The sequence below is a fragment of the Chelonia mydas genome, chromosome 19, assembly GCF_015237465.2.
Source record: "Chelonia mydas isolate rCheMyd1 chromosome 19, rCheMyd1.pri.v2, whole genome shotgun sequence".
Lineage (NCBI taxonomy): Eukaryota > Metazoa > Chordata > Testudines > Cheloniidae > Chelonia > Chelonia mydas.
Genome location: NC_051259.2, coordinates 8,021,314 through 8,074,493, shown reverse-complemented (window position 1 = coordinate 8,074,493; position 53,180 = coordinate 8,021,314). Strand labels below are relative to the sequence as shown.

At 44.7% G+C, this 53,180-nt stretch overlaps 3 protein-coding genes across 6 annotated transcripts; all 3 read left to right on the top strand.

The window, feature by feature from the left end:
• The first annotated feature begins 11,910 nt into the window (after positions 1-11,910).
• CNR2 (cannabinoid receptor 2) lies at positions 11,911-32,602 on the top strand. Of its 2 annotated transcripts, none has more exons than XM_027830180.3 (2): positions 11,911-12,768; positions 29,703-32,602. In XM_027830180.3, exon 2 carries the CDS (start codon positions 29,769-29,771, stop codon positions 30,861-30,863), a length of 1,095 nt encoding a protein of 364 aa, XP_027685981.2. In that variant the 5' UTR covers positions 11,911-12,768; positions 29,703-29,768; the 3' UTR covers positions 30,864-32,602. The 2 variants fall into 2 exon arrangements, with proteins under 2 accessions (XP_027685981.2, XP_007068107.3); XM_007068045.4 differs by having other exon boundaries at positions 12,581-12,768; positions 29,708-32,602.
• Positions 32,603-33,292: 690 nt separating this feature from the next.
• FUCA1 (alpha-L-fucosidase 1) lies at positions 33,293-40,727 on the top strand. The gene is made up of 8 exons (XM_037881898.1): positions 33,293-33,783; positions 35,560-35,694; positions 36,267-36,404; positions 36,934-37,039; positions 37,348-37,548; positions 37,740-37,930; positions 38,754-38,853; positions 39,518-40,727. The coding sequence occupies exons 1-8, from the start codon at positions 33,308-33,310 to the stop codon at positions 39,656-39,658; spliced, it is 1,488 nt and encodes a 495-aa protein (XP_037737826.1). The 5' UTR covers positions 33,293-33,307; the 3' UTR covers positions 39,659-40,727.
• Positions 40,728-41,550: 823 nt separating this feature from the next.
• Positions 41,551-52,742, top strand: HMGCL (3-hydroxy-3-methylglutaryl-CoA lyase). Of its 3 annotated transcripts, none has more exons than XM_007068029.4 (9): positions 41,551-41,928; positions 42,863-42,946; positions 45,356-45,463; positions 46,153-46,248; positions 47,333-47,481; positions 48,787-48,850; positions 49,293-49,481; positions 50,283-50,408; positions 51,080-52,742. In XM_007068029.4, the coding sequence occupies exons 1-9, from the start codon at positions 41,842-41,844 to the stop codon at positions 51,179-51,181; spliced, it is 1,005 nt and encodes a 334-aa protein (XP_007068091.3). In that variant the 5' UTR covers positions 41,551-41,841; the 3' UTR covers positions 51,182-52,742. The 3 variants fall into 3 exon arrangements, 2 of the variants coding, with proteins under 2 accessions (XP_007068091.3, XP_037737945.1); XR_005222838.2 differs by having other exon boundaries at positions 41,803-41,928; positions 50,230-50,408; positions 51,080-51,103; XM_037882017.2 differs by lacking the exon at positions 41,551-41,928 and adding an exon at positions 41,996-42,645.
• The last annotated feature ends 438 nt before the right edge of the window (positions 52,743-53,180 follow it).

Below are 53,180 nucleotides of genomic sequence, written 5' to 3'. Positions count from 1 at the left end.
TATTACAACATGCTAGCCAAAGAATTAACATTTACTAGCTCACTCCCTTCTTGACATAGCTTCTGGTGCCTATTTCCAAGCATTAGTACCAGTGCAATATATGTCTGTACTTGCCATTTACATTCCAGAACACTTAGGAATCTGTTTAGTGATTTCTGTTGAGATTATTTTGTACATGTCTTCACACAGCAATGCGGAACAAAAACAGAATAAATCATTTATAAGCAATATATTTATCAGTTTTTCTTTTAATTTTAAGGCCCTTGAAAGGTTCCAAATTCACCACACTGTATACTGACATCTTCCATTTATCAGCAAATTAAGAACAGCACAAAGAGAGCAGGTAGAAATAGCCAAGCTCCAACATGCATAATCCCTAAAGTAGAGGAACTACCTATGGGGCAAGAAAGTAGTTTAGGGCTTGCCTATACTTAAAAGACTGCAGGGCTTCTCCTGTCGGCCTGGATGCAAGTGGGTGCAGGTGCTCCTAATGAGGGGACACACCACCGACAGAAGGAGGGTAGTGTGGACATGAAAAACAGCAGTAATTACTGCACTGGCTCTAAGTCAACCTAACATAGGTCAACTTAATTTGTAGTGTAGACATGGCCTTGGTACCTTTTCCAGACCTGAAGGAGAGCTCTGTGTAGCTCAAAAGTTTATCTCTCTCACCAACAGAAGTTGCTCCAATAAAAGGTATTACCTCACCCGCCTTGTATCTCTAGTATCCTGGGACCGACATGGCTACAACAACACTGCATATAGCTCTCATAAAGACAACTGTGTCAGTTGAGATGGAAGGCTCTGGATCTCAATTCCTGTCCTCAAAATAAATGATCATGAGAACCATTTGCTGGAATCTTTGGATATTAAGAATACATATTGATCACAAATTATATCTGGTGTGTCATATTAGTAGGTGGTGAACTAGGGCCTTTAAAATTGTTTGATTTGATTCTCCCTGATTTTTTGTTAACTGGTGAGATAAGAAAAGGCTTCAGTACTTCATGACCCTTGTATATTTAGTACTGCCTGAAATTATGTACAGTACTCTTTTGGGTACTTGTCTATTGTGGCAACACTTGTATAGTTTATCATGCTAAAGTATTTTGAATTAAAATGAAACATTATGAGTAGTAATGTTATCAGTAAATCGCTTTTTTCTTTATTATTGTTAAACTGTTTCATTTTGAACAGAATACAATGTCTGTCTATATCCAGGGTGCCCATTACCACGGTATCCATGGTCAAATAGTTTGCACCAAGGAGCCATTTATGTGATTAGAATAACATGAGATCTCGTCTTCCCATGGTATTTCAGTTTGCATGGGAAAAAGAAAAAACCTGATTGCACATTATTGCAGCTCATATATAAATTACATAGGGATTTTAAAAATCTATGAAAATCAAACAAATCCTAGAACCTGTACAAACACCCTGCCTCATGCGTGCATATATATAACATGAGAGTTAGTAACACAGTAATTGCCGTATAGGTTTACACCTCAGTGATCATTCTAATTCAATATTCTGGTAGTGGTCAATACCAGCTCCTTCAGCGAAAGGTATAAATTCCCAATAATGGATAATTATGGCATAACCTAATCAGAGAGTTTATTTCTAACCCGAGGTGATGCACTAAAGCAAGGGGGTTCATATATCTTATAATATTTGTAATCCTATCTGATGTAACTGTGGCTGTAAAAACAAAGTTTTTTTAATAGTGTGTGAAGGATGAAGCAAAACTTTTTCATGAAACTATTGGGTCATCCTTTCTAAAAAAATGTTATTTAAAAATAAAGTTACAAATCCTGACCTATCACAGGAACTTTTGTGTGATTGATATTTGTACTTATATTTTTTCTCCTTAATACACGCACATTCTTCACCCTAACACTTATTCAGCAAGAACTGAATTCCATGATCAGTTCAAACCGTATAAATCACTGCCTTGCTGCTAGCCAACCCACTGCTTTCTAACCATTTCCAGGCCAACATGCATCAGGTCACGTGGGTCAAATCACCAAATGACTCCTTAACATGTGACCATCTTTAAAAATCCACTTTCTCTGAAACCCTTTTGAATGTGTTGTTTTGTCTGCAGCCATTTTCAAGCTCCCTCTTTAAATATGTGCTTTAAATTGATAATCATGAAGCTGAGTTCAAAGTGATAATTGTACATCCACATGTCTCCAGTGAATTGGACCCTTTTCAAATTCATGCTATTCATTATTAAGCACAGGAATGAATCCCATAGCTCTTTCAATTTCCAACTGTACATTTTTTGCAGTAGTTAATACTGCGTATAGAAGGACAAAAACAGTGTCAACAGCTAAGAGAATTTACTTGCTCAGCATATTTGAAACAATTTCGGCCCCAAAGTTTCCCCAGCTGGATCTGAACTAAGTGAGTTGTTCAACCACGCTGCATATTTTATTGTCTGGATGAATCAGAATTCGTAACGCTTAAGTCTACTAGAGCTTCTCATTTTAATCTAATAGAAAAATATGCTTTACATATTAAACCTATTCTTCACACACACACGCACCCTCACATTGTTTACAGAGAAAGGACCTCAAAATGAATGATATTCCAAAAGTTCAAATAAGAAACTCTAAACGGCTGTATAGTTCCGTTGATTTCAGTTTCAGTGGTAAGGAAAGTCCCCATTTAAGATATTTGACAACTTAATAAAATTGTTTTACTTCCTTTATCTATTTCCTCATGCAGCTATTCCATATACTTCTAAATGTTATTTGAAAGGAAATATATCAACTAGTTTTCACATCAAAAATTTTGATTTATTTTTAAATGCCAATATCTAATACAGTATGAATGTAAAGGTTTTGATTATTTACTTTATGAACAAACACTAGGACTGTGCTGTGGGACTGGATTCTAAGGAATCTGAATAAGTCAGAATATCTTGGTAAGTCCTAAAATCCTAAATACAATGTACCTGTGCACGCCCCTTAAAATAACTAGAAAATGAAACTGACTAGAAACAAAAGGGAAAGTGACTGGTCCAGTTTCATTTAACAAGAAGAATAAAATGTGAAAAGTAGAAATCAAGGCTGGTCTTGTGATTAAGTGCTTGCTCTGGAATTCAGTATTAGGTTTCATTGTATGCAAACAGAGAAACTGAATAAAAAACATAAAGTACTCTTGATGGAATGTCGAAACATAATGCTACTTTTTTCTTAGAATTCAGAATAACACACAAGAACCCAAATCAGAGAGAGGCAAAACAGGCTGCTCCCTAAAACAGAAAGGCTCCGCTCTCCCCACCTTCTTCTACAGAGGCTGGCTAAAAGCAGACTCTGCTAGGCCCAGATCGAAAGCTTCCCTACAGAGCCCCCTCTCCAACAGGCAGGACAAAGAAAAAAACATGAGGATTTAAAGCAATAGCTTACAATTTTAATACAAAAAGAAAAGGAGGACTTGTGGCACCTTAGAGACTAACAAATTTATTTGAGCATAAGCTTTCATGAGCTACAGCTCACTTCATTGGATGCAATTTTAATACAGTTTTCAATACACCACACTCAGGAGCTTTGGGTTCAGTTCCTAGTTCTGCCACAGATTCCCTGTGTGATCTTGGACAAATTAACTAATCCATCTGTGCCTGAGTTCCCCATCTGTAAAATGGGGATAGTAATACTTCCCTTCTCCCAGCCTTTGTCTGTTTAGCCTGGAAGCTCTTTGGGATAGAGACTGTCTGTGTCTTAGGCCTGGTCAACACCACAAAGTTTTACCAATAAACTAGCCTTACCTCGGCCCATGTTTGGGAGCATCAACAACAGTAAAACTCTGAATTTCTGTTTGTTGAGTTAAACCACCTCCCCGAATTACATAAACCCTATACTGGCATTGTTCCTCCACTACCATGTCTATATGGATGATGCATGTACTTGTATGTATATGTACAGCACCTGGGGCTCTCAGGTCTCAGTTGGGGCCTTTAAGCACTGTTGGAATGGAGACAATAAAAATCAGACAGTAGAGTAATTGGATCTTTAAAAATATGTTGTTTTATTAATCTAATGTGTTATGAGTAACAGAGATAAGGAATTATGTTTTAATATATAAGTTATAGTGACATAGTCCCTAAAACAGATAGACTGTTTCAGGCTTCTTTTTTCATGCTGTTTGCCTTCCATTTGCACAACCACAGTTTTCTGTGAAGAATTACAATGTATGTGTGTTTGTGGTTTTTTTCTCCTCTTTGCATTGGGACATCTTGCTTCCTTTCATGTCTGAGATTCTTCTAGTATCTCACATTGAAACATCAGGCTGTAGAAATAGGACTCGCTGTATTGTATACAACTACTTGGGCCTTGAAACTCCAGTAGTTATCTCAAATAAATAACTGTTCTCCAGTGCATATCAGCTCATTGCTCAGTGTGTTAAAATCCTTATTTTGTTTGCATTGGCTGAAATGTCACTTCATCCTGTGATTTATAGATGTTTTTCAATCTGAACTATGTCGAGAACAGGTTCCTGATAATTGTCTGAGTTTAATAATAACACGTTACATGCTACAAACGTGCCCTCTGAGCTATGGTAGAGAGTTGCAGTGTATTTTTAACTCAGACCAAGGATGACACAAGGACTGGTTGTTTTTTCCTTGCTATCTCCTTCTAGATATTTAAAAAGACATCTTGTCTCTTTCTGTATCAGTTTGGGGTCAGGCTGACATCCATTCAGCTGGACACACATGGGAATGGAAAAACACAGTGGTAAACAAGCCACATATCTGCACAGAAACTCTTCAGCTACAACATGCCAGGAAAATGTATGCATGCTCAAAAAAAGGTTGTGTCATTCATTGGGTTCAAAGAGGAGTTCAGTGTTTATTTCAAAGTAAAAGACAGAGGTTAGCCAGTCTAGAGCTTCCAAACAACACAGCGCTCAATATAGAGCCAAAAAAAGAGCCAGCATTTCACACTGTATAGTAGTAGCTCTGAAACCCCCTTCTAGTGGTGCTCTGGGACCAGGAGAGAACTCTCACAGCATAACCACTTGTTTTGGTCTGTTGTAGGCAGACCTATTCAGGTTCTTCCCCATCCCCAAGTCACAGTGCAGAGGATGTACTGGGGATGCGAGTGGACAGTACTGTGCCTCATGCCACTGTGGCCATTCTGACTTGCACCACGAGCCACAGGGTGCCCTGGGGAGACTGCCTACGTTATGCCATGAGTCATTTTGTCCCCCAGAGCAACCAGCGCATGTTAGGTGGCTTAAAGCCCCAGATACCAGACTACACTTCCTGAAGGCACAGCACAGAATGTCTGACTCAGTCTTTATTCTTGATCTCTCCCCTTGCATCACTAACATCTGGACTATTTGATCTTGGGGAAACACATCCTGGGGAGACATCTCAAACATAACTCTGATGCTACCGTGAGTCTTCTCTCCTCCTTTCCAATGGCTCTGCTGCTAAGGGGTTCTATTGCAATGTGCATCCCAGTGGTTCCTTTTTTATTGTCTCACTGTGATGGTTACAGAAGGTCAAAAGGAACATGTTTTTTTAGGCAGGGTCTGCCCGGGGGTTAATTATTTCCCTTCAATTATATCCCGCTTCAGGAGCTCCACTACCAGAAGTAACTAAGCAAGGCTTCTGCGGTCACTATAGTTTTTCATATTGTGACATCTAATCCTCCGCAAAGCATGTCCAAATGACACAATGTTAAGAACATCCAGGGCCAGCCCTAGACCAAATGGTGCCCACCCCCACCCCATTTATTAAACTTTTGAATACCTTATTTTTTATTGCATTTGTAGCCCATTTTATGACTTTGATGCACAATTTGCAAACATGATTTTTCCCTGTCATATAAGACAATAAATTTCCACACTAGGATCTGTAAATCTGTATTTATTCATGCCATATATAAGCAAATAGATTAGTTTCCTCTAAGCTTTACAGAAGCTTTCTAATTTTAAGAATAGCTGAAATGTAGCAACGTCAAGAAATTGAACTGGGCCCCAACATTGGGCGGACCAGTATTAAATAGTGTTACAGTAGGTATGTTAGAATGTTAACCCTAGTCCTTTCGTTCAAAGGGTCGCTATTCTTGACTTTGCCCTCGTGAACTGAAGCACAGTGTCAGAGAGATTCAAAGACTGGCCGATGGCATTTTCAAGCGATAAATTAACAAGCGATTCTAGGAGGTTAATGAAAAAATGAATCCACGTACAGAATACCTGAAACATTCTACTTCAAACATTCTATTTTCCCTTTTGTCACTAATAACAGAAACAGCACCCCGAGCCTGGCACCCCTTCAACCCCAGCCCTTCAGGTTGCCTGCCCCTAAATCAGGCCCTGAGAACATCAACAGCCATGAGAAGCTCATCTACATCAATGTTGCTGCCAAAAGTGGAGTTGCACCAGTGCTAGCAATTGTATGAAGCTTTTGCACCAAAATTCCAGTGTAGACAAAGCCTTGGAATCCAGGCCTCCATGATTCCAAATCCAAGTGTATCACCTCAAACTGTGATCTTGTCTGATCTTATAAACTAAGTATGTTTGTGTCGGGTCAGTGGCTGGGTGGGAGACTTCAAACTCCTATCAGTGGCTTTGCAGGAACTGGTGTTGATGATTCATTTGGTGAGTCAGTATTGAGCCACTGCATTGGTATTGTTTGAGGGATGATTTGCTGCCGGAGGCACCCAGTTTTGTGTGAATCAAACACTACAGGTACTTAATCTCTCATAGTTTTTCAGATGCTAATGTCGGTTTCCCAGCCAAACATAAACTTAGGTAAATATAATCAACCTCCCTAAACTCTAAGGTGTCAATTTCCACTTACATTTAAAAATTTCTGCATGAAAGTAGGTTATTGAGGAGGAGGAAATATATGACCATCCTTTCCTCAGAATTTTGCCAATAGCTAGATGGCAGCATTTCTTAAGGACCTGAGGTTTTCAATAGTCATCATAAAATACTCTTAAGTTCAGGAAATCCACAGAAAAAAGTGATGCATGCTACCTAGCTATTGTTCTGTCATGGGTCATTTATCCAGAATCCATGAAGCTTGACAAAGTCATCGTGGTTCATGTGTCCACAGGTCACCAAGTATGCTAATATCTCAATGGCTTCCAACAAAGACAGAATGATGTCCCTCTTCCCACTCGATTCCTGTGTTCTCCCGTTAAAGCTGAAAGCTCATTCCCTTCTTTGAAATGTATCACTTTTGTATGTAGAGCAATTAGCAAAGGGACCTGTTATGAATTTGCTGTAATTAAATGCTTGACACTCTCCCCTCTCCTCTCTGCAGCTCCCAGAAGACACAAAGTTTCCTGGGGATTATCTTGGTTGCCCACATCATTCGGCCCATAGAAAAGTCAATTGAATGGCTATTGAAAGTGCAAGGAGGAGGATACATTATTCTGCTTTATGTTTTAATTCTGAGTTATTCTGACTCTCCATTGGGAATTTGAAAAGTGCTGAAAAAGTCTCGCTTCTTTTGATTTGTCACAGCATATGGGTTTTTCCTTTACTTTTTACTGGTTTCAGAGTAACAGTCGTGTTAGTCTGTATTCGCAAAAAGAAAAGGAGTACTTGTGGCACCTTAGAGACGAACCAATTTATTTGAGCATAAGCTTTCGATGAATCCGATGAAGTGAGCTGTAGCTCATGAGAGCTTATGCTCAAATAAATTGGTTAGTCTCTAAGGTGCCACAAGTACTCCTTTTCTTTTTACTTTTTACTGAATCACCTTGAGAAATTTAGGTAATGTTATCAGTGTATTGGTTAAACAAATCCAAAACTAATTTGCCCTCTGTAAACCAGTCCACATGAATGCTTATATTTCCCATGTTGCAGGCAGCCTCTATTCCCATGTTGCCTTTTTGTTGGTATCCTATCAAGTCTACTTTGTGCTTTCTACATGAAAGAAAGCAAAAATTATTATTGGCAATGGCATTGGGCTGTATCAGGAAATCCCCAAACACTTTAGTATTCTTCTCATTAGGTTGTTGATTATAATCCAGTTGCTTTGGTCCTTCTGATGTTAATACATCCATACATTTGTTTCCCAAAGATGCCTCTGTAATTAATTTCTGGCACTGTGTTCCAAACATTACTTCTGATAGAGAATCATATGCATCCGATGAAGTGGGCTGTAGCTCACGAAAGCTTATGCTCTAATGAATTGGTTAGTCTCTAAGGTGCCACAAGTCCTCCTTTTCTTTTTGCGGATACAGACTAACACGGCTGCTACTCTGAAACCTGTCAATATGCATATGTTGTGCCTGATGCAGCTGCTCTTGAATATCTCAGTGTAAACATTCCAAAAAGATGAGACACAAACAGGTATGTTCCAAGAACTTGAAGCTGTTTATTGAAGTTTTTTTTTTTCCAAATAACTAATACGAGCCCTACATAAGTGATCTGAATTAAATCAATAAGCACTGGTACTTGAGTAGCATTATCTGTACAGTTAGATTCCTCCCTGACACTACTCAAAGCATGGTTATATGCTCAGAAGTAACGCTAAAAATGGCTTGCCAGTTCATTGTGTCTCAGCAGCATGCAAATACAATTTGGTCACTGTACAAGAGACGATAAAGATTTTTCTACGTGCCCGCTCTGTGAACTCAGCCTAAAATTACACTGGCTTCTTTCTGGCTCTTGTAATATTGCCAGTAACAATATTTCTGCCCTCAGCTATATCCGTGCAGCTCCTAAATCTTCACATTCAGTCCTCAGTCACATCTGTGCAACCTTATTGTCTGTCTAGTAATAATACAAATCAAGGGAAGAGAAAGATTATATTTAATATATATGCAGAATTATTTCTGTTTTTTCCCAAAGTTTTCCAAGAGGCACTAGTAGCTCTTTAGATCACTATATATAGCATATGCATTTATGGAGGTTATATTTCTGGCTCCCAGGCCCTCTGTATCGGTAGTGAAGGAATTTGTATCCTTTTGTTCCATTAATTTATGACTGAAAGGGAAGGTAGAAATCCATCAGTTTAAAGGAACAGAGTCAGGTTCAAATTTTTAGGCTTGGTTAAAAATAACTTAACAAGACCTAATATTTATAGAATACTCTTATTTCAGCTGAAATATATTTTTGTTTGGTAGGATGTAAGCTGTGACAGGGCAAGGCCAGACGGCTATAGAAAAGTAGTGGGAGATAGATATATTAGCTCCAGGCTAAACAAATCCCTGGTACCAGGATAAGTGAAATGGCAGCTGCTCCAGGTCAATAAGACACCTGGGGCCAATTAAGAACTTTCCAGAAGGCAGGGAGAATGCTAGGTTGATTGGGACACCTGAAGCCAATCAGGGGCTGGCTGAAACTAGTTAAAAGCCTCCCAGTCAGTCAGGTGGGTGTGCATGTCAGGAGCTGTGGGAGGAAGTTGCACTGTTGGAGAGGCTGAGTAGTACACACCATATCAGGCACAAGGAAGGAGGCCCTGAGGTAAGGGTGAAGTGGAGCTTGAGGAAGTGAGGGCTGCTGTGGGGGAAGTAGCCCAGGGAATTGTACATGTCATATGTAAAGGTCAGCTACCATAGCCGATACTATTAGGGTTCCTGGGCTGGAGCCCGGAGTAGAGGGTGGGCCTAGGCTCCCCACCCCACATCTTTGCCCCCTGATTAATCACTGAGACTGGGAGACAACAGAGACTGTGCAAGGAGGGATAACTTCTTCTCACCTCCCTCGCTGGCTTATGATGAAAATGGCTCAGTAGACTGTGACCCTTGCCTCTAGAGAGAGAAGGGTTACATGGAAGGTCACAGTGAGCCTCTGAGGCTAGCGAAATCCGCCAGGAAACGCGGGACCCACGGAGGCAAGGACAGAGCTTTGTCACAAAGCATTCACTTGTCCTGTTTGCAACCCAAACATTAAAACTAGAAACCTTTCACTGGAAAGGGGTACTGAGCAAAAACAAAAATGAAACTGACTAATCTATTTGAAATGTAAAAAAGGAAAACCAAGAGCATAAATGGTAAAAAGTGCACTGTTTTGCACCATATTTAACTTTTAATCACCTATAGTTTTATTAGTTACAAATCATATGTAATAACTAAAAACATGACTAATTTGACTGTGACCCTTTAAGATGTTTTTTGCTTAAAACCTGTAATACCTTTGATGTGAAAAGGAAATTTGGCGTACAGGCAGGACAAAATTTAGGGAAAGAGCTAGGGATTTGTTGCTGAAAACTTTTTACAAGAGCCAGGATAAGATATTTAACTGAAAAGGGACTGTTGTACACACCCAGCATATTTATTTTCTATATACACCTGGCACAAATAAGCAAAGGTGCCATTGCTATGAGTTTCAGGGTAAAGAATGGATTTTCAACAGGAGTTCACCTTCTCACAGAAGATGCACACTAGAGTAAGCAGGCTGTGTGGTTTGTGAAAGGGAACTGGCCCCGCCATTAGGAGACCTGAGTACTATTCCTGGCTCTCCTACAGTGTGACGTTGGGTGAGTCACTTCATCTCTCTGTCCCTGTTTCCTGTCCACCTTTTGCCTGGCTTGTCTATTTCAATTTTGAGCTCTTTGTTTCTTAATATGTGTTTGTACCTGGCCTAGCACAATGCGGCCCTGCTCTCGACTGGGGCCGCTAGGTTCTACTATAGTACAAACAAATAATAATAGACCTTCATTGGCCATTGAAAGCTTTTCACATCCATCATGTTAATTCCTCATATACTTCCTTGAGAACAAATATAGTTTGAAAAAAACCTTGCCCCAGCAGGGTCTAAGGATTAAAGGTTTTTATTTCATATATTTTTCTAACATGAGAAAGAAAGAGGAAACAGATCAAAGAGGAGTCACTATATTCCCACATTTTATCTTCTCCTCAGTCTCTCTGTTTTTTCTTACCCTGGTTTAAAGCTTGCCTGTTTTGTGCTCCTTCTTTTACAGTATTGCTGAACAGAATCCAAAATAGAGGCTGAAGTATTTACAGAATAAGCCCTTCCCACAGAGGCAGAGCAGAGCTAGATGCCCTATATATACACAGCTCTGGTATATCTACTTTACATTAGCATCTACTTCAGGAGGAGCGATAGCAACTGGGGGAAAGGTCCAGAGTGTTTGTACAGAGCTAGTTAACTTTATATACACCCTTCGTTTTGTTTTAATTCTTCACTTGTATTTGTACTGAGTAATCATGTTTTATAACAGAACTGCAAAATACTGTGCATTGCATAAAAAAATGTGGAATAGAAAATAGTAAATGAAATCTTGCACTTTGGTTAAACTGTACAGGGTGGGAGTATTTGATAAAGAAAAAAAGCCAAAGGTTGCTTTTATATTATGAATTTTAACTCCATAATTCTTTCAAAATGATGTCTATATGGCTTCACAAATTCTTCCTACAATGGTGTATTAAAGCCTGAATTAGTACCCTTATTTGGGACTGTTTCTAGAGTTAAGAGCTGTTCAACATAAGAGTGGTAAAATAGGGTCCTTAGCCATTTAAACATTTAGTTTTTGGTAATAAAAATGGTTGTGTGGATGATGTGTTTATAATATCTTACTTCTACACATACCTTTCATCCCAGAGTGCTTAGGAATCATTGTATCCACCACTGAAACGCAGCCACCTCTGGGGTGGAACTTAGCAGCTGTTTAGCCTCATACAGCAATTATTATATCATTTTATTTATGTTACAATAGAGGCCAAAATGCGTATGTCTCCTCAATACATAATCTCCATCAAGTATGCCTCCATGCCGTGCTGGGGCATTGAGGTCAGTGCTTACTCAGCAGGAATAGTGCCATCAGCTGAATTACACAAGACTCCCTGCAGTACAGTTTCCTTTAGCAACACTCTGGGGTCCTGAGGTTAGTGCTAATTTGGAGGGTGGAGTGCCCTCTGCCGGATCACACAGGCTTCTGGCTACATCACCAAAGGGTTCACAAGAAGTCCTTAATTCAATCACAGAGACAGCTCCATGCTGTTCACTTGAGACGGTCTGATATCAGAGGTTCATGCCTTACTCGCATTTTTTTTTACAAGCTTGGATGAGTTGCATAATTTAAACTCCTCCAGTCAGGTTCAGTGTATTCCGATCTTCTTTCAGTGCCATGGTTGCCCTTATGTATAAATGAACTATTTTGTTCATTTCACTTCTGCTGGGCTACAAGCGGACGGAAAAAGCAGAACCTGCTCTTTTATGGGAACATCAACATTAATAATTAATTTCAACTGTTTGACTCGGGGGTGAGGATTTTCTAACACAAGCCTGTTGACAGACATGCTGGCTGATGCTGATGCCAAGGGGAAGTTCATACAGCCTCAGGTTTTAAATCCAGAACAGAAGGGAGTAAAAAGAATAAGATGATACAATCATGGTCCTCCCCCCAACCCTAAAAATCAGGCAAATGAAGCCTGAATGTTTCTTTCCTATGAGACTCTTTACACTTGGAGAAGACTGAGAAGAAAACCCTTGGTAAGCAAATTGACTCCCTGCATCTGAGACAGGTTTTAAACATCCATCACTACAGTTCTTCTAATGACCAGAAAGGCAGAGCACAAAACCCAGAGAGGAAGTGGGGAGGGAAGGAAAAACTTATTACATATTTTCCACCAAGAGAACATAAAGAAGAGTGAGAGATTGGGGAAGGGACTAACACAAACTTCTACCCAGGGGAAGAATAAGCAGAACCAGAGCGGAAGTCAGAATAGAGGAGAAAGCAGCAGTCACCAGTGCACAGCTGTACAAGATACACTGACAGTTGGAAGGATGGGAAGTCCCAAAAGCATCTCCTGCCTGACACCCAAGCAAAACCATGTGAGTAGATTTCATTCACTATCCCCAAGGTATATCTTTCATGCAAAGTTCTTTTTTTCCCCTTCTTCCCACAATAAAGCATGCCACGCCTTAAAATTCAGCGGTGTTGATACACACACAAGGTCTGGAAGAATTTTGCTGAGCGTTCGAAGAGGTGCATTATCATTTTGGGAGGGGGCAGAATTCACCTTTGATTGTTTGATGGGCTCCTTGTCCTGTATTATTTCAGACACACTGCAATGCAAAGTAACGCTTGGCGTGGGAGAACTGATGTTTATAGGGAATGCTTTCTTCATGAGAGCATTAAAGGTAGATCTTCAAAGTGCAGAATCTACACTGGCTTGTTTTCCTCTTGTTTTATGAATAATTACTTTAGAAACCTCAGAGTTGTTGCCAAATATTATCTATCCAGTTAGAAGCACTGAGTATGGTATCTGTTTGTATAGCTCTCTCTGAAGTTAAAAAGTCCTACACAAAGGCTAAGGCTTATTATACTTCAGTACTTGTAGATTGTTGTGTAATAACAGAAGCATTACTTTGCGACGCTTTATCACTGTATTTCATCTGCAAATGCTGTTCTTATACTGGCACATATTTTGCATGAGAGAATTGTTTTTTAAAATACCATTCAATGCTGAATTTCTGCCATTTCGGCCTGTCTTTGAGAGGATCATTTAGACAAGCCCGGATGATTAGCTAATATCCAGAAAAATGCCAAAACATTTCCTAGATGGAAACTATAAATCATATTAAAATTAAAATATATACAAAGCCAAAGGTGTTTTAATATTTAAAACAGCCAGAGGGAGACGAGTTAGTGCGTTGGTGGTGGTGATGATTATGTATCACACAAACTCTTTTAATTGTTTTTATTAACTGTTGAGCATTAAAAAGTGTGTTACTTTATTAAACATCTCAAAGCTCTGAAAAGGGCTTATGATAACCTATCTGAATGAAGAATATTACGTCTTCATGGTGCTTTCTGAACATTGATCACAGCAGCATTAATGTAATGTTACTCTAATTAACTGTGATATTGATTAATTTGTATGAATTGCATAGTGTCTCAATAAGCAGAGAAACTATTACAAGTGAGAAGAGAAACCTATGCTACTCTGAGCAATGCAGCATAAGTTTGATAGCTGAAATGAATCACAGGGGCCATATTCTCCTTTAGATTAAACCTCCACTGAAGTCAATGGAATTACCCACTGGTGTAAGTGGGATCAGAATCAAACTTAAAAATATGACGGTCTTGTTGCCATATGCTAGCAGTCTTCACAGTCTGTAATACTGAGCCATAAACCCATGAAACTGTCAGATACTTTTCCCGTTACTGGTAACCAAGCTGTATGTACAATTGGGTGGAAATTCTTTTCCTCACTCTGGCTTCGGAACTGCCATAGAATAGTGTCTGTTGCTTTCTCCTGTCTAGTTTTCAATGTCTCAAGAGATGGGGGCTTCCAGCATTTCCATTTGGCAAGATAATCCACAGTGGTTTGAGCATTGGCCTACTAAACCCAGGGTTGTGAGTTCAATCCTTGAGGGGGCCATTTAGGGATCTGGGGCAAAAATTGGGGACTGGTCCTGCTTTGAGTAGGGGGTTGGAGTAGATGACCTCCTGAGGTCCCTTCCAACCCCAATATTCTATGATTATGCCTGCAGTGCCTTGTTTTACACATGCCCGGGGGGGGGGAGGGGGGTGTTTGTTTTTCGCTGGCTCAGCAGAGGCACGGCAGCACCTTTCTGCTCTCCTTTGAAAATGGGGTGAGATTCCAAGGGGACTACCTGAGAAGTAAGATATTATTCAATGTGAGTAAAGGCAGCAAAATTGGGCCCTACATTTTTACTGTGATAGGGTGGGACCTTATGAAAATCCCAGCTATAAATACTAGCGCTGAGTAACAGAGATGTCTTATGCGCAAATAAATTTGTTAGTCTCTAAGGTGCCACAAGTCCTCCTTTTCTTTTTGTGAGTAACAGAGAGAGACTTGTCACGTAGGGCATGTCTACGCTGCAATTGGAGATGTGATTGCAGCACCTGTGCCTGAGTACCTCTGGCAGTGAAGTAGCAGCAGCATGGGCTATAAAACCCGGGACGCTGGGTACTTATTCAGGTAGCTAGCCCTTGCTGAAGTCCATGTTGCTGCAACTTCACTGCTGTTGGTACTTGCACTATCTAGATTAAAACTGGTTTGGGTATGTCTACATGTGCTGCAATCACATCTCCCACTGCAGTGCAGACAACCCTCAGTCAGCGTGTGCCTATGAACTGGTTGTTTTTCATACTTATTCATAGATATTTAGGTCAGAAGGGACCATTATGATCATCTAGTCTGACCTCCATCACAACGCAGGCCACAGAATTTCACCCACCACTCCTGCAAAAAACCTCTCACCTGTGTCTGAGCTATTGAAGTCCTCAAATCGTGGTTTAAAGACTTCAAGGAGCAGAGAATCCTCCAGCAAGTGACCCGTGCCCCATGCTACAGAGGAAGGCGAAAAACCTCCAGGGCCTCTTCCAATCTGCCCTGGAGGAAGATTCCTTCCCGACCCCAAATATGGCGATCAGCTGAACCCTGAGCATGTGGGCAAGATTCACTAGCCAGATACTACAGAAAATTCTTTCCTGGTAACTCAGATCCCACCCCATCTAATATCCCATCACAGGCCATTGGGCCTATTTACCATGAATATTTAATTACCAAAACCATGTTATCCCATCATACCATCTCCTCCATAAACTTATCGAGTTTAATCTTAAAGCCAGATAGATCTTTTTTTACTGTAGGATAGGGGACCATTTGGGGCATTCTACTTGTGTTATTGCCCCTGATGTTTCTACTCCTGTGCCCTGGAAGCTGATGCTTCCTCATTCTCTGCTCTTGGTGCCACTAGCCACTGTCAGGCGGCAAGAAGAAGGACACGCTCTAGGTATGTGTATGTCCAAACAACGTCAAACAGCCCAGTTGCCAAGAAAGATGGACCGGGGCGCAGGAGGGGAATCTGGTCCTAGGATATTCTCTCTGATTTTGGAGTCCTGTAGTAAATACACAAAATTAAACTGACCTAGGCTTGGAGCAAGATGCAGTCCTTTCTATCACGGACTTGAGAGAGGGGATGAGGATCGGGGGGAATTCAGTGAAAACAGAGAAGTGAGATCTTCCTTATGCTATGCAACAGAGGTGGGATAAGAGCTGCATGTCTGATGTTGAGGGGTGGGGGCTAGAGGGAGATTTTGTCTCACACCTCGGGGAAATTATTCAAAGAACTGTTCATTCTTAAGCTCGCTCCCAATCATGCTAAGGGCAGTGAGGTGGTGGTGGTGATAATAAGTTTTTTAGTGCTATCACAATGCTTAGAGGCCCATCCCATAGTGGTAGGCACTGTCCAAACATGGGTGTATTTTCTGATTGCACAAGTTAAAGCTATATTCCTATGTAAAAAAAACTTTGTTAATTTAGGGACAGATTTTCAAGCACTCAGAACCCAATGTGCTGAACTCTTCTGTATATCTAGGCACTTCTTTAGGTGCCTAAATGGGACCTGAGCTTTTCTGTAAATCCGGCACTCAGGGTCTGACGTCAATGGGAAAACTCCAAATGACTTCAGCGGAGGGGAACGGTGGCTTTAGGCAGCTTAATCCACAAGCTTCAACTGTAAAAAGCAAGGGGATAGCCAACGAGGTAATTCAACACCCTGCTGTACGCTGCCTCCATCAGCTCCTCTTCCGTATATCAACTACCTCCTTCCCAGCACCCATAGCACAGAGATCATGTCTCAACAATACTGATGGGAAGATCAGTGTGTGCTGGACTGCATTAGACAGATTCCCCACCTCCCCAACCCCTGCTAAAAACATGCTGCAGTTTGACACTTTACCAAAATAAATATTTTATAATAGCACTTTGCCCTTCTAGTGCCGTAACACTGACTAACTCAGGGCATGTTAGTGCCACCGCCTTTCTGTGATTTCGGTGGCAATATCTCCGTTCTACTGAAAAGGAAAATGAGTCACAGGCAAGCGTACAGCAAATGACATGCCCAGACTCATAGAGCGAGTAATATAACCCATAGCTTTTGACGCATTGCACTGTTTCGTCAACCGCACAACCATCTTTCATCTTGTTCATAAAAATCTGATTTTCCAGAAAGCTCCCATTGTTCTGTAGGCTCCTCGCAAAATAAGTAGTGAAACGGTCATCCTATTAGAAGTCATTTTTTAGTTGATTTAGAAACATTTGGGGACTGGTGCCTGTATTGTGAGTCCATCACAAAGGTCCTGCGGCCTTAATTTTGCTTTTCTGATACGCAGTACGACTTCCATTCTCTGGCTGATGTGGGAGGAGCACTGAAAATGTTCCGATCACTGACGTTTCAGATACGGAAGGGAATTTTCAGTCGAATGCGTAGATGTCAAAGGTGGTAACCGTGATTTGGGTAATGTTGGGTTTTGGCCGCAGAGGTTTGGATAATCAAGGCTGTGTTGTATTTGTGGGAGGAAGCTGTTCCTTTTCTAGAAACCCAAATGGAACAAGAGGAGTTAGGAGGTTGCTGGTAATCTTCCTGCCTCCACCGAGCTCTCAGACATGCCCCAATTTATCTAGCGGCATGACTTCTCTCTCTCTAGAGAGGAGCAGGTTGTCAGGTTCAATATCAGCATGCAGTAGTTAATGTTGCTCTGCGGCACGTGGCATGTTTCCAAGAACAGCTGCAGTAAACAAGAAGGGGGCAATCAGAGCATAAAATCCTTGGCACAATGGGATGCTTGCTGCATAACTGAGATCCAGTTTTTCTACCAAAAGTCCAGGAGTTCTTGGGACCAGAGTGACTAGGCCTGGCAGTGAAATTCAGCCTAGGGTTTGGCTTGCGCCCAGGACATTTCTAAGGTGTTCAAATCAAGGCTTTTGATTTGAGCCCATCTCTAGACATAAGTGTGTTCTCACCTAGTGTATATACACCTAGTGTATATGTGTCACTTCGTTCAAGTGAGCGGCTTCTGGGAAACCTCAAGGTGGAATGTTAAAGATACCACCAATTCTGTATGCTGGAGGGTGTTTCCCAAATATAAATATTGGACCTAACCTTGTTGCCGCTGATGTCAAGTGGCAAAACTCTCGCTGACTTCAGTGGGGGCAGGAGTGAGCCTGTTAAACAGATTTTATTGGTCACCAGAGCATATATTGAGAGTTGGTCTGGTGACTAATCTCCGGAGATGTAGGCAGCCACCTCTCAAATTGCCTTATGCCCTATATCCCTGCCATAAGCAGCGTCATTAAGAGCAGCAGAATCACAGTTCTTACTCCAATACAAGGCTCTAGGATCCAACCATACTTTAGCTTGTGTGGATTCGAGGTGCCGGAGGAATCAGTGTTGCCAAACAATATTAAGGCATTGATCGTTATAGCTGCATTGGAGGCTGAGAGAGTCCCCCTAAGAGGATGTGAGTGAGACTCCTCCTACACAGATGATTAAGCAATTGCTTAAGGGAGCCAGCCACAGAGATATTAATGGGGGGGAAATTATTTATAAAACAGAAACTTCTAGGGGGGAAAAATCACCCACATTCGCTGACTGGCTCCTTCCTTGTGTATGGATTGCCTTTTCCTTTTATCATAGGCCTCCGACTGCTTTCCATGTCAGACTGAAATTTCTCACCCTTACCTGTAACACCCAGCACAGCTTTTCCTACCTAGGTTCTAGTCCCAGCTCTGCCATTTCCCCATCTAACATGTGGATTTTTCCACCTGTGTAAAGTGCTTTGAGATCCACGGGTGAAAAACTGTATTTTGGTAATAATAAATAATATTTAACATAATTACATCTCCTCTGTAATTGACCACTTCTCCCAGGATCTGCCAAGTTATTTCCCTTTGCCTGTTCCAGGGGTGGCCAAACTTACCGACCCTGCAAGCCATAGACAACAATCTTCAGAAGTTTGAGAGCCAGGGCGCACCTGCCGGGGCTTCAGCTGCGTGAGAGGTGCCTGCTGGGGCTCGGGGCTTCCGATCTGCTCCTGCTGACATCCTGAGACCCGGCAGGCGCACCCCCTGGGGCTGAAGCCCCAAGAATCCCTCCCTGCTGGGGAGAAGTCAGAGGTGACGTGTGGTGTCATCTGTCCTGCCAATTTTTGCCAGGGTTTGAAGGCCCCGTTTGGTCACATGGTGCCACTGGGCCCCCCTCCCCGCATGGCTGCTGCTGGAGCCGGCCAGCTGGGAGCTGCGGCCCTGGGGAGGTGCAGAAGCAAACAGCTGGGAGCTGCAGGGAGAGATGCTGCTTTTGCTGCTGCCTCTCCTTGTGGAGCAAAAGCAGCGCCCCTTCCCTGCAGCTCCCAGGTGTTTGCCACTGCTTCTCCAGGCGGGGCTAACACCGGGGAGCTGCATGGAGGTGCCGCTGAGGATAAGAGCGGGGGTGTGACTCAAGCTGTTGGGGGGAGCAAACCTTTAAATTGTGCCCCCCCAGCTCCCAGCAGGCACCTGTCGTCTCTGGCAGAAGCCCCTCGCCCCATCACCCCGCCACAGGGCGGAAGCCTTGAGCTCCCCCCTACTCCCAGTCTGATAGGCGGAGAATGGCGGGAGAGTGGGGGGCTCTGTGAGCCGCACTGTAACTGTAAAATAGCCACATGATGTGGCTCACGAGCCGCAGTTTGGCCACTCCTGGGCTATTCCCTATTCTCCTGCTTCCCACAGTGTCCATGTGCCTTTTCACACACCGCTGAACCCTTGCTGTGTCTGTGCACCTTCCAGGAGACCTGCCCACTACCTGTGGCACTGTTTCAGCAGCGACTGTGCTCACAGAAACCTGGGATGCAAAGAAGACGGCGGAGCGATTATCTTGCTCTTTTTGAAAGGGTCTCAGTCCCGCTTTTTCAACTGGCAAAAAGAAAAGGAGTAGTTGTGGCACCTTAGAGACTAACCAATTTATTTGAGCATAAGCTTTCGTGAGCTACAGCTCACTTCATCGGATGCATCCGATGAAGTGAGCTGTAGCTCACGAAAGCTTACGCTCAGATAAATTGGTTAGTCTCTAAGGTGCCACAAGTACTCCTTTTCTTTTTGCAAATACAGACTAACACGGCTGTTACTCTGAAACCAATTTTTCAACTGGCAAAGTCTGATTTCCTTCAAAGCCACCTGTCCCTGAAGATTCCTTTTGCAGCCAATAAGAGGGGACAGGTTCGGCCTGTGGAATGAAGGTTATGTACCCCTTTCCGGTGATTGTGCAAAATGTTCTGCATGGGCTGATTTGTGATAAGGGTTAGCTGCTGTATTCAGAACGTTGGAAGATAACACTTCGGCCCCTGTTCCTTCCGCAACTGACCCACTTACTTAACTTGATGCATGGGAACATTCCTGTTGACGTGCTTAAAGCAGAACATGTGCATAGTGCACAAGACTTTGCGGGGTCAGGGCCTACGCTTTCACGTGCATCGGTCTGTCTGTCGTCACAGTGCTCAGCGGCACTGATGCTTTCCCCAGGATTTTACTGGGCCCGTGTGATACAACAGTTTCCTTTACCTGTATTTCAGGAACAGGTTCCTTTCTAGTTCTGCGTGGGAGCTGGGGAAATCTCATGCAGCTCAAAGCTCCAAGGGTGATATATAAAGGCTAACTTGGCACCCAAGCCTGCTGCCTTGGACCTCATTGTGAGTTTTGCCGTTGATCTCAATAAGAGTAGGATCAAGCCCCAGTCTTTGTAGAGTAAATATCTCTGGACATGCGCTGAGGCAGGGAAGTAATGGCCCTCAGCTGTAGGAACCTCAGCTAGGCAGGATCAGCACTTAATCTGTTTTACCTCAGGCCAGTCACTCTTTATTAAAGCTACTGTTCTCCTTTCGCTCCAGCTCACCTCCTCTATTTCTTACCAGCTTCTTGGGGTTATTTTATAGCAGGGATAGTCCTGAAACATGGAGTTCAGATCTGGGCCCAACTTCCCGAGACTATGGAGGGTGTTCGGATTTGGGGGCTTTGTTCTGGGTCCATCTCCGTGTTGTAACGTTAGCTAATCCCAAAACATCACAGACTTTATTCTTCTTGTCCTGCTTCTGTGAATATTTGGAGCCAAGTCCTGAGTTCCTGACTCAGGTTCCATGTGCAGGATGAAATCCACCTCCCTGTAGAGATGGCCTTAGAAACCACCTGAGTCCCATATAAGCCCTACTGGACTGTTGCATAGGCCTTGTGCTGGTTTTCACCCTTAGTCCTTTCTCAGGCAAAACTCCCATTGTTCTCATGGAGACCCCAGAATGGCAAGGACCCTCTAACCCTCTAACCATGCCTGGGGCCCCACCCGGCCTGACCGGCCCTCTACCATGCAGGGATGTGCAAGGAGGTCCCACAAAGCTGGGCTCTGTCCCAGGCAGCAGGAACATGCTGGTTCTGCTGTGTCAGGAGCCCTCTATTGGGCCCATGGTATTTACGGGCTTCAGATACTCACAGACATTGATTATGCCTCTTCAACAAATCTCTCTGTCCACTGTATTATCTTCTTGTGCGTCTGACCGTCCGGTTGTCCCTCCCTCCACACTCTGTGTTTAGCCAACATATTCCTATTTGGCTGTTTTACTCTTTCTTTATACTTTGGTCTATCCAGCCCCCGAATCACCTGGTTACTCTTCTCAGCCACAGCCCTTCTGCACCTCTGCACTTGACAGCTCTATGCCGTGGGCCTTATTCAATATCCCTTGAAGTCAAAAGATTGTTCTTTTAATAGACATTGGATCAGGCCCAATATAAAACTGAGCTGGATGGACAATGACACCTACTAGCACGGGGTGTGTCCTGCATCCAAAGCAATTGCAGTGTTTAGTGTGACAGGGGAGGCAGGGGTGAAAGTAACAAGGGGAGTCATCTGGGGATGGAAACTACAAATCACCCGTCAGTGCTGAAGTCTTTGTGTGGAAAGGTCTTCGAGACCTTTTCCATCGCTTTCCCTCCTATCCCCCATTTGCTACCTATGGCTGCTGTAGTCATCTAACTGAAAAGGTCACTGAGGGAGACCGCATGGCCATCAGGCACAAATACCTGAAACCTCCAGCAGTTCATCAATCCACAGCAAATACTGCTCAGTTCCTCTCACTCTGTGCAGCATTCTCCCAACCCCCTCACTTTCCCCCACCAGCCCTGTTTGTTTCTGTGGTATTTTGCTAGTTGTTGCAATAACTGCTTGTGTCTTCTGTGGCTTACTCTCTTTGGACATTTCCTCTTTTCAAAGAATATTGCTGGTGTTTAGGGCCTGGGGATTTTTAACCTCGCGTGAGAAAGATGCAGCCAGTGCTTTCAACTTGAAAACATTTTCCACTAACAGCTGAAATTCCAGTGTTCAGGGCTGGGATTCAGGATGGCCAATGCGCTGGGATTCAGGGCTGCAGCCATCGATGGGGTGCTATAGTGATGGTGATTATTGCCATCTGGAGGCCTGTCCACCAGGATCTAGAGCGAAACCCACCAACTCGCTGTACTTAGACTGACAGACACACGGCTCTGATGTTCTGTGCCTATGCATAATAGATAACGGCTTTTGGTCACTACCAACCTGGATTGGATGTGGTGACCTTGAGGTGAAAGGCTCCATCTCCCTCTGACAAACCTCAGAAACCTCCATCTCCTAAACCCCTTCCAGCTGCTGTTGGATAATCCCTCAAGCAAGCTGGAGAATGCTCTTTCTATGGGCAATTAACAGTTTTTCTTCCTCTCAGAGGATTTGGTCACAGCCAGCCAGGACAGTGGCTTTGTAGACTAGATTATCACAGTGGTCAATTCTGACCTTAAAGTCTCTGAGTATTTCTCTTGATTGTCTTCCTGGAGATGTGATCACTCAGCAGAGATGGGGATAACAGATCACCAAGTGATAGAAGCGGCTGTTTGAAAGTGTGAAGGGATTTTACTCTCTCTCTTTCTCTCTTTCGGAAACAAGCCACCTGGGAGAAGAAAGGAAAGTCCCTAAGGCCTAGAGTCTCAAATGAAGAAGTGGATTTGCTCAGGATTTCCTGTTTTTGAGAGCGTGCATCTTGTGCTAGAAACATTAGCCACACCTTGGGCTGGTTAATAAAGTGCAGACATGATCCAGCATTTTGGTGTGGCCCATTATAAAAAATCATAGAAGTGCAGCACTGGAAAACATCTGATTCCAATCTCCCCCAAAGTTCAAGGCTGCCCAGATCTAGGTTTTGGAGGCCAGATCCTGTAAATGGGCATCATCCCATTAATCTCAATGGAGCTACCCTGATTAACCACAGCTGGGGATTGGGCCCATCTCTAGTTCCCGTGTCCCTTTTGCAGCTGCAGATATGAGAAGCCTCCTATGGGGTTTTGGTGCTTCGCTCCTCCCCTGCATTGTAGCCTCTTTGTCCCTAATAGATGCATGCACAGCAGATTTACCTGTCTCCAATATTTATCCAGAGACATTTTCAAATGGTCCTGTCTCTATTATGGCCCTTTAAAATGCCCCCTGCAGCTGTAGGCAGAAATTTAAATTTCTCTCTCAGCTACCCACATCCAGCTCCAGGGGTTCTGAGGTCTCCCCAGGAAACAGATTTTACAGCCTGTTCGATAGTGACATCAAACTGCTTTCTGCCCACAGGTTCCTAATGTGTCAGCTACATCATGCATGAGCGGCTCACTGCGAGGGTGGTGCCAGATGAGATGGCTTCCTGTCTCTTACAACATTAAATTCATGCATTACCATTGACCTACATTGCCTTTGTCCCCTTTGCATCTCGGCTCTCCTTTTCCCCTTCTCCCTGTAATAGTCTGATCCCGTATGTTGGCCTGGTTATTGGGATGTTTTCTGAAGGACTGTCATGGTTTAACTGGCTAGATGGATGTCTGTAAAGACAGGTGGGAGGACAGCCACCTCTCAACAAACACTTAGCAGCTGTTAAGGGACAATGCCTGAACTATTATCTTTGATTCTGCCTTTGTCTCCAGTCAGCCTCTTGGAAAAGGCCCAGGAATGCAGGAGAACAAAGAACCATAGAGAGGGTTTAGAGAGGGACACTCTCTGAGAGGGAGGAAGGGTCACTGGGAGAAACCAGAGGGAAGAGACTCATAAAAGAGCCTGCTGGGGGTGTCTGCAGAAGCTAGGCCTTCCTAGGTCATCATCAGGGGATAGCAGGACTCTAGACATGCATGTAGCCTGTCTGTTGTTTTAAAATGCTATTTATTTTCTATTCCTTTATCCAGCTGCTAAAGAAATCATACTGTGATTTTAAGAAGGTTATGTGGTCCCTGTACACCACGGGTCACAGGCTCCTGAAGGGAAGAACTGCAGGATCTGTACTCAGATCTGCAGAGTAAGCACAGTTGATCCACAGAGTGCTGCGTCCCAGGGCCGGGTTTTAGAGTGGGAGAATCATGGAGTTCCATCCCGAGCAGCGGTGGCATAAAGCACCTGCAATTCAGGCAGTAGCACTTCCCGAGACAGCAAGAACTCAGTTGCTTGTCCCTAGAAATAGAGAGAGAGAGAAAGCCAAAATGACACACGCGCCCCGCCTGGTGCAATGGCAATTGGGATGCATACCCACCCTGCCCGGCATGATGGTGTGACAGCGCTGGTATGGGCACAGGAATTGAGCTTTCTGCGGGGCCACCACAGGACAAACACCACCCCTGGCCCCGAGATAGGTATAGGCACCAGGTTGAACAGCTCAGGAGATGCACTCAGAGAGACCAAAGGGGGAGCAAGGTGCAGTGAGTCCTGTAACTGTGACACCCCCTAGCTCCCTGCCTTCCTCCCAACTCTCTTTCCCCCTCAGCTTCCCACCTTCATTCACACTGCCCCGAGAACTGGAACCATCTCCCTCGCTCTGTCTATCAAGCATCCTCAGCTGCTTCCTTCAAATCTATCCATAAACCCCTTTTCCCACCTTCTCCTCCTCATGCTGGAGGAAACAGGACAATTAAACCCCAATCATGAGGAGTTGGTGAGAAATCCAGCTGTTTGCTTCATAAGCGGGAAAGAACTCCTCAAAGAATCTCCATGGGTTCTGGGAGTGGGAGGGACTGGGGAGCTGCCGGCTCCAGATATGACTGAACTCATGTGCTTTGTTTCTAGGAAATACCTCCACCCAGCAAAGGAGGAGTGTTGGCAGTTTCCTTGTAACTTTGTCTGCCGCACACAAGAGACTTTCATCCTGGGAGTGCTGTCTCTCAACTCACACACATACACACACACACACACGTGTGTGCGCACACTTGGCGAACTCCCTTCCCCAGACTCCTGAACTGGTTTTCAAAGAGTAAATTCAGTGCTGGTGTACAAAGCTGGATTGACAACCCTGCAGACCGAAGTCCTGGATTCGCAAAGCAAGGTCCAGCATGGACTGTGGCATAGTGAGCTTTCCCCATACCTGTAAGATCTGGGACAGAATCAGAATATCTGCTGCTAGAGATGATGAGGGCGTTCCAGCCCCTTAGCTTCCTGCAGGTGTTTGCTGATCTCAGACACACCGGCTCTGTAACTGGAAAGCTCAGTGCATCAGTACTCCATTAAATCTCTCAATAAACACTGTCCTAAACCCTATCCTGCTCAGAAGTGGTGCTGTTGAGACTCATTGGGCCCCAGCCCTGTGCTGTAACCGATCCCCATAGGTTCAGGAATCTAGAGATTCACCATCTGCCTGTGCTGATCACATTTCGGGATCGGGGCCATTGTGGGTACTGCATCCGGCTGTTGAAAGTTATGGTTCTTTCTCTGTTTTGTGACCAATATACTTGGCTGGTTTAGATGTTAAAATGTGTTTAAGGGCTTTGATTTGTGTGGCATTCTAATGGCCAAGGATGAAATCAACTGAACAGAAAATCTAAAGTGTCTGTAATTCATCTTCAGCACGAGGGATTGAAGGGAAAGAAATACAATTTCAGTATGGCTGAGATTTACAAAACCATAATAGATAAAATAAACTGTCTCTCTTTCATAAGCACGCTGAGATCTACTGATGAAAAGTGCTAGATAAGGGCTAGGTATTAATAATCATCATAATGGAAATGTCCTTAATGAAGATTAAATATTTCAATCTGTGCCTTGTTTTCCCAAAATAGCTGGATTGAGTCCCAGGAACTGGAATGGCACTTTCTAATCTTCTGTCAGGAATGCTGAAAATGGGCTACTTTAGGAAGAAATGTAAATCCCAGGTCCTAATCACTTGCTGTTATTAAAGATCTCAGAGAACTTGTGAAAAGATGCTGTGTGCTCTTGGGGTATAACCACATTCCAATTCAGGTAATTGTTCATAGATTCCAAGGCCAGAAGGGATCACTGTGACCACTAGTCTGATCTCCTGGATAACCCAGGCCAGAGAATGTCCCCAAAATGATTACTAGAGCACCTCTTCTAAAACGAAATCCAATCTTAATTTAAAAATTGGCAGTGATGGAAAATCCACCACAACCCTTGGTAAACAGTTCCAATGGTTATTTACCCTCACTGTCAAAAATGTACACATTATTTTGGTCTGCATGTGTCTAGCTTCAACTTCCAGCCATTCGATCACGTTAGACCTTTCTCTGATAGACTGAAAATACCATTATTAAATATTTATTCCCTGCGTAAGTACTTATAGACTGTGATCAAGTAACCCCTTAATCTTCTTTTTGTTAAGCTAAATACATTGAGCTCCTTGAGTCTATCACTATAAGGCAGGTTTTCTAACCCTTTAATCATTCTCGTGGCTCTTCTCTGAACCCTCTCCAATTTATCAACATCCTTCTTGAATTGAGGGCACCAGATCTGGACACAGGATTCCAGCAGCAGTCGCACCAGTGCCAAATACAGAAGTAAAATAACTCTCCACTCCTACTTGAGATTCTTCTGTTTATGCATCCAAAGATTGCATTAGCTCTTTTGGTCAAAGCATCACACTGGGAGCTCATATTCAGTGGATTATCCTTCATGACCCACACATCTTTTCAGAGTCACTGCTTCTCAAAGTAGAGCCCCATTATATAAGCAGGGCCTGCATTCTTTGTTCCTAGACGTATACATTTACATTTAACTGTATTAAACCACACATTGCTTGCTTGCACCCAGAGTACCAAGTGATCCAGTTTGTTCTAATTCAGTAACCTGGCCTCTTCATTTATTTACCATTTCCCCACGTTTTGTGTTATCTGCAAATTGATCAGTGATGAGTATATGTTTTCTTCCAGGTTGCTGATAAAAATGAATAGCGTAGAGCCAAGAACAAATCCCGCTGGGACTCCACTGGAAACACACCCAGTTGATGAGTCCCCATTTACAATGTCATTTTGAGACCAATAAGTTAGCCACTTTTTAGTCCATGTGATGTGTGCCATGTTAATTTTATGACAGGTTTCGGAGTGGTAGCCGTGTTAGTCTGTATCAGCAAAAACAACAAGGAGTCCTTGTGGCATCTTAGAGACTAACAAATTTATTTGGGCATAAGCTTTCGTGGGCTATAACCCACTTCATCAGATGCCTGGAGTGGAAAATACCGTAGGCAGGTATAAATACACAGCACATACATACCTGCCTACTGTATTTTCCACTCCATGCATCTGATGAAGTGGGTTCCAGCCCACGAAAGCTTATGCCCAAATAAATTTGTTAGTCTCTAGGGTGCCACAAGGACTCCTCATTGTTTTGTTAATTTTATATCATTCTAGTTTTTAATCAAAATGTGACGTGGTACCGAGCCAAATGCCTTACAAAAGTCTAAGTATATTACATCAACGCTATTACCTTTATCTACCAAACTTGTCATCTAATCCAAAAATATCAGGTTAATTGGACTGGATCTGTTTTCCATATTGATCTGCATTAATTAAATTATCCTCCTTTAATTCTTTATTAATTGAGCCCTGTATCAGTGTACAATCTACCCCCCTAAATTCCCCTTGCAGTTTCACTTAGGGCTTGTCTACACTGGCACTTTACAGCACTGCAACTTTCTCTCTCAAGGGTGTGAAAAAACACTCCCCTGAGTGCTGCAAGTTTCAGCGCTGTAAAGTGTCAGTGTAGACAGCGCTGGTAGCTACTCCCCTCGTGGAGACGGGTTTTTTAGAGCACTGGGAGAGCTCTCTCCCAGCGCTATGCCACGACTATACAAGCCATGTTAAAGCAGAGCCGCAGCCGCTCTTTAAAGTTCCCAGTGAAGACGTGCCCTTAGATAAATTATTCTTCCCTACCTGTCCTAAGCTGCTGTGCAGTGCTGCTAAATAGCTGCAACATTCCACCCCTGCAGTGTCTGCATTCCAGTGGTGGAAGAAGTGAACCTTGTGAGCACCTGACACAGAACTTTCACAGGATTTGTATCTAGACTGCGGAACTCACGGCCACAAGAGAGAAGAATGACCACAGATCTAACCACTTTCAGAACCAAGGGGCCTCATCCAAAACCCACTGAAGTCAATAGAAAGTCATTACTTCAATGGCTTTGGATCAGGCCCTAAATGCAAAATTCATGGCTTTGACTTACCTGTCCCTCAATAAATTCTTCACCCGCACTCGCTCACACTACACAACTAACACGCAAAATAACCCATTCACCAACTCTGCTATTTTTCCTACAACCTGGGAAGTAAGAAAGAGCATTGATTTCTATTTTTAGATACTCGGGAAGTACTCAGATATTAGGGTGATGAAGCAATATAAGTCTCACAATAGTTGATGTTTTTTATAAAGCACAGCTCCTGGAGTCATGTTATTACATGACAATACCAGCTGTTGTATTTTTTTTTAAGTAATTTTTCAGCCCTCATGATCGTACAGAAAAGCTTCAAAACGTGACCTGAGTGCAACCCTAAAGGCTCAAAAACCAGAAGGCAAATCCAAAGAACTGCAAACTTATTTTTACAAATCTCATGATTTTTGAATGCTTGGAACTGGCAATACTGTGTATTTCACACCATATAGCCTACAGCAGTGGTTCTTAACCACGGCTACATGTATCCCTGGGGGTATGCAGACATCTTCCAGGGGGTATGTCAACTCATCTAGATCAGAGTGTCTCAGCCTGGGGGTTGTGACCTCAGGGGGGTTGCGGGATGGATTTAGGGTGGGTTGCAAGTGCAGTGCTGGTGTTAGGGGGTGGCAAGCAGAGCAACTGCCTGGGGCCCCATGCCACAGGGGGCCCTGCAAAGCTAAGTTACATGCTTCAGCCCTGGGCAGCAGGGCTCAGGCTTTAGGGGTAGTAAATAGGCTTTAGTAGTCTGGAAAAGTTGAGAACCACTGGCCTACAGTATAATATGTACAGTGACCTGTCAGAAAGGAAGCTTTGTTATTACTGCCCCCTCGTGGTGACTACAACAGAATCCAAGGCATTTCTGCTGAGACTAACAGCAAAGATATCTTAGTGGCAAGAAGAAAAGGAGGACTTGTGGCACCTTAGAGACTAACCAATTTATTTAAGCATAAGCTTTCGTGAGCTACAGCTCACTTCATCGGATGCATCTTATGCTCATATAAATTGGTTAGTCTCTAAGGTGCCACAAGTACTCCTTTTCTTTTTGTGAATACAGACTAACACGGCTGTTACTCTGAAACCTGTTATTAGTGGCAAGAGCAGACTGAAATCACCTACTCTTTTCACAGAGACCATCAGAGGGTAACAGCTCTGGATCTCTAGTGACTTGGGATCAAATCTGGCTCATTCTAATCTCATGGGTCATCCCAGTAAAGTCAGTGGAACTACTCACCTTAGTAAGAGCAGCAGGATTTGAACTGACAGCTTAGATATGCCATCCCCTATGTCTGCCCCACTGCCACTACCCTTGGCCATCCAGTGTTACACAACTCTTTGGACAGAGAACCTAGAAATATTTCTCACTGGTCTCTTTTCTCCTTTGTATGGTCTCAAATCCTTTGCACTGGGGGTGGGGGGTATTCTCTGACTGTTTCGTGTCCCTTTAGCTGTGTCTGTTGTTGTTTGTGCTGGGTACAAATATAAGTTTTTCTCCTCTACATCTTTTTTTCAGAGCAGCATCTGAAGGCTCACCAAGGAAACCCCTGCTCTTTGGAAAGCTTTTTGAGCCTGGATAATCATGATGGGGAGATGTCAGGTGGATGAAACTGCAAAAGTGTCCAGTTGCAGCATGAATACCATGCCCATGGAATGTTACATGGTCCTTAATAGCTTCGCTCAGAAAACAACCATAGCTCTACTGTGCTCCATTTGTGGGATTCTGTGCATTTTGGAAAACTCTTTGGTGTTGTATCTGATATTTGCTTCCCCTAAGATCAGGAAAAAGCCTTCCTACCTCTTCATCAGCAGCCTTGCCCTAGCAGATGTCCTAGCCAGCATTGTATTTGTCTGCAGCTTTCTTGATTTCCATGTCTTCAACAGAACTGACTCCTCTAAAGAGATCTTCTTGCTGAAGCTCGGAGGGGTCAACACGTCCTTCACAGCATCCTTGGGCAGCTTGCTGCTGATGGCATTTGACCGCTATGTCTGTATCTATCGGCCATCGGAATACAAGGTCATCGTGACGAGGAAAAGGGCTGTGGTGGCCATGGCTGTGATGTGGATAGCTACCATAATCACTGCCTTCCTGCCTCTAATGGGGTGGAACTGTTGCAGGCTAAACTCAGCCTGCTCTGAGCTGTTTCCCTTTGTTGATAGCAAGTATCTGTCAAGCTGGATCTGCCTGGTAATGATTCTGCTGCTGTGTATAGTGTACACCTACGTCCGGGTGCTGTGGAAGGCTCATAAGCACACAGTGTACATGGAGAAACGCCAAAGCCAGGCTGGGAAGCGGAATGCAAAGATGAGGATGGACGTCACGCTCGCCAAAACATTAGTGATGGTCCTGGCAGTTGTCATGACATGCTGGTCCCCAGTGCTGGCTCTCATGATGTACAGCCTCTTCGTCAGCCTGACTGATCACATCAGAAAGGTGTTCGCCTTCTGCAGCACCCTCTGCCTGGTGAACTCCATGGTGAATCCCATTGTGTACGCCCTCCGAAGCAGGGAGCTGCGCTCCTCTTTGAGGAAAACCAGCTCGCGGTTCAGAAAGAAGATGATCGCCTCAGAGAGCTCCCCGACCCCAGAAGTAGACAGCACTCTGAAATCCTTACCGATAGAAACCATCTGTGGTGACATTGTGTACAACACACACATGAATCTGCTGAAAGCCTGAGCTTTGACACAGGAAACATATGACAGATTTTGTATTGTTTCTTTGAAAAGGAAGAAAATCTAAAGCTGCTTTTCTCTGTAGCTCCTGGGAGGATTTGTGACTGAATGCCTTGCCTGGGAAATGAAGTCATTTGGCTGTAATGGTATTATGAAACATTTGCAGATCGCACCCTCCTTGTGCCTGGGACTTTACTTAGTGAGTAAAAGACATGGGCCCAGATTTGTAGTGGTATTTAGGCACCTAATTCCCATTGATTTCCAAGGGAATTGGCTGCCTAAGTACCTTTAAAAATCTGGGCTGATGGTTCCTACCTTCTAAAGATCAGATAAACCCAACCAAAGGAAGACTGGACCAACTCTACCATACGAATACTACGATAGCATAGCAGGCATTCATAGATACTACAGTGATGGGTGCGCTACAAACACCATGGATGGATGGATAAACAACAGAAGCAGTCCCCACTATTTTAGGGCAACCCTCCCAGTTTACCAGACTTAGTCTACAACTGTGTCAACCAGTGATCTCCTTGACCCACTTATCTTGTAGTCAATGACCTCTTTCCTCCCTACTCTAAAATTAAGTTCTGGCCCAAGTAAAATGTGCTTTGACCCACGTGGCTGTAGCACAAGGGTGGTCTGTGGCCACTCTGCTGCTGGGACTGTAACATTTTATATGCAGTTGTGGTTCAATATGCTAAGGCATCGAGCACACCACAGCAGTGGTGAGAGCCCCACACTCCTGTTAAACTCAGTGGAAGTTGAGCACCTTGTGCAGGATGGAGCCCTCAGTGGGTCTTATGCCTAGATACTCAAAGGTATTCAGACTCCTGACTTCCACTGAAATAAATTGGTGCCTAAGTAGCTTTGAGGAACTGGGCAGTCTGAGAGCCTCAGTGTTTAGGAGTTTGATTGTATTCCAGGAACATTTACAGCCAAGTATGGTTCCAAAGGAAATGTATGAGTGTGGTTTATTTCTCATCCAACTAAGGAGGCACATTTATCCCTTGAGTAATTTCACTGACTTTACCAGGACCGCACCAAAGAAGAATTAAGCCCTTTGCCTGGAATTATTGAGAAGCTGTTTTAAGAAGGTGCTGTATTGTTTTGTCCAGAAATGCGTATGTGCTGAAGATGTTTTCTACTCTAGGCAGGCAAGATATTTGTTCCTAGGAAATAAGACATTCCATAAGTATCTTTTGCAGAACATGTCAACTGGACACAGGCAAAATAACACAGGCAAAATAAATATTGGGGATCGGTCCTGCTATTGGGGATCAGTCTTGCTTTGAGCAGGGGGTTGCGCTAGATGACCTCCTGAGGTCCCTTCCAACCCTGATATTCTATGATTCTATGAACACAAGCACCAGTCAGTACATGTGGCCAAGAGCATGTCATAAAGACTTGCACCTACTTTACACCAGTGCTGAATTTGCCCCCTTGGGTGCAGCATATTAATATGATTATAACATCGGCCTCCCAACTCCTGACAAACACGAGAGAACAACATTTGAAACTTAACAAAGCACACTTGGGCGGTTAATAATTGACCTCAGTCATGCACATAAACTTACCTGCAGTAGTATATGTAAATATGCCTCTTGTGCTACATACTATAAACCACTATGTTGTATTTAGCTTGCAAACTGCCATGGTAAATCTATTAGCACATCATTAAATGGCTTATTTGTTTTAATAGTTAAACTCTATACAGAGTAAGAATAAAGAATATTTTCTCTATGGCTTAGAAATCCTAGAGCAGGGGTGGGGAAACTTTCTGGCCCGAGGGCCACATCTGGGTATGGAAATTGTATGGTGGGCCATGAATGCTCACGAAATTGGGGGTTGGGGTGTGGGAGGGGGTGAGGCCTCTGGCTGGGGGTATGGGCTCTGGGGTGGGGCTAGAAATGAGGAGTTCAGGCTGTGGGAGGGGGTTCTGGGCTGGGGCAGGGGGTTGCGGGGGAGGGGAGAGGGCTCCAGGGTGGGGTGCGGGCTCTGGGCTGGGGATGAGGGGTTGGGCATGCAGGAGGTTGCTCTGGGCTAGGATGGAGGGGTTCAGAGGGTGGGAGGGGGATGAGGGCTGGGAAAAGGGGGCTGGGGTGCGGGAGGGGGTCGGGGTGCAGGGTCTGGATCCCACTGCCTGGCAAGAGCTAGAAGGCCGGATTAAAACGTCTGGATGGCTGGATGCGGCACCCGGGCTGTAGTTTGCCCAGCCCTGCCCTAGAGTAACTGTAAGTAGTCGTACGCCGTGTTGTTGTCGGCCTCTGCTGGACAGGGCCTCCCAGGGCCCCCCGGCTCCCGGGACCTGCCCTCTGCCTCAGTGCCTGAGCTGAGACAATCCCAGGGGCCGCACGTGCCGCCAGCGTGCCCCGGCAACCACGTGGCCATGGCCTCGCTGGCGACGGCTTGTCCGCGCGACATCCCCTGGCCGGTGCCGCTCTACCAATGGCGTCGGCCCTGCTCATCACGTGGACGGTGCCCGTCACGTGGTCAGCGCCCCGGCGCCTTGTGTTCCCCTTTTGGCCCGTCTCGGCTCCCGTCTCGTTGGCGGAAGGGCGGGGCCTGGGCAAGATGGCGTCGCTGGGAGAGGCGCGCGGGCTGCTGCTGCTGCTGGTAGCCGGGGCGGCCGGCGGGCCCCGGTACAGCCCGGACTGGCCCAGCCTGGACGCGAGGCCGCTGCCGGCGTGGTTCGACCAGGCCAAGGTGGGGGTGTTCGTGCACTGGGGGGTGTTCTCGGTGCCGGCCTATGGCTCCGAGTGGTTCTGGTGGCACTGGCAGGGCGAGCGCCGCGCCGACTACGAGCGCTTCGTGCGGGAGCACTACCCGCCCAACACCAGCTACGCCGACTTCGCCTCGCGCTTCACCGCCCGCGACTTCAGCCCGCGCTACTGGGCCTGGCTCTTCGAGCAGGCCGGCGCCAGGTCAGTCCCGGCGGGCGCGCCTGGGCGCGGGGCGGGAGCCGGCACTGGTGATTTGGGGGGGAGTGAGGGGCCCCTTGGTCTCTAATGGGGAGTGGCCGGCGGGTGAGCGGAGACGGAGGTGGGGGTGTCGGCACTGGTGACTTGAGGGGGAGTGAGGGGCCCCTTGGTCTCTAATGGGGAGTAGCCTGCGGGTGTCGGCACTGGTGACTTGGGGGGGAGTGAGGGGCCCCTTGGTCTCTAATGGGGAGTGGCCTGCTGGTGAGCGGGGGTGGGGGTGTCGGCACTGGTGACTTGAGGGGGAGTGAGGGGCCCCTTGGTCTCTAATGGGGAGTGGCCTGCGGGTGAGCGGGGGTGGGGGTGTCGGCACTGGTGACTTGGGGGGGAGTGAGGGGCCCCTTGGTCTCTAATGGGGAGTAGCTTGTGGGTGTCGGCGCTGGTGACTTGGGGGGGAGTGAGGGGCCCCTTGGTCTCTAATAGGGAGTGGCCTGCTGTGAGTGGGGGTGGGGGTGTCGGCACTGGTGACTTGAGGGGGAGTGAGGGGCCCCTTGGTCTCTAATGGGATGTAGCCTAGGGGCTGGGAGTGCAAACCAGGGCAAGGGGGCACCCCAAGGGCGGAGCAAGCAGTAGCTGGTTGGGAAGGGGAATAGAAGATAGGGAGGGGGTAGCCTCTGAGGGCAGGGTGGCCGTGGGCTCTGCTGGGGGAGAAAGGTACAGGGGGGTCTCTTGGGGCAGGAGTTCAGTGGGTGCCGTCACTGGTGACCTTTGTGCACGTAAAACATCTGTAGGGGCCATTGGTCTGCTCCATCCCAGGATCCAGAGCCGCTCCAGTGGGTAGAGCATACATAGGGCAGAACCCCGGTTCCTATAGTTTTCAGAGTAGCAGCCGTGTTAGTCTGTATTCGCAAAAAAAAAAGGAGTATTTGTGGCACCTTAGAGACTAACCAATTTATTTGAGCATAAGCTTTCGTGAGCTACAGCTCACTTCATCTCACTTCATCAGATGTATCCGATGAAGTGAGCTGTAGCTCACAAAAGCTTATGCTCAAATAAATTGGTTAGTGTCTAAGGTTCCACAAACGCTACAGGAACCAAGGAGTACATTTCCCTGCTGGGGCCAACCCCTGGATTGTAGCACCCTGAGGATGCATCATTCCCAGGAAAGGAACACATTCATGGATTTTAAATCTTGCATGAATCAAAGCTAGAGCCAGAGGGAACCAGTTTCTGCTGCCTTCCACCAGAGCAGATGTCAGGTGATTTACTTGAGTAGCTGCTTCCTCTTTTAGCCAATGGGCAGTCCGTTTCTGAGACCTTAGTGAGATATGGTTTCTACAAACTTACACAAAGCAAGAATGATTTCATTTTGTAAAATGAGTCTCAAAACCATTAAGTTCACTGGAACCATGGAAGCACTTGAAAGTGGTGGTTTATCACTCAGTGGTTTTAATGTGTCTAACTTTGAAAGTGGATTTAGTGCTGTTGAAAGATGCCACTCTGACAGCACTGATTTTTATTCTTAGGTTTACCCTTTTGCCCTTAGAAGTTCTCCCTCCAGTTTGAGGGCAAGGCATTTGTTTCACTACTTGTGTTCTGTCTGCATAGGGTATCAATCTGTCACCTTTTTATCAGCACTAAAATTCATTTAAAACTCCTAAACTCTTAGGAGAGAACTTGCAAACAGGTACAGTCAGAAAAGGAATCTGAGACAGCTCTTGGATTTGGAGTATATTAGGTAGGTTCTATTTCCGTCTGAACAAGGGGCTTTGATTTCCGCAGGTATGTGGTGCTGACTACAAAGCATCATGAGGGCTTCACAAACTGGGGGTCTCCTGTGTCCTGGAACTGGAATTCTGTGGATACGGGGCCCCATCAAGACCTAGTGGGTGAACTGGGACAAGCTCTCAGAGAAAGGTATGTCACTGCTCTTGTACATACTGGCAAAACTTTGTTACCCAAGAACTATTTCCAGTTCTTGAATTAGATGCCCATTAGTGTCTCCTAGTTCTTTTTGATAAATTTGTCCCTAAGCACATACTTTTCAACAAAACTGTTTTGCCTCAGGGTAAGAGAACTCTCGTACCCAAATCTCCTGTTGGCTTCCTACAGGATGGCGGCAAGATCCAGGGAATAGGGCATGGGAATCAGAGTTTGACAACCTGCGCTATATTCCTGACGTTACCACTAACTCACTGTGTGACTTTAGGCAAGTTACTCAGTCTCTCTCATATGTGAGGAAAGGAGTGTGATATTTACCCACCTTTTGGAAGTATTTTGAAACCTATGACTGGATATAGCATTCTCTAATGCAGACTCAGCACTGAATACTACAATAGTAGGTGCTTGTCTCTCTCTCTCTTTTTTTTTTTTTTTTTAAATGTAAGCTTCACAAGTGTAGTGAATATGCAGAGAGATCTTTTTTTCAAACTGGTACTTTTTTGTTAACCCAACTTTCATCTCTTTCCTTTCTTTGTTTAATATTTAAGGAACATACGCTATGGACTGTACCATTCTCTCTTAGAGTGGTTTAATCCTCTGTATTTAGATGACAAAAAAAATGGCTTCAAGACACAGAATTTTGTCATTTCAAAAACTATGCCAGAGCTTTATGATCTTGTTTTAAGGTAAGAGCTGCAACCTTTTAGTGCCCCTGAATATTACTGTATTTCTTTATTTATTAGGGGGATAAGGATGTGGGGCAGAGGAAGGGAGACACTTTATTTGCTGTTCAACCACAAGACAGATCTCACCTTCCTACAGCAGCAATTTGGGATTTGAGGTGGTCTGAGAAGGGGATCACGTTATCTATCTGTGCTTGGGAGCACTTTTTCCTCAATGTTATTTACTGGCCATTATGCCTGCATGGAGAGAACTTGCACTTACCCTCTTTTGTTAGAGCTACACCCCCACTTCGGGAATGAATGATACTCCCATCCTATGCTGCAGCAAGGATCTCCCTCATGGGTGTGTGTTTTTGTTCCCCCACCAGGCAAATTTCCTGGCTATGTCATACAATAGGACAAGCATGTGAAAGCAAAGATAATTGTCACAAGGCAGTATTTTTAATTTTTGCTTATGAAGTTTAGTCTTCTCTTTGGGCTGGGCCAAAAGTGGGAATGTTAAATTTTCTAGTAACATTCATCTGTCTCCTAGGTATAAACCAGATCTGGTTTGGTCAGATGGTGACTGGGAGGGTCCGGACACATATTGGAACTCTACTTCTTTCCTTGCCTGGCTTTATAATGATAGTCCTGTCAAGGTACTGCTATCTGCATTTCCTTCATGTCTTCTGGCCATTACATAAATATGGAAAATCAGGCAGCTTCTACTACTGGGAGAATCTAAGTCAAAAACCCTTAGGGTCAGTCGAAGCATATAAATTGTTGAGGGCATCTAAAGTATTTGACCTTTTAATCAAAAATAATGAATGTACTTGTCGTTATCGGGAGACTAGTTACAAAGATCCCAGAACAAAACCCACAAATTTGTTCGTTTGAAACACTGCAGCAGAAGGATTGAGTGTCAGTCAAAACGGTTTCTACTCTGAACTGTCTCTCCTCATTCTAGGATACTGTTGTGGTAAATGACCGTTGGTGCAATAACTGCTCCTGCCATCATGGAGGATACTATAACTGTGCCGATAAATACAAGCCGGGCACCCTGCCACAGCACAAGTGGGAGATGTGCACGTCTATTGACAAACGGTCTTGGGGCTATCGAAGCAACATGCAAGTCAATGAGCTCATGGATGAATCAAGTATTATCTCAGTAAGAACATTTTAATATAAATAGGGGGATTGCTGGGGATTAGAGGTTGTTTACTTATCTGGCAAAACAGTATGACAGGGTGATGGCTAAAGTCGCAGGGATGATGTGAATAAAGCTTTTATGCAGGTTCTTTCTTTCATAGTCAAGAGGGAAAGTAAAGTGGATTCACGTTATTTTCCTGTCTGTCACAGGAACTAGTGCAGACTGTGAGTTTTGGAGGCAACTATCTCCTCAATGTGGGCCCTACAAAAGAAGGGGTGATTGTTCCAATCTTTCAAGAAAGGCTTCTGTCCCTTGGGAAATGGCTGCGTGTTAATGGGGAGGCAATTTATGCTTCTAAGCCATGGCGGGTGCAGATGGAGAACACCACAATTGATGCATGGTAAGGATTACTTTACACAAGACCACTCTGAAACAGCCACCCATCTCAGGCTGTGGTCTCATGAGCAAAGAAGGGTTAAGCTCGCTACTCTGAGAGCTCCAAAGAAAAATAAACACTAGAAAGACGTTGATTCACAAGTGGCCCTCTACTCTCTGAGTATTGGACTGTTCCATGCTTTTAAAAAAAAAAATTAAAAAAAATCAAAAGTAAAACACTAAAGATTCCATGGTGCTTCTCCTGAGTAGGAGTGTTTAACCCCATGGTCTTGGCTAAAATTCTTAGTTGCATGACTGCATTTTGTCTCCCTAAACTCCTGTGGTTGGCTTATTATGGTGGTATTTACTTCCCAGATTCTTGTGTAATGGATCTGTGTGCTGTTACCCAGCAACTGCATTTCCTCAGAGGAAGAGGTGTATAGTAAGTGTGTAAGGAGACCAGAACACGACAAACCTAAACTGTTTTTAAAGAGAATAATGAAATGACCAACATGAAGCTTCACAAGAGCTTAATCTACACTAGTGACCACAGCAGCTTAAAGCAAGGCTATGTTGCAAGGTGACCTTTTGTTTTTAGGGAGCGTATGTGGACTTTGTTTAGCTTTCCTCAGTCCCTGCTGACTGGATAAATGGTGGCTCCAAAGTATTGAGGTATGCAAGGAAAGCAGGTGACCCCTATGCAGCTGGCTTTCCCAATATGACTAGACTGATTAATGGAGGGGGAGGCATGCACTTTTTGCTTTACTTCTGTCAAAGCCAGATGCTTGTCTCCCTCTGTATTTTTTGGTGGTCTACACACCTCTGTACACCATCTTATATTCCCTCAGGTACACTTCTAAAGGATCAACTGTCTATGCCATCTTTCTGACCTGGCCAGAGAGTGGTGTGTTGAAGCTGCCTTCACCTATTCCATCTTCAAGCACACAAGTAAGGAATCTGAAGAGTAGATAATTAATCTCATGAGTCCATCTCGGTACCTAAAGGCTGAGATGGCCCAGCCTGGGTTCCATTAAATATCTGGTGAAAGTATATATAAAGTTGTCTTCCCTTACTTCTAGTCTTGGGTCTTAAAGGAATTGCGATCCCTCTTTCTGTGTGTTCACCTTGCTTTAAGCCACCATTATTCTCTAAGAAACGCTGGATAGGACTTGTCAGCACTGCTTGTTAACCTGTCATAGTACTGCCAGGGGCATTTCTTCCACAGAGTTCCCAGCTTCTGTTGACTTGATTTGCTGTGAAATGAGCCAAGACTCCCAAAAAGCAGTAGGACCACTCCGACAGGGCAACACAAACTAGAAAAACCCTATTTAAACTACTCACTGCAAATGGCACAGGGAGGGGGCTGTGTCATCTCCAAACTGCCATAAGAAAAATCTCTCCAGTGAAGAACCATAGGCAGATGCTGGGCCAAAAATGTGCCGTGTACAGTACTCTGCAGCTCAGTAAACTCTGGCGGGATGGAAAGTAGTTGGGGCTAGCTCAACCGCTTGAGTGTCTGCAAATACATTGAACTTGCTGACTGAGTTGTATTTAAACAGGAAGTATGTGCATGAAGCAACAGATGAATATTGTTCTTTCCCTCTTTCTTCAGGTGACTATGTTGGGGTTCTCTGAGACACTGAAGTGGGAGAAGGCCCTATATAAAGGGTTGATGATCACTTTGCCCTATGTACCTCCATCTGCTCTCCCAGTGCCGTGTTGCTGGACTCTCAAGCTAGAAGGTGTGGCATGATAGTGACTTTGAAGAAAAGCAAGGAACTAGATCGCTTTTTTGCTTTGATCTGATATTTTTTTGAAGGTGAAGGAATCTTAATAAATTGTTTTTCTTGCTCATCTAAGAGAATAGCTTTGAGCCACTCTGGCCAAGAAAACAGCTAGGTCAGTGCATCTTGGGTGGGAACGAAGGCCTGATCTATACGCAACGTTTCATCTGTCCGAGAGACGTGTCCAGCAATAGTAATGTTCTGTTGCTGGATTTTGACCTCGGAGTGTGGTCAGACTACTGCGATGAGAAATCCTTAGCTGGGCTTCTTGGCAGATGTTATCACTTTGCCACCTTTAACCATGGCACTGCAGCCTAATAGGCATGACAGTCACATAAGGTGGGTGGGAGTGTGAACAAATTTAGTGTGGGACAGCTACAAAGTTGGTTGAATTAGGATCTGCAACCCGCAAACACAGAATGTGAATAAATGACGCTCAGTTACTACAGTGATGGGTACCTTACAAATGCTTAAGATTGACAAAACGAGCGACGGTCACCCTGCCAAGAGGGTGCTTACCTGCTAAAGGAGAGATTTCACATTTTTAATTATCAAAATGTTCAAGATATAGCTGTTAACCAGACTATATGGAGGGATGGAACTATTTTCATGTTTGTTTATGATCAAGGAACATGCCTTGTACTGGTGTGTAAGTCTGCACCATCAAACTAAGCAAAACAAAGCAGGAAAAAACATCCACTGCTTCAGGACAGGAGCAGGTCTCCACTGAAGCTGTCCACTGCACCTGTGTTTTAACAGCTATCAGCTCAGGAGCTCTGAAACTGAATCTTTTATACTGACTGATTTGAATATTCATGTCACTTAAATGGCATAATCTGCTTCTTGAAACTAGTCTTTAACTCTAATCAAAATGCAGTAGCTTAACTTTATTTTCTGGTGTGTGAAATTATTAAACATCCTGTTTAGGGTGAATCCATTATGCCATTTAAAGTCTAATTGGAATTAAGCACTTTTTCAGATTCTTATGTGCAGTGTATTTTCATATGTAAATTTAAAAAATAAAATTCTATTAAAACACTGCTGCATTCATTTCATGTGAATTAAAGCTGAATTTGGTGTGATTACAAATATTTATAATGTAAAATAAGTGGATTTATATTAATGTTTGAAGGAGATTAGATGTAATGAATTTAAAGAATGAATCTGAGCTCTCTCTAACATTCATATAAATTCAACTGAATTTAAATTCTTGTCCTTAAGATGTGGGTGTAGTTACATTTGTGGAAAGAGCTGTAGGCAGATGGTAATCTGTTCTTGTAAGTCTTTGCAGAGGTACTGTTGGTCTGACTTAAAATCAATATAACTCTTCAGTTTTGTTAAACAAAAAAGCCCCTCTCAGTACTTACATTTGATAAGTTTGTAAAGGAAGGATTTCATAGCAGATCCAGGTTAAAATTATGAAACTCTGTTCTATGAGTCTGCAATTTACTAGAGCATGCTGCGAGGAAAGTGCTTATAGACACAAGTGTCACTGTTCAAAGTGTTGTACAGCAACCCAACAACAGTGTGCTGCAAAGCAGAAGATAGCAGACTCCATGTAAAAATGGCTTAGAGCAATGGCTCTCAAGCTTTCCAGAGAACTGTTCCCCTTTCAGGAGTCTGATGGGGCCAGGCCCCTTCCAGTCCTCCACATCTGAGAGCCTATCACCATGACAGGTTTCAGAGTAGCAGCCCTGTTAGTTTGTATCCCCCGAAAAGAAAAGGAGGACTTATGACCCCTTAGAGACTAACCAATTTATTTGAGCATAAGCTTTCGTGAGCTTCCGCTCACATGGAGCATCCGCCACATGCATCCGCTGCAGTGAGCTGTAGCTCACGAAGGCTTATGCTCAAATAAATTGGTTAGACTCTAAGGGGCTTCAGCCGCATCTCCTGCAAGCCTCAGGCCTGAAGTCCCCGCCCCTGGGGAAAGGGCCGCGGGGAGCTCCGGTCCAGAGCCATGGGACGCTGGCTCGGAACGGGGCCGGGGGCAGGTGCCGAGCTTGGGCTAACTCTGCCCCGGCCGGCTCCCGAGACCCGCTAGCGCGGAGCTGACGGTCGCTGGCGGGGCAAGCGGCGGAGTCGGCTCTGGCGAGCTTGCGGGGCTCGGGTCACGTGCTCAGCAGCTGGCGGCGGGGGGAGGAGAGGTCACATGACAAGGGGGCGTCTGTCACGTGAGCGTCCCAAGATGGTGGCGGCCAAGCGGGCGCTTCCGTGGTTAGCGGCGTCGCTCCGCCCGGTGAGTGACTCCCCGCTGCCCCGGGCCCCCGCATCTAGTTCAGGGAGCCCCCCCCTTCTGCTGCGCCAATAGCAACGCCGCCGTCCGGCTTCTCCGGAGAGCTCGGGGCCCGTCTACACTACGGGGGCCCCGACCACCCTGTGGCCCTGCGGGGGCAGTTAATCCTCCTCTCTGAGAGGCGGTGGGCAGCGGAGGCCCTCCCTGGACCCCGCTGCCTCTGCGCCGGGCGTTAGCCTGGCTGCCGCGCCCAGGGCAGGCGCGGGCTCGCAGGGCAGGCGCGGGCTCGCAGCCCTGAGCGAAGGAGCTCGGCTGGCCGAAGCTTACGGGACCTGGCCTGACTCTGAACCAGTTCCAGATTTACGTCGTGGGGCTGCCCTCACGGCCTGGCCACTGGGGTCACGGAGCAGGTGTTTAGTTAGGGGCGGACCGCGCTGGTCCTTTCAGCTCTGCCGGACCCCTTTAAGGAGAGACTGCTGTATAAATAGTCGGTCTACGAAGGGCCGTGCTGGCTAATTGGTTAAGTGTTGCCAGCTCTTCTCATTTCATCACGAGAGTCCTGATAGTTGGCGCTAAGCTCTGGTTCCTGGATTCACTTGTGAGTCTCTCCGCTATTCTTTAAAACAAAACAAAACCAAAAAAAGTTTTTGGCTCTCGTGGTTGCAGAGAAAAGCCTGCAAATGTGACCCAGATTGCCCTCAAAGGCTCAGAAAGCAGAAGGTAAATACAAAGAACACCCACATTTATTATTTTTATTTAAAAACTCATGCTTTTGGGGATTGACTCATGATTTTTGAATGCCCTTTTCTATGTTTCCTAGTATGTGAAACAATCATAGACACAGTTAATGTTAAAAAAAAAAAAAAAACATGAAAAATTGTTGCCCTGTGTGGTTTTAAAGGGTCTTTTTTTCCTGCTCTCTCTGTCTTTTGTGTAGATCAGCTCTACGGCAGCTGGCTCCCTTCCCAAACAAGTGAAAATAGTTGAAGTTGGCCCAAGAGATGGACTGCAGAATGAAAAAGTAAGGGACTCTGCTCTCTGTGCTCCGCTTATGACCGAGGGTGTTGTAATAACTTGTTGATTTAACATTTGAACATTGTGAGTCTGCTGTTTCAACACTGCCCTGCGTTATTTGATTCTCCCAGTCAGAATATATTTGTAGCTCACAATCTCCTCCCCAAAATCCTGTTACTTTTTTCTTCAACTTCCAATACATTTATTGCCATATAAATTGCCAAATGTGTTTTTTTTATGACAGGTTTCAGAGTAGCAGCTGTGTTAGTCTGTGTTTGCAAAAAGAAAAGGAGGACTTGTGGCACCTTAGAGACTAACAAATTTATTTGAGCATAAGCTTTCGTGAGCTACAGCTCACTTCATGCTCAAATAAATTTGTTAGTCTCTAAGGTGCCACAAGTACTCCCTTTTCTTTTTGTTAATGAGTCCATTTGCCCTTGTTTCTTGAGGCATTCAGCATAATCTAACTTCTGTTATACCTCCCCTATGTATATAATGAGAGGATGATATAATTAACTCACAGGTGAGCTTGTCTTTTATTTGTATTACAAATTATGTTGAACTAGAATTCCCTCTTGTATTCAGAACGGATTTTCGTGTCTGCTGCCAGAGGGTAGTTTGCTATTACCCTGGTCCTGCAAAGAGTTAAGCACATGCATGACTTTATGCAGCTCAGTAACACCATTGAACTCAATGGGTCTGCCCATGTATGTAAACTTAAGCTTTGCTTACAACTCTGCAATATTAGGGTCTAATATCTAGTGTAATTAAATTCCTGAGAGAGAACACAAATAAAACTACTGAGGACATATGCAAGGCTGCTAAGCCCAGGGCTGTTACGTTCTGTCTTAAGTCAGTTGCTTTGTTTACCTGTTTAAAAAAAAAAATCTGTCCACGCTGAACAGTGTGTGAAGGGTAAAGTCTGTACAGTCTAGGCAGCAAGAGTGTGAGAGGTATGGTATAGCAAAAATTCCATTGTTAGCTTCTTGGGAAAGAGCCATGTTTTGTAGCTGATGCTGGAGAGCTCCAGTTCATGGTGTGATGACATAGCTGTGGTATATCCCCTATTAAGGGGGAAGTGAGACTTCTTTTCAGCAGTTCAACGAGAGTCTACTGCAGTGCACAAAATGAAGGGAGGCCCTGCATGCGTCACAACTGCACTTAATAGCGGCTGTGAACTCAGTTGTAGCTGAACTCATCGCACCTTCATTGCAGCCTAGCTAGGCAAGGGCTAAAACAGAGGTGGGCAAAGTACGGCCCGCAGGCCACATCCAGCCTGGCCCTTGAGCTCCGGCCCAGGGAGTCTAGCCCCCAGCCCCTCCCCCGCAGCCTCAGTGTGCCATGCTGCCCGCACTCTGGCCCACAGCTCCTGCCCGGCAGCGGGGCTGGCTCCGGTGGGGCTGCGAGCTCCTGCTGCTCTGAGCAGCATGGTAAGGGGGTGGGGAGCGGGAGAGTTGGATAAGGGGCAGGGGGTACTGGGGGGGCAGTCGGGACAGGGAGCAGGGGGGGTTAGATGGGTCGGGGTTCTGGGGGGGCGCAGTCAGGGGATGGGGAATGGGGGGGGTTGGATAGGCGTGGAAGTCCTGGGGGGACTGTCAGGGGGTGGGGGTGTGGATAGGGGTCAGGGTAGTCAAGGGACAGAGAGCAGGGGGGTTGGATGGGGGGGGTGGTTGGGGTGGGGGGGTCCCGGGAGGGGGCAGTCAGGAGACAAGGAGTGGGGTGGGGGGGTTGGATGGGTCAGGGGTTCTGACGGGAGCGGTGAGGGGGCGGATAGGGGACAGGGGCTAGGCTGTTTGGGGAGGCACAGCCTTCCCTACCCGGCCCGCCATACAGTTTCACACCCTGATGTGGCCCTCGGGCCAAAAAGTTTGCCCACCCCTGGGCCAAAGCCTGGGCCTCTTAATTTGCTTATCTTATGGTTTAGGTCCTGCCCACACAGGCCAGACCAAATTGGTCATAACCCCTTTCAGCCACAGCTGTTAACAGCCAGAAGTAAATTCAGTTGCTGTGCAGACAGTGCCTTTGCTTCAGTGGGAATTAAGAGCAGTCTGCAGGATTGGCCCCTTAATTATCTGTGTGACTGGCTTCTACTTCTGAGGATGTTCCATGGGACCATGGCACAAGTATTCCGCTTTGGATGCGCTAGCAGCGGAGTGAAACTGACGGGGGATTGTTGAAAAATCTTCTCTAAATTCTGAATAGTACTTTGCTTAGAAACTCGTAGAATAAAGCATTACATTTTACTTAAAGATCCTATTATAATAGAACAAGTCCTTTAATAAAGTAGATCTGTATTATCCCTTTTAGTTTCTTCTGAAAAAGGAGTTTTTCAACAGATGTACAATCTTTTGCTGTATTAACAAGATTTGTTGTAAAGTAACTTTAATCTAGGGATGTTTCTCTTTCCTCCCTGTAGAATATTGTCCCTACACAGGTGAAAATCAGCTTAATTAATATGCTGTCTGAAACAGGACTTCCGGTCATAGAGGCTACCAGTTTTGTGTCTCCCAAATGGGTTCCTCAGGTCAGTAGCTGGGATTACTTGGGATTTTGTGTGATCAGAAAGTGGATTTCAATATGGTTGCAGAAAGTTAGCTGTTAGCCTGTTAATATTATATTTTACACTGTTAAATATCGTCTTAAACTTTCCTGAGTCAGAAATAACCTAACATTGCTTCACTGGCCTGTTCTCTGTTATAGTTAGATCACTTATAGCATTTATTATTATTTGTGTTACCCTATAAACTCCAATCAGGGATTAGGGCCTTATTATGCAGAACACTGTGATCACACATACCACAGAGTCCTTGTCTCAAAGAGTTTGCAATCAAGTATAAGACAAGAGATGACCGGTAGAGTGAGGGAGCATAGGGTGATATTACACCAGTCATAATTGCCTCATTATTAATAGGACAGACTAGAGCTTCCCTTTGAACACCAGTGAAGAATAAGTGCAGATTCAAATGGACACGCAACAAAAAGAACAAGAGAGATCCTCTCCTTGAGTGGATGACTCTTAAGTGATCACTTTAAAATATCCCCAATGTTTCCAGTACAGTTTTGTTTGGCTTTTAAAGAGCCATCTCTTTAAGTCATGATTTTTTGCTAGTCCCTTGGATTCTCATTTGAGACACGGTCTTAAGAAGCTTTTTTAACTCACTGAATAAATAACCTCTTCATATATTCTAAAGTTTTTCTCCATTTGCTGATTAGATGGCTGACCACACAGAAGTCTTGCAGGGAATTCAGAAATTTCCTGGTGTCAGCTACCCAGTACTGACCCCTAATCTTAAAGGATTTCAAGCAGCGGTAAGAGAAAAGTATTGTGTTTCAGATCTGAGTTCTCTAGTGTGCATTATGCATGTCATTGTCTGGGTGGGAGCACTTCAAACAAGTGGGAGATATGTAGAAATTGTACTCTCTAACATTTCCTCTGATTTTTTTTTTTTTTCTATCAATGTGCAGCAGGCAGCTCTTGTAGTTTATCTAAAGAGGGTCTTTCCTAGTGGGAACTTGAAACACACCACTTATAATGCAAAAATCTGTGTTCTTGATTCACGCCCCGCCCCACTTCTGGTGATCAGCAGTGTTATTTCTGTCTAAACAAACCCTTCTGTCTCTGCTTTCACTATATCCTGTGGACGTGGCTTTAGTGCTGCATTTATGGCTTTGCAATCATTTCCATGACACGCTCAGATGTCTCAAATCAAGGGTTGTGTTTTTGCTGTGGGGTGAATTGAGATGAGAATCTGGTTTGTAAGGGAGAAAGCCCTTATATTAAAAACAGACAGCTTCAGAAATTGCAAAGAGTCTACAGAGCATGGCTGACAAAAAAAAAAAAAAATTAGGTGTTTTTTCAACGTACTCTGTACAAAATGTCTTCGGGGAAAATTCTCTCTAGGGGAAAATAAATTTTAAAATTACAAATCCTATAAAACCAATAATCTCAGTAGAATAAGGCTTTGTTCCAGTAATGATCTGTAACTGCACCTCTGGAGTAAATAGCTTTATCCCTTCAACGTATATCTTCACTGATACAGGCTGCTACGGCCACACAAATTCCTCATTCCATTGAGGTTATTGCTGATACATACTTGTTAGGCAAAATGTGAAGTGGCAGTATTATCACGTGGCTCTACCAGTAATGTGCAAGAATCCGAGCTTCACAATAAATCATGCAAGTATAACAAGAAGAATATTGACCTGTCCAATGCAGCTGGTGACTGAGCTTAACTGCTTGGTGTTGAGTCAATGGGAGCTGGAGCCTGTTCGTTGGGTTTGAAGTCAATGGGAGTGGAAAATGCTCAGCATCTTGCAGGATCAGACCTTTTACAAGTGCTTTATTAGCAACAGAAATGAGTCCTTCTGTTCTTTCTCATCTCCCTGTTGGAAGGTGGCAGCAGGGGCCAAAGAGGTGTCTATCTTTGGAGCAGCTTCTGAACTCTTCACTAAGAAGAACATTAACTGTTCCATAGAGGAGAGTTTGCAGAGGTTCAGTGAAGTGATGCATGCAGCAGGAGCAGCCAGTGTTCCAGTCAGAGGGTAAGAGAGCCCAGTGCTAGATCAAACCAGTTTGTTAACCTGTGCTAATGATGTCAAACCATACAGGAAAAGTAAGACTACTGGGGCATGGGCCAGAAGTACCCAAGGCTAATATGGTTGGAGAGGTGATGACCACTTAACTGTACTGGTTTGAAGCCATTCCTGTACCCGCAAAAACAGTGCAGCCTGGGACCTCTCTCCCATCCCATTTGCTGCTTATGACCCACCTTAAATTCCCAGGAGCAGAGGAGGGGGATTTATTCCAATCTCTTTTTATGCTGATTTTATTTACTTTGCTTCCTGGTCTGCATGACTTTGGAAACAAAAGAATCCTAATCCCTTTTCATTGACCAGATACCATTATTGAGTCATTTTCCTCTCTTCTACAATGGTCAAACCGTGCTGAGGCCACTTGTAAGAGTAACTTGTCCTGAACCGAGCTCCTGGCTAGGAGTATAGCATATGACTAGGTCTCTCAAATTCGGTTCTCTCAGTGCTATGGGTTACATGTGAATAAGTCTCAAATAATAGAATCTTCCTGTCCCTGTGGAAAGCAGATTTCACCACTTTTAAGCTTCAGTTTTCTTAATGTTTTAATGATATCTTGGGCTCTATCAAAACAGTGGTTCTCAACCAGGGGAATGCGTACCCTGGGGGGTACGCAAAGGTCTTCCAGGGGGTACATCAACTCATCTAGATATTTGCCTAGTTTTACACCAGGCTACATAAAAAGCATTAGCGAAGTCAGTACAAACTAAAATTTCATACAATGACTTGTTTATACTGCTCTATATACTATACGCTGAAATGTAAGTACAATATTTATATTCCAATTGATTTATTTTATAATTATATGATAAAAGAGTCAGCAATTTTTCAGTAAGAGTGTCCTGTGACACTTTTGTATTTTTTTGTCTGATTTTGTAAGCAAGTCAGTTTTAAGTGAGGTGAAATATGGGGGTACACAAGACAAATCAGACTCCTGAAAGGGATACAGCAGTCTGAAACGGTTGAGAGCCACTGTATCAAAGGATCCAGAATTACATTAATTCATTTTCGCACAAATACTCCCTGCATTGTGGTGTGAAGTATTAAATGGTTAGCAGGGTGCCTGACCCCAGTAATGGCTGCCTGTTTCTTTGTGCAGAGGGAATTATTACAGAGGCTGTGAGCCTTTGTCCATGGAATTCCACCCTTCGTATTTTGAAAAACTAGAAGAAAATTCCCATTATTTAGAATGCTGCATGTACTGACTGACTTAGCCTGTATTCTATTCCCCCTGCTAATCTCAGGCTTTATCTGCAGGTATGTTTCTTGTGTTCTTGGTTGTCCCTATGAAGGAAAGATTGCCCCTGCTAAAGTTGCAGAGGTGAGTACACCATAAATGTAGCCAGAGGCTATCTAATCCTCGGTATGCTTGGGACAAGAATCAGGTGCCCTGAGCTGCTTGGAGGTTTGCTTTTTGCATGAGACAGAATAGGGTGCTGTTTGCTTGTGGAGATGCACCGGGAAATTTAATGACCACATCTCCCACGAAGAATTAGGGGTGTTCTTCCAATTGCCAGCTCAGCGAGGAAGTGAGTGCTGAGACAGATTTAACTGGAAGTGGTATTCGTCACTTCTTGTCCTCTACTGTGCGTATCTAGTGTTTCTGGGTGCAGTCTGATGATTGTCCTGTTCCACCCCAGAGGTGGCTGCATTTTCAGGGCAAGTGAAACGATCCCTCTCTATAGCTTGTCTCAATGTGTGAAGTTCTTTGGGATCTTAATAGCAAATCTGTTTTCTCATTAAGTGTGTCATTTTTGGGGCAGGTATCCAAGAAGATGTACTCAATGGGGTGCTACGAGATTTCTCTGGGTGACACCATCGGTGTTGGGACCCCTGGGAGCATGAAGGAAATGCTCTCTGCAGTCATGAAAGAGGTACCCGTCGGGGCCCTTGCTGTTCACTGCCATGATACCTATGGGCAGGCTCTCGCCAACACCTTAGTAGCACTTCAGGTAAGTCTTCCTTTGCTTCAGTGAACAATATCTGTGGGTTTTGTCTCCCCTCATGTGCTGAGGGTCTCTCACTCTCCCCTTTCCTGTGTGTGTGCACGTGTAGGTATATATGCAAACCAAGAAAATCATGGTGGGTGTGAGTGAAAACTGTCACAAGTCCCCTAGCTGGTCCTTGGTTTGGTTCAGGTACATCAATACTTGGGGTTCTTCACCCAGTGGTATCCGAGTAATGGATTCTGCTGGGTGCCATATGGGCTGCAGTAACTAGATTCAACATTCTTTGCAGTGAGCAGTATCTGAAACAAGCACTTTGGTACATTTGCATGCTCTGCTCACGAATTACAAAGGTCTGTCAAACTGCTGTAGCGAGGGAAGTGTTAATAGCACTTTATGGCCCTGAGAATGAGTTAATAGAAGATCAGGCGTATATACAAACTAGTATAGGACATTTCCATTGGAACATCACGGATATGGGCTGGTCTCTTATCTTGTGACACATGAGAGTAAAACAGGAGCGTGCTGGGTGCTTCAGCTATCTGGGCTGCATTAGGGACTGGACTTTAACGATTCTCAGGACTGTCAGTTGCCTGGATTTGGCACAGCTCTCCCCTACCCAGCCAGGCATGAGGGACTGACCAGGACACTGTCCAAAATGCCTGTTCAGTTCTTTATTAAATCTCTTCCCCAAGCCAGAGGATGCTTGTTCCTTTGACCCAAACGTGGGCGGTGTTGTTGCTCTGATTTACAGTACGATGGGACCAGAGCTGCAGACAGTTTTACAGACGCCTGTTTTGTATTCAGATGGGTGTGAGTGTGGTCGATTCCTCAGTTGCTGGTCTCGGAGGCTGCCCGTACGCACAAGGAGCCTCAGGAAATGTAGCTACAGAAGACTTGGTGTACATGCTACATGGCCTGGGGATTCATACCGTAAGTACAGCGGGCTCACTGTTGTCATGGGACTGCCTGCTCACACTGCTCTCCATCGGGGCTCGAAACGTGGCTTTGAAACTTGACCTACAGACTCCCTGACTGGCCGACGTAGCTTCCCTGTACTCGGGTGGCTGCCACCCAAATACAGTGAGGCTTTGTCTGGCTGAAGGAGCCCTTGTTGTCTGTCACGGCAAGGATAAGGGAGTGAATTGGAATCAGTGAGTCTGGATTTGAGGGCGTTAAAGCAAACAGCCAGAAAACCGAGCCCACACTGAGCAGTAATAAGTAACGAACTTCCTACACGTCACCTTTCTATGAGTGCACAGGGGAAAGAATATGGGCACAGCTGATCATTGTTCCAGCTTCAAAGGTCATTGTGTCCCCTCTTCCCCCCAGCCCCACTCCCTCTGGATTTAGCCTCACTCCTTTATGGTGCCTTTGACCTTGAGTTTCTCCCTTCCCCCACTCCTTCCCTGAGTGCACACTAAGGAATGTGTGACTTTAAATGCTGCTGTCAGAGTTGCACTAGTGACCAGTTACCAAGAGTCTTACCAGAACAGCATACCATTTTCCAAAGCTGCCCACCAGTCTGGAATGTGGTGGCATAGTTGTTGTGCAGCCCACCCAGCAGGTGCATGTACAAACTGTTGTATCTCTGTCTCGTAAAGGGAGTGGATCTACAGAAGCTGATGGAGGCAGGTGTGTTTATCTGCAAAGCACTGAACAGAAGGACCAGTTCCAAAGTGGTTCAGGCTTCCTGCAAACTGTGACATGGATCAGTTTCTCCTCCGACAAGTCAGCAAAGAAAGCCTCAGTGCAGATCTGGAGCCCTGCCAAGTTTACATTTGCTGCCTGGGTTGTGCTTAAATATTCCCTTTTGCCATCTGGACTTGGTGAATGGGAGACTATATATAGTAGAATCTACAAAGAAATGAAATAAACAAGAATGCTATAGCAGACTTAGATGAACATGTTACACATCTTTAAAGAGAGAGGGGAGCTGGCCTCTGACAGTGCCATCATGAAATGGACAAACTTGTATCTGAGGGAAGAGTAAGGGACACAACCGTTGCTTTTTCGCAGAGAACAGAAGGCAGTAGGCACCTCAGAAACTTCTTTGAGCTTTCTTGATGGGGGTAATGGGTTTTTTTTGTTTGAGGTTAACATGGAGCTCAGAAGAGCATCCACTCAGGTTAATTACCACCTCCAGGGGATTGTCGTGATAGGACTAACACTACAGTGCACCCAGTTAGAGCACTTTCCTTGGGTCAGACTGGTTTTAGCTTCTCAGAACTGCATGGAGCAATCCTCTCCTTGCAACACAAGCAAACAGATTGAAAACACAAGGAAGCACCTTTATTCTGTAAATCTGAGTGAATATCAAGGATGTAGATCCAGCTTTGGATCTTAGCTCTTAGTATTCAGTAGTGGAGGATGGTATGGGTCAAAAGATGCTTTTCAGATAATTGTCAGTTGTGTTAGGGAAAGATAGAGATTTTATCATCTGAAATATTAGAGTAGCAAAAATCTGGTGTAATTAAACGGGGGAAAGAACAACTTAGTACTAAGTCTGTGACAGGAAATCCTATCAAGATAACTACTGTGTGAGCAGCATGCGAATGGGAGAGTGTGGAAGAAGTGCCTTATGGTTACAGGACTGCAGAGAAAATCTAGACCAGGGGTTCTCAAACTTTATTGCACTGTGACACCCTTCTGTCAATAAAAATTACTGCATGACCCCAGGATGGGGGACCAAAGCCTGAGCCTGCCCGAGTCCCGCTGCCCCAGATGGTGGGGCCAAAGCCTGAGCCCCACCACCCCGGGTGGTGGGGGCCAAAGCCCTCAGGGCTTCAGCTTCAGTCCCGGATGGTGGGGTTTGGCTTTAGTCCCGGGCCCTAGTAAGTCTAAGGCATCCCTGGTGACCTCATTAAAATGGGGTCGCGACCCACAGTTTGAGAAGCACTGATCTAGACCAACAGGGCAAGAAGAAATTAAACAGAACTAGTATAATTTCTGTACTTTGCTTGAATTTCTCATGTCAGCTGGAATTGTCAGCCATTCAGTTTCTATGGAACTCTTTTTATCACTGAACAAATTATTAAATGCTTTTTCATAAAAGTATGGATAATTAAAAAGAGCCTGAGCCAATTACTAATACACAAAACTTGTATTGATGGCAGGTGGGCATCTGTTTCATGGCTAACCTCTCTATTATGTACGTTCCACTGGGATGATCTTTACGGCACCAACATCCTTTTTGCAAAACACTGGCATCATAAATGTTTATGTAACATCAGTAAATTATAAATAAATAAATTAAAAATGACAGCGTTCAGTGCCTGTTAGTATCCAGCTGACGTGCCAGTAACACCAGGTTAGTTTTAAAAATGCATTTAATTGTTACAGCATTGGTAATAATGACATTGTTGTTCCTGCCCCGTAGTGGGGTTCTGTTTTAACAGCTTTTCTGTATCAATCTTTCTCATGGACACCGCATTCTAGGGGTACCACCTGGCTTTCTTAACTCCTAGGGATGGGACTGTTTTCGTAACAGTACTGTGTCAGTTACAGCATCAGCCCCTTGGCCCTGAATGCCACTAGATGGCAGCATTTGGTGAGTCACAGCAGTAGTTACTCTCACTCTAGCAATGGAGTTAATGTTGGAATTGAGCAAACTCCAAGGCTGGAGAGTGGAAATAAAATCACTGTTAAACCTCTCTGCAGCTCCATGGAAATACAAAATCTCTTGTGACCCAGCAGAGGGGTTAG

Bases quoted from the DNA above. Each gene is read 5' to 3' on its own strand.
- CNR2 (XM_027830180.3), top strand. From the start codon at position 29,769: ATGATGGGGAGATGTCAGGTGGATGAAACTGCAAAAGTGTCCAGTTGC.
- FUCA1 (XM_037881898.1), top strand. From the start codon at position 33,308: ATGGCGTCGGCCCTGCTCATCACGTGGACGGTGCCCGTCACGTGGTCA. The intron at 37,040-37,347 runs GTACTGCTATCT...TCCTCATTCTAG, and splicing joins ATAATGATAGTCCTGTCAAG to GATACTGTTGTGGTAAATGA. The intron at 38,854-39,517 runs GTAAGGAATCTG...CTCTTTCTTCAG, and splicing joins TTCCATCTTCAAGCACACAA to GTGACTATGTTGGGGTTCTC.
- HMGCL (XM_007068029.4), top strand. From the start codon at position 41,842: ATGACAAGGGGGCGTCTGTCACGTGAGCGTCCCAAGATGGTGGCGGCC. The intron at 41,929-42,862 runs GTGAGTGACTCC...TCTTTTGTGTAG, and splicing joins TAGCGGCGTCGCTCCGCCCG to ATCAGCTCTACGGCAGCTGG. The intron at 42,947-45,355 runs GTAAGGGACTCT...TCCTCCCTGTAG, and splicing joins ATGGACTGCAGAATGAAAAA to AATATTGTCCCTACACAGGT.